The following is a 68,213-nucleotide window of genomic DNA, read 5'->3' as shown; positions in this document are numbered from 1 at the left end:
ACAGGGGCGTTTGAGTGGGAGTTCTGTTGGAGGAGAAGGTATTTGTGTGTGTTTTTGTATTGGTATTATCTGTATGTGTAGAGGCTTGGAGGGGCTAGGTGCTGTGAGAGAAGCTGAGCCCTGATTAGGGGCGGGGCTTCACTGACTAGGGGTCCTATAAAGGTAGCAGCCAGTCAGGCAGCGGCACAGACAGCTGCAGTGGCACAGGAGCTAGCAAAAAGAGCTGTGAACAGGGGAGTTTGAGTGGGAGTTCTGTTGGAGGAAAAGGTATTTGTGTGTTTTTTTGTATTGGTAGTATCTGTATATGTAGAGGCTTGTAGGGGCTTTGTGCTGGGAGAGAAGCTGAGCCCTGATTAGGGGGCGGGGCTTCACTGACTAGGGGTCCTATAAAGGTAGCAGCCAGTCAGGCAGCGGCACAGGAGCTAGCAAACAGAGCTGTGAACAGGGGAGTTTGAGTGGGAGTTCTGTTGGAGGAGAAGGTATTTGTGTGTGTTTTTGTATTGGTAGTATCTGTATGTGTAGAGGCTTGGAGTGGCTTGGTGCTGCGAGAGAAGCTGAGCCCTGATTAGGGGGCGGGGCTTCACTGACTAGGGGTCCTATAAAGGTAGCAGCCAGTCAGGCAGCGGCATAGGAGCTAGCAAACAGAGCTGTGAACAGGGGAGTTTGAGTGGGAGTTCTGTTGGAGGAGAAGGTATTTGTGTGTGTTTTTGTATTGGTAGTATCTGTATGTGTAGAGGCTTGGAGGGGCTAGGTGCTGTGAGAGAAGCTGAGCCCTGATTAGGGGCGGGGCTTCACTGACTAGGGGTCCTATAAAGGTAGCAGCCAGTCAGGCAGCGGCACAGACAGCTGCAGTGGCACAGGAGCTAGCAAACAGAGCTGTGAACAGGGGAGTTTGAGTGGGAGTTCTGTTGGAGGAGAAGGTATTTGTGTGTTTTTTTGTATTGGTAGTATCTGTATATGTAGAGGCTTGGAGGGGCTTTGTGCTGGGAGAGAAGCTGAACCCTGATTAGGGGGCGGGGCTTCACTGACGAGGGGTCCTATAAAGGTAGCAGCCAGTCAGGCAGCGGCACAGGAGCTAGCAAACAGAGCTGTAAGCAGGGGAGTTTGAGTGGGAGTTCTGTTGGAGGAGAAGGTATTTGTGTGTTTTTTTGTATTGGTAGTATCTGTATATGTAGAGGCTTGGAGGGGCTTTGTGCTGGGAGAGAAGCTGAACCCTGATTAGGGGGCGGGGCTTCACTGACTAGGGATCCTATAAAGGTAGCAGCCAGTCAGGCAGCGGAACAGACAGCTGCAGCGGCACAGGAGCTAGCAAACAGAGCTGTAAACAGGGGAGTTTGAGTGGGAGTTCTGTTGGAGGAGAAGGTATTTGTGTGTGTTTTTGTATTGGTAGTTCCTGTATGTGTAGAGGTTTGAAGGGACTTTGTGCTGGGAGAGAAGCTGAGCCCTGATTAGGGGGCGGGGCTTCACTGACTAGGGGTCCTATAAAGCTAGCAGCCAGTCAGGCAGCGGCACAGGAGCTAGCAAACAGAGCTCTAAACAGGGGAGTTTGAGTGGGAGTTCTGTTGGAGGAGAAGGTATTTGTGTGTTTTTTTGTATTGGTAGTATCTGTATATGTAGAGGCTTGGAGGGGCTTTGTGCTGGGAGAGAAGCTGAGCCCTGATTAGGGGGCGGGGATTCACTGACTAGGGGTCCTATAAAGGTAGCAGCCAGTCAGGCAGCGGCACAGGAGCTAGCAAACAGAGCTGTGAACAGGGGAGTTTGAGTGGGAGTTCTGTTGGAGGAGAAGGTATTTGTGTGTGTTTTTGTATTGGTAGTATCTGTATGTGTAGAGGCTTGGAGGGGCTAGGTGCTGCGAGAGAAGCTGAGCCCTGATTAGGGGGCGGGGCTTCACTGACTAGGGGTCCTATAAAGGTAGCAGCCCGTCAGGCAGCGGCACAGGAGCTAGCAAACAGACCTGTAAACAGGGGAGTTTGAGTGGGAGTTCTGTTGGAGGAGAACGTATTTGTGTGTGTTTTTGTATTGGTATTATCTGTATGTGTAGAGGCTTGGAGGGGCTTTGTGCTGGGAGAGAAGCTGAGCCCTGATTAGGGGGCGGGGCTTCACTGACTAGGGGTCCTATAAAGGTAGCAGCCAGTCAGGCAGCGGCACAGGAACTAGAAAACAGAGCTGTGAACAGGGGAGTTTGAGTGGGAGTTCTTTTGGAGGAGAAGGTATTTGTGTGGTTTTTTGTATTGGTAGTATCTGTATGTGTAGAGGCTTGGAGGGGCTTTGTGCTGGGAGAGAAGCTGAGCCCTGATTAGGGGGCGGGGCTTCACTGACTAGGGGTCCTATAAAGCTAGCTGCCAGTCAGGCAGCGGCACAGGAGCTAGCAAACAGAGCTGTAAACAGGGGAGTTTGCGTGGGAGTTGTTGGAGGAGATGGTATTTGTGTGTGTTTGGTTTTTTATTGGTAGTATCTGTATGTGTCGGGGTTTGGCGGAGCTTTGTGCTTGGAGAGAAGCTGAACCCTGATTAGGGGGCGGGGCTTCACTGACTAGGGGTCCTATAAAGGTAGCAGCCAGTCAGGCAGCGGCACAGACAGCTGCAGCGGCACAGGAGCTAGCAAACAGAGCTCTAAACAGGGGAGTTTGAGTGGGAGTTCTGTTGGACGAGAAGGTATTTGTGTGTGTTTGGTTTTGTATTGGTAGTATCTGTGTGTGTAGAGGCTTGGAGGGGCTTTGTGCTGGGAGAGAAGCTGAGCCCTGATTAGGGGGCGGGGCTTCACTGACTAGGGGTCCTATAAAGGTAGCAGCCAGTCAGGCAGCGGAACAGACAGCTACAGTGGCACAGGAGCTAGCAAACAGAGCTGTGAACAGGGGCGTTTGAGTGGGAGTTCTGTTGGAGGAGAAGGTATTTGTGTGTGTTTTTGTATTGGTATTATCTGTATGTGTAGAGGCTTGGAGGGGCTAGGTGCTGTGAGAGAAGCTGAGCCCTGATTAGGGGCGGGGCTTCACTGACTAGGGGTCCTATAAAGCTAGCAGCCAGTCAGGCAGCGGCACAGACAGCTGCAGTGGCACAGGAGCTAGCAAACAGAGCTGCGAACAGGGGAGTTTGAGTGGGAGTTCTGTTGGAGGAGAAAGTATTTGTGTGTGTTTTTGTATTGGTATTATCTGTATGTGTAGAGGCTTGGAGGGGCTTTGTGCTGGGAGAGAAGCTGGGCCCTGATTAGGGGGCGGGGCTTCACTGACTAGGGGTCCTATAAAGGTAGCAGCCAGTCAGGCAGCGGCACAGGAGCTAGCAAACAGAGCTGTGAACAGGGGAGTTTGAGTGGGAGTTCTGTTGGAGGAGAAGGTATTTGTGTGTGTTTTTGTATTGGTAGTATCTGTATGTGTAGAGGCTTGGAGGGGCTAGGTGCTGTGAGAGAAACTGAGCCCTGATTAGGGGGCGGGGCTTCAATGACTAGGGGTCCTATAAAGGTTGGAGCCAGTCAGGCAGCGGCACAGGAGCTAGCAAACAGAGCTGTAAGCAGGGGAGTTTGAGTGGGAGTTCTTTTGGAGGAGAAGGTATTTGTGTGTTTTTTTGTATTGGTATTATCTGTATGTGTAGAGGCTTGGAGGGGCTTTGTGCTGGGAGAGAAGCTGAGCCCTGATTAGGGGGCGGGGCTTCACTGACTAGGGGTCCTATAAAGCTAGCTGCCAGTCAGGCAGCGGCACAGGAGCTAACAAACAGAGCTGTAAACAGGGGAGTTTGAGTGGGAGTTCTGTTGGAGGAGATGGTATTTGTGTGTGTTTGGTTTTTTATTGGTAGTATCTGTATGTGTCGGGGTTTGGCGGAGCTTTGTGCTTGGAGAGAAGCTGAACCCTGATTAGGGGGCGGGGCTTCACTGACTAGGGGTCCTATAAAGGTAGCAGCCAGTCAGGCAGCGGCACAGACAGCTGCAGCGGCACAGGAGCTAGCAAACAGAGCTCTAAACAGGGGAGTTTGAGTGGGAGTTCTGTTGGAGGAGAAGGTATTTGTGTGTGTTTGGTTTTGTATTGGTAGTATCTGTATGTGTAGAGGCTTGGAGGGGCTTTGTGCTGGCAGAGAAGCTGAGCCCTGATTAGGGGGCGGGGCTTCACTGACTAGGGGTCCTATAAAGGTAGCAGCCAGTCAGGCAGCGGCACAGGAGCTAGCAAACAGAGCTGTAAGCAGGGGAGTTTGAGTGGGAGTTCTGTTGGAGGAGAAGGTATTTGTGTGTGTTTTTGTATTGGTATTATCTGTATGTGTAGAGGCTTGGAGGGGCTTTGTGCTGGGAGAGAAGCTGAGCCCTGATTAGGGGGCGGGGCTCCACTGACTAGGGGTCATATAAAGCTAGCTGCCTGTCAGGCAGCGGCACAGGAGCTAGCAAACAGAGCTCTAAACAGGGGAGTTTGAGTGGGAGTTCTGTTGGACGAGAAGGTATTTGTGTGTGTTTGGTTTTGTATTGGTAGTATCTGTATGTGTAGAGGCTTGGAGGGGCTTTGTGCTGGGAGAGAAGCTGAGCCCTGATTAGGGGGCGGGGCTTCACTGACTAGGGGTCCTATAAAGGTAGCAGCCAGTCAGGTAGCGGAACAGACAGCTGCAGTGGCACAGGAGCTAGCAAACAGAGCTGTGAACAGGGGCGTTTGACTGGGAGTTCTGTTGGAGGAGAAGGTATTTGTGTGTGTTTTTGTATTGGTATTATCTGTATGTGTAGAGGCTTGGAGGGGCTAGGTGCTGTGAGAGAAGCTGAGCCCTGATTAGGGGCGGGGCTTCACTGACTAGGGGTCCTATAAAGGTAGCAGCCAGTCAGGCAGCGGCACAGACAGCTGCAGTGGCACAGGAGCTAGCAAACAGAGCTGTGAACAGGGGAGTTTGAGTGGGAGTTCTGTTGGAGAAGGTATTTGTGTGTTTTTTTCTATTGGTAGTATCTGTATATGTAGAGGCTTGGAGGGGCTTTGTGCTGGGAGAGAAGCTGAGCCCTGATTAGGGGGCGGGGCTTCACTGACTAGGGGTCCTATAAAGGTAGCAGCCAGTCAGGCAGCGGCACAGGAGCTAGCAAACAGAGCTGTGAACAGGGGAGTTTGAGTGGGAGTTCTGTTGGAGGAGAAGGTATTTGTGTGTGTTTTTGTATTGGTAGTATCTGTATGTGTAGAGGCTTGGAGTGGCTAGGTGCTGCGAGAGAAGCTGAGCCCTGATTAGGGGGCGGGGCTTCACTGACTAGGGGTCCTATAAAGGTAGCAGCCAGTCAGGCAGCGGCACAGGAGCTAGCAAACAGAGCTGTGAACAGGGGAGTTTGAGTGGGAGTTCTGTTGGAGGAGAAGGTATTTGTGTGTGTTTTTGTATTGGTAGTATCTGTATGTGTAGAGGCTTGCAGTGGCTAGGTGCTGCGAGAGAAGCTGAGCCCTGATTAGGGGGCGGGGCTTCACTGACTAGGGGTCCTATAAAGGTAGCAGCCAGTCAGGCAGCGGCACAGGAGCTAGCAAACAGAGCTGTAAACAGGGGAGTTTGAGTGGGAGTTCTGTTGGAGGAGAAGGTATTTGTGTCTGTTTTTGTATTGGTAGTACCTGTATGTGTAGAGGCTTGGAGGGGCTTTGTGCTGGGAGAGAAGCTGAGCCCTGGTTTGGGGGCGGGGCTTCAGTGACTAGGGGTCCTATAAAGGTAGCAGCCAGTCAGGCAGCGGCACAGGAGCTAGCAAACAGACCTGTAAACAGGGGAGTTTGAGTGGGAGTTCTGTTGGAGGAGAACGTATTTGTGTGTGTTTTTGTATTGGTAGTATCTGTATGTGTAGAGGCTTGGAGGGGCTTTGTGCTGGGAGAGAAGCTGAGCCCTGATTAGGGGGCGGGGCTTCACTGACTAGGGGTCCTATAAAGGTAGCAGCCAGTCAGGCAGCGGCACAGGAGCTAGCAAACAGAGCTGTGAACAGGGGAGTTTGAGTGGGAGTTCTGTTGGAGGAGATCGTATTTGTGTGTGTTTGGTTTTTTATTGGTAGTGTCTGTATGTGTCGGGGTTTGGCGGAGCTTTGTGCTTGGAGAGAAGCTGAACCCTGATTAGGGGGCGGGGCTTCACTGACTAGGGGTCCTATAAAGGTAGCAGCCAGTCAGGCAGCGGCACAGACAGCTGCAGCGGCACAGGAGCTAGCAAACAGAGCTGTGAACAGGGGAGTTTGAGTGGGAGTTCTGTTGGAGGAGAAGGTATTTGTGTGTGTTTGGTTTTGTATTGGTAGTATCTGTATGTGTAGAGGCTGGGAGGGGCTAGGTGCTGTGAGAGAAGCTGAGCCCTGATTAGGGGGCGGGGCTTCACTGACTAGGGGTCCTAGAAAGGGAGCAGCCAGTCAGGCAGCGGCACAGACAGCTGCAGTGGCACAGGAGCTAGCAAACAGAGCTGTGAACAGGGGAGTTTGAGTGGGAGTTCTGTTGGAGGAGAAGGTATTTGTGTGTGTTTGGTTTTGTATTGGTAGTATCTGTATATGTAGAGGCTTGGAGGGGCTTTGTGCTGGGAGAGAAGCTGAGCCCTGATTAGGGGGCGGGGCTTCACTGACTAGGGGTCCTATAAAGGTAGCAGCCAGTCAGGCAGCGGAACAGACAGCTGCAGTGGCACAGGAGCTAGCAAACAGAGCTGTAAAGAGGGGAGTTTGAGTGGGAGTTCTGTTGGAGGAGAAGGTATTTGTGTGTGTTTTTGTATTTGTATTATCTGTATGTGTAGAGGCTTGGAGGGGCTTTGTGATGGGAGAGAAGCTGGGCCCTGATTAGGGGGCGGGGCTTCACTGATTAGCGGTCCTATAAAGGTAGCAGCCAGTCAGGCAGCGGCACAGACAGCTGCAGTGGCACAGCAGCTAGCAAACAGAGCTGTAAAGAGGGGAGTTTGAGTGGGAGTTCTGTTGGAGGAGAAGGTATTTGTGTGTGTTTGGTTTTGTATTGGTAGTATCTGTATGTGTAGAGGCTTGGAGGGGCTCTGTGCTGGGAGAGAAGCTGAGCCCTGATTAGGGGGCGGGGCTTCACTGACTAGGGGTCCTATAAAGGTACCAGCCAGTCAGGCAGCGGCACAGGAGCTAGCAAACAGACCTGTAAACAGGGCAGTTTGAGTGGGAGTTCTGTTGGAGGAGAAGGTATTTGTGTGTGTTCGGTTTTGTATTGGTAGTATCTGTTTGTGTACGGGCTTTGTGCTGGGACAGAAGCTGAGCCCTGATTAGGGGGCGGGGCTTCACTGACTAGCGGTCCTATAAAGGTAGGAGCCAGTCAGGCAGCGGCACAGGAGCTAGCAAACAGAGCTGTAAGCAGGGGAGTTTGAGTGGGAGTTCTGTTGGAGGAGAAGGTATTTATGTGTGTTTGGTTTTTTATTGGTAGTATCTGTATGTGAAGGGGTTTGGCGGGGCTTTGTGCTTGGAGAGAAGCTGAACCCTGATTAGGGGGCGGGGCTTCACTGACTAGGGGTCCTATAAAGGTAGCAGCCAGTCAGGCAGCGGAACAGACAGCTGCAGCGGCACAGGAGCTAGCAAACAGAGCTGTAAACAGGGGAGTTTGAGTGGGAGTTCTGTTGGAGGAGAAGGTATTTGTGTGTGTTTGGTTTTGTATTGGTAGTATCTGTATGTGTAGAGGCTTGAAGGGGCTTTGTGCTGGGAGAGAAGCTGAGCCCTGATTAGGGGGCGGGGCTTCACTGACTAGGGGTCCTATAAAGGTAGCAGCCAGTCAGGCAGCGGCACAGGAGCTAGCAAACAGACCTGTAAACAGGGGAGTTTGAGTGGGAGTTCTGTTGGAGGAGAACGTATTTGTGTGTGTTTTTGTATTGGTATTATCTGTATGTGTAGAGGCTTGGAGGGCCTTTGTGCTGGGAGAGAAGCTGAGCCCTTCTTACGGGGCGGGGCTTCACTGACTAGGGGTCCTATAAAGGTAGCAGCCAGTCAGGCAGCGGCACAGGAGCTAGCAAACAGAGCTGTGAACAGGGGAGTTTGAGTGGGAGTTCTGTTGGAGGAGAAGGTATTTGTGTGTGTTTTTGTATTGGTAGTATCTGTATGTGTAGAGGCTGGGAGGGGCTAGGTGCTGCGAGAGAAGCTGAGCCCTGATTAGGGGGCGGGGCTTCACTGACTAGGGGTCCTATAAAGGTAGCAGCCAGTCAGGCAGCGGCACAGGAGCTAGCAAACAGAGCTGTAAACAGGGGAGTTTGAGTGGGAGTTCTGTTGGAGGAGAAGGTATTTGTGTCTGTTTTTGTATTGGTAGTACCTGTATGTGTAGAGGCTTGGAGGGGCTTTGTGCTGGGAGAGAAGCTGAGCCCTGGTTTGGGGGCGGGGCTTCAGTGACTAGGGGTCCTATAAAGGTAGCAGCCAGTCAGGCAGCGGCACAGGAGCTAGCAAACAGACCTGTAAACAGGGGAGTTTGAGTGGGAGTTCTGTTGGAGGAGAACGTATTTGTGTGTGTTTTTGTATTGGTAGTATCTGTATGTGTAGAGGCTGGGAGGGGCTAGGTGCTGTGAGAGAAGCTGAGCCCTGATTAGGGGGCGGGGCTTCACTGACTAGGGGTCCTAGAAAGGGAGCAGCCAGTCAGGCAGCGGCACAGACAGCTGCAGTGGCACAGGAGCTAGCAAACAGAGCTGTGAACAGGGGAGTTTGAGTGGGAGTTCTGTTGGAGGAGAAGGTATTTGTGTGTGTTTGGTTTTGTATTGGTAGTATCTGTATATGTAGAGGCTTGGAGGGGCTTTGTGCTGGGAGAGAAGCTGAGCCCTGATTAGGGGGCGGGGCTTCACTGACTAGGGGTCCTATAAAGGTACCAGCCAGTCAGGCAGCGGCACAGGAGCTAGCAAACAGACCTGTAAACAGGGCAGTTTGAGTGGGAGTTCTGTTGGAGGAGAAGGTATTTGTGTGTGTTTGGTTTTGTATTGGTAGTATCTGTATGTGTACGGGCTTTGTGCTGGGACAGAAGCTGAGCCCTGATTAGGGGGCGGGGCTTCACTGACTAGCGGTCCTATAAAGGTAGCAGCCAGTCAGGCAGCGGCACAGGAGCTAGCAAACAGAGCTGTAAAGAGGGGAGTTTGAGTGGGAGTTCTGTTGGAGAAGAAGGTATTTGTGTGTTTTTTTGTATTGGTAGTATCTGTATGTGTAGAGGCTTGGAGGGGCTTTGTGCTGGGAGAGAAGCTGAGCCCTGATTAGGGGGCGGGGCTTCACTGACTAGGGGTCCTATAAAGCTAGCTGCCAGTCAGGCAGCGGCACAGGAGCTAACAAACAGAGCTGTAAACAGGGGAGTTTGAGTGGGAGTTCTGTTGGAGGAGATGGTATTTGTGTGTGTTTGGTTTTTTATTGGTAGTATCTGTATGTGTCGGGGTTTGGCGGAGCTTTGTGCTTGGAGAGAAGCTGAACCCTGATTAGGGGGCGGGCTTCACTGACTAGGGGTCCTATAAAGGTAGCAGCCAGTCAGGCAGCGGCACAGACAGCTGCAGCGGCACAGGAGCTAGCAAACAGAGCTCTAAACAGGGGAGTTTGAGTGGGAGTTCTGTTGGAGGAGAAGGTATTTGTGTGTGTTTGGTTTTGTATTGGTAGTATCTGTATGTGTAGAGGCTTGGAGGGGCTTTGTGCTGGGAGAGAAGCTGAGCCTTGGTTTTGGGGCGGGGCTTCACTGACTAGGGGTCCTATAAAGGTAGCAGCCAGTCAGGCAGCGGCACAGGAGCTAGCAAACAGAGCTGTAAGCAGGGGAGTTTGAGTGGGAGTTCTGTTGGAGGAGAAGGTATTTGTGTGTGTTTTTGTATTGGTATTATCTGTATGTGTAGAGGCTTGTAGGGGCTTTGTGCTGGGAGAGAAGCTGGGCCCTGATTAGGGGGCGGGGCTTCACTGACTAGGTGTCCTATAAAGGTACCAGCCAGTCAGGCAGCGGCACAGGAGCTAGCAAACAGACCTGTAAAAAGGGCAGTTTGAGTGGGAGTTCTGTTGGAGGAGAAGGTATTTGTGTGTGTTCGGTTTTGTATTGGTAGTATCTGTATGTGTACGGGCTTTGTGCTGGGACAGAAGCTGAGCCCTGATTAGGGGGCGGGGCTTCACGGACTAGCGGTCCTATAAAGGTAGCAGCCAGTCAGGCAGCGGCACAGGAGCTAGCAAACAGAGCTGTAAGCAGGGGAGTTTGAGTGGGAGTTCTGTTGGGGGAGAAGGTATTTGTGTGTGTTTGGTTTTGTATTGGTAGTATGTGTATGTGTAGAGGCTTGGAGGGGCTTTGTGCTGGGAGAGAAGCTGAGCCCTGATTAGGGGGCGGGGCTTCACTGACTAGGGGTCCTATAAAGGTAGCAGCCAGTCAGGCAGCGGAAAAGACAGCTGCAGCGGCACAGGAGCTAGCAAACAGAGCTGTAAACAGGGGAGTTTGAGTGGGAGTTCTGTTGGGGGAGAAGGTATTTGTGTGTGTTTGGTTTTGTATTGGTAGTATGTGTATGTGTAGAGGCTTGGAGGGGCTTTGTGCTGGGAGAGAAGCTGAGCCCTGGTTTGGGGGCGGGGCTTCAGTGACTAGGGGTCCTATAAAGGTAGCAGCCAGTCAGGCAGCGGCACAGGAGCTAGCAAACAGACCTGTAAACAGGGGCGTTTGAGTGGGAGTTCTGTTGGAGGAGAAGGTATTTGTGTGTGTTTTTGTATTGGTATTATCTGTATGTGTAGAGGCTTGGAGGGGCTAGGTGCTGTGAGAGAAGCTGAGCCCTGATTAGGGGCGGGGCTTCACTGACTAGGGGTCCTATAAAGGTAGCAGCCAGTCAGGCAGCGGCACAGACAGCTGCAGTGGCACAGGAGCTAGCAAACAGAGCTGTGAACAGGGGAGTTTGAGTGGGAGTTCTGTTGGAGGAGAAGGTATTTGTGTGTTTTTTTGTATTGGTAGTATCTGTATATGTAGAGGCTTGGAGGGGCTTTGTGCTGGGAGAGAAGCTGAACCCTGATTAGGGGGCGGGGCTTCACTGACGAGGGGTCCTATAAAGGTAGCAGCCAGTCAGGCAGCGGCACAGGAGCTAGCAAACAGAGCTGTAAGCAGGGGAGTTTGAGTGGGAGTTCTGTTGGAGGAGAAGGTATTTGTGTGTGTTTTTGTATTGGTAGTATCTGTATGTGTAGAGGCTTGGAGTGGCTAAGTGCTGCGAGAGAAGCTGAGCCCTGATTCGGGGTCGGGGCTTCACTGACTAGGGGTCCTATAAAGGTAGCAGCCAGTCAGGCAGCGGCACAGGAGCTAGCAAACAGAGCTGTGAACAGGGGAGTTTGAGTGGGAGTTCTGTTGGAGGAGAAGGTATTTGTGTGTGTTTTTGTATTGGTATTATCTGTATGTGTAGAGGCTTGGAGGGGCTTTGTGCTGGGAGAGAAGCTGGGCCCTGATTAGGGGGCGGGGCTTCACTGATTAGGGGTCCTAGAAAGGGAGCAGCCAGTCAGGCAGCGGCACAGACAGCTGCAGTGGCACAGGAGCTAGCAAACAGAGCTGTAAAGAGGGGAGTTTGAGTGGGAGTTCTGTTGGAGGAGAACGTATTTGTGTGTGTTTTTGTATTGGTATTATCTGTATGTGTAGAGGCTTGGAGGGGCTTTGTGCTGGGAGAGAAGCTGAGCCCTGATTAGGGGGCGGGGCTTCACTGACTAGGGGTCCTATAAAGGTAGCAGCCAGTCAGGCAGCGGCACAGGAGCTAGAAAACAGAGCTGTGAACAGGGGAGTTTGAGTGGGAGTTCTGTTGGAGGAGAAGGTATTTGTGTGTGTTTTTGTATTGGTAGTATCTGTATGTGTAGACGCTTGGAGGGGCTAGGTGCTGCGAGAGAAGCTGAGCCCTGATTAGGGGGCGGGGCTTCACTGACTAGGGGTCCTATAAAGGTAGGAGCCAGTCAGGCAGCGGCACAGGAGCTAGCAAACAGAGCTGTAAACAGGGGAGTTTGAGTGGGAGTTGTTGGAGGAGATGGTATTTGTGTGTGTTTGGTTTTTTATTGGTAGTATCTGTATGTGTCGGGGTTTGGCGGAGCTTTGTGCTTGGAGAGAAGCTGAACCCTGATTAGGGGGCGGGGCTTCACTGACTAGGGGTCCTATAAAGGTAGCAGCCAGTCACGCAGCGGCACAGACAGCTGCAGCGGCACAGGAGCTAGCAAACAGAGCTCTAAACAGGGGAGTTTGAGTGGGAGTTCTGTTGGACGAGAAGGTATTTGTGTGTGTTTGGTTTTGTATTGGTAGTATCTGTGTGTGTAGAGGCTTGGAGGGGCTTTGTGCTGGGAGAGAAGCTGAACCCTGATTAGGGGGCGGGGCTTCACTGACTAGGGGTCCTATAAAGGTAGCAGCCAGTCAGGCAGCGGAACAGACAGCTGCAGTGGCACAGGAGCTAGCAAACAGAGCTGTGAACAGGGGCGTTTGAGTGGGAGTTCTGTTGGAGGAGAAGGTATTTGTGTGTGTTTTTGTATTGGTATTATCTGTATGTGTAGAGGCTTGGAGGGGCTAGGTGCTGTGAGAGAAGCTGAGCCCTGATTAGGGGCGGGGCTTCACTGACTAGGGGTCCTATAAAGCTAGCAGCCAGTCAGGCAGCGGCACAGACAGCTGCAGTGGCACAGGAGCTAGCAAACAGAGCTGTGAACACGGGAGTTTGAGTGGGAGTTCTGTTGGAGGAGAAAGTATTTGTGTGTGTTTTTGTATTGGTATTATCTGTATGTGTAGAGGCTTGGAGGGGCTTTGTGCTGGGAGAGAAGCTGGGCCCTGATTAGGGGGCGGGGCTTCACTGACTAGGGGTCCTATAAAGGTAGCAGCCAGTCAGGCAGCGGCACAGGAGCTAGCAAACAGAGCTGTGAACAGGGGAGTTTGAGTGGGAGTTCTGTTGGAGGAGAAGGTATTTGTGTGTGTTTTTGTATTGGTAGTATCTGTATGTGTAGAGGCTTGGAGGGGCTAGGTGCTGTGAGAGAAACTGAGCCCTGATTAGGGGGCGGGGCTTCACTGACTAGGGGTCCTATAAAGGTTGGAGCCAGTCAGGCAGCGGCACAGGAGCTAGCAAACAGAGCTGTAAGCAGGGGAGTTTGAGTGGGAGTTCTTTTGGAGGAGAAGGTATTTGTGTGTTTTTTTGTATTGGTATTATCTGTATGTGTAGAGGCTTGGAGGGGCTTTGTGCTGGGAGAGAAGCTGAGCCCTGATTAGGGGGCGGGGCTTCACTGACTAGGGGTCCTATAAAGCTAGCTGCCAGTCAGGCAGCGGCACAGGAGCTAACAAACAGAGCTGTAAACAGGGGAGTTTGAGTGGGAGTTCTGTTGGAGGAGATGGTATTTGTGTGTGTTTGGTTTTTTATTGGTAGTATCTGTATGTGTCGGGGTTTGGCGGAGCTTTGTGCTTGGAGAGAAGCTGAACCCTGATTAGGGGGCGGGGCTTCACTGACTAGGGGTCCTATAAAGGTAGCAGCCAGTCAGGCAGCGGCACAGACAGCTGCAGCGGCACAGGAGCTAGCAAACAGAGCTCTAAACAGGGGAGTTTGAGTGGGAGTTCTGTTGGAGGAGAAGGTATTTGTGTGTGTTTGGTTTTGTATTGGTAGTATCTGTATGTGTAGAGGCTTGGAGGGGCTTTGTGCTGGCAGAGAAACTGAACCCTGATTAGGGGGCGGGGCTTCACTGACTAGGGGTCCTATAAAGGTAGCAGCCAGTCAGGCAGCGGCACAGGAGCTCGCAAACAGAGCTGTAAGCAGGGGAGTTTGAGTGGGAGTTCTGTTGGAGGAGAAGGTATTTGTGTGTGTTTGGTTTTGTATTGGTAGTATCTGTATGTGTAGAGGCTTGTAGGGGCTTTGTGCTGGGAGAGAAGCTGAGCCCTGATGAGGGGGCGGGGCTCCACTGACTAGGGGTCCTATAAAGCTAGCTGCCTGTCAGGCAGCGGCACAGGAGGTAGCAAACAGAGCTCTAAACAGGGGAGTTTGAGTGGGAGTTCTGTTGGACGAGAAGGTATTTGTGTGTGTTTGGTTTTGTATTGGTAGTATCTGTATGTGTAGAGGCTTGGAGGGGCTTTGTGCTGGGAGAGAAGCTGAGCCCTGATTAGGGGGCGGGGCTTCACTGACTAGGGGTCCTATAAAGGTAGCAGCCAGTCAGGCAGCGGAACAGACAGCTGCAGTGGCACAGGACCTAGCAAACAGAGCTGTGAACAGGGGCGTTTGAGTGGGAGTTCTGTTGGAGGAGAACGTATTTGTGTGTGTTTTTGTATTGGTATTATCTGTATGTGTAGAGGCTTGGAGGGGCTTTGTGCTGGGAGAGAAGCTGGGCCCTGATTAGGGGGCGGGGCTTCACTGATTAGGGGTCCTAGAAAGGGAGCAGCCAGTCAGGCAGCGGCACAGGAGCTAGCAAACAGACCGGTAAACAGGGGAGTTTGAGTGGGAGTTCTGTTGGAGGAGAAGGTATTTGTGTGTGTTTTTGTATTTGTATTATCTGTATGTGTAGAGGCTTGGAGGGGCTTTGTGATGGGAGAGAAGCTGAGCCCTGATTAGGGGGCGGGGCTTCACTGACTAGGGGTCCTATAAAGGTACCAGCCAGTCAGGCAGCGGCACAGGAGCTAGCAAACAGACCTGTAAACAGGGCAGTTTGAGTGGGAGTTCTGTTGGAGGAGAAGGTATTTGTGTGTGTTCGGTTTTGTATTGGTAGTATCTGTTTGTGTACGGGCTTTGTGCTGGGACAGAAGCTGAGCCCTGATTAGGGGGCGGGGCTTCACTGACTAGCGGTCCTATAAAGGTAGGAGCCAGTCAGGCAGCGGCACAGGAGCTAGCAAACAGAGCTGTAAGCAGGGGAGTTTGAGTGGGAGTTCTGTTGGAGGAGAAGGTATTTATGTGTGTTTGGTTTTTTATTGGTAGTATCTGTATGTGAAGGGGTTTGGCGGGGCTTTGTGCTTGGAGAGAAGCTGAACCCTGATTAGGGGGCGGGGCTTCACTGACTAGGGGTCCTATAAAGGTAGCAGCCAGTCAGGCAGCGGAACAGACAGCTGCAGCGGCACAGGAGCTAGCAAACAGAGCTGTAAACAGGGGAGTTTGAGTGGGAGTTCTGTTGGAGGAGAAGGTATTTGTGTGTGTTTGGTTTTGTATTGGTAGTATCTGTATGTGTAGAGGCTTGAAGGGGCTTTGTGCTGGGAGAGAAGCTGAGCCCTGATTAGGGGGCGGGGCTTCACTGACTAGGGGTCCTATAAAGGTAGCAGCCAGTCAGGCAGCGGCACAGGAGCTAGCAAACAGACCTGTAAACAGGGGAGTTTGAGTGGGAGTTCTGTTGGAGGAGAACGTATTTGTGTGTGTTTTTGTATTGGTATTATCTGTATGTGTAGAGGCTTGGAGGGCCTTTGTGCTGGGAGAGAAGCTGAGCCCTTCTTAGGGGGCGGGGCTTCACTGACTAGGGGTCCTATAAAGGTAGCAGCCAGTCAGGCAGCGGCACAGGAGCTAGCAAACAGAGCTGTGAACAGGGGAGTTTGAGTGGGAGTTCTGTTGGAGGAGAAGGTATTTGTGTGTGTTTTTGTATTGGTAGTATCTGTATGTGTAGAGGCTTGGAGGGGCTAGGTGCTGCGAGAGAAGCTGAGCCCTGATTAGGGGGCGGGGCTTCACTGACGAGGGGTCCTATAAAGGTAGCAGCCAGTCAGGCAGCGGCACAGGAGCTAGCAAACAGAGCTGTGAACAGGGGAGTTTGAGTGGGAGTTCTGTTGGAGGAGAAGGTATTTGTGTGTGTTTTTGTATTGGTATTATCTGTATGTGTAGAGGCTTGGAGGGGCTTTGTGCTGGGAGAGAAGCTGGGCCCTGATTAGGGGGCGGGGCTTCACTGACTAGGTGTCCTATAAAGGGAGCAGCCAGTCAGGCAGCGGCACAGACAGCTGCAGCGGCACAGGAGCTAGCAAACTGAGCTGTAAACAGGGGGGTTTGAGTGGGAGTTCTTTTGGAGGAGAAGGTATTTGTGTGTGTTTTTGTATTGGTATTATCTGTATGTGTTTAGGCTTGGAGGGGCTTTGTGATGGGAGAGAAGCTGGGCCCTGATTAGGGGGCGGGGCTTCACTGATTAGGGGTCCTAGAAAGGGAGCAGCCAGTCAGGCAGCGGCACAGACAGCTGCAGCGGCACAGGAGCTAGCAAACAGAGCTGTGAACAGGGGAGTTTGAGTGGGAGTTCTGTTGGAGGAGAAGGTATTTGTGTGTGTTTGGTTTTGTATTGGTAGTATCTGTATGTGTAGAGGCTTGGAGGGGCTTTGTGCTGGCAGAGAAGCTGAACCCTGATTAGGGGGCGGGGCTTCACTGACTAGGGGTCCTAGAAAGGTAGCAGCCAGTCAGGCAGCGGCACAGGAGCTAGCAAACAGAGCTGTAAGCAGGGGAGTTTGAGTGGGAGTTCTGTTGGAGGAGAAGGTATTTGTGTGTGTTTTTGTATTGGTATTATCTGTATGTGTAGAGGCTTGGAGGGGCTTTGTGCTGGGAGAGAAGCTGAGCCCTGATTAGGGGGCGGGGCTCCACTGACTAGGGGTCCTATAAAGCTAGCTGCCTGTCAGGCAGCGGCACAGGAGCTAGCAAACAGAGCTCTAAACAGGGGAGTTTGAGTGGGAGTTCTGTTGGACGAGAAGGTATTTGTGTGTGTTTGGTTTTGTATTGGTAGTATCTGTATGTGTACGGGCTTTGTGCTGGGAGAGAAGCTGAGCCCTGATTAGGGGGCGGGGCTTCACTGACTAGGGGTCCTATAAAGGTAGCAGCCAGTCAGGTAGCGGAACAGACAGCTGCAGTGGCACAGGAGCTAGCAAACAGAGCTGTGAACAGGGGCGTTTGACTGGGAGTTCTGTTGGAGGAGAAGGTATTTGTGTGTGTTTTTGTATTGGTATTATCTGTATGTGTAGAGGCTTGGAGGGGCTAGGTGCTGTGAGAGAAGCTGAGCCCTGATTAGGGGCGGGGCTTCACTGACTAGGGGTCCTATAAAGGTAGCAGCCAGTCAGGCAGCGGCACAGACAGCTGCAGTGGCACAGGAGCTAGCAAACAGAGCTGTGAACAGGGGAGTTTGAGTGGGAGTTCTGTTGGAGAAGGTATTTGTGTGTTTTTTTCTATTGGTAGTATCTGTATATGTAGAGGCTTGGAGGGGCTTTGTGCTGGGAGAGAAGCTGAGCCCTGATTAGGGGGCGGGGCTTCACTGACTAGGGGTCCTATAAAGGTAGCAGCCAGTCAGGCAGCGGCACAGGAGCTAGCAAACAGAGCTGTGAACAGGGGAGTTTGAGTGGGAGTTCTGTTGGAGGAGAAGGTATTTGTGTGTGTTTTTGTATTGGTAGTATCTGTATGTGTAGAGGCTTGGAGTGGCTAGGTGCTGCGAGAGAAGCTGAGCCCTGATTAGGGGGCGGGGCTTCACTGACTAGGGGTCCTATAAAGGTAGCAGCCAGTCAGGCAGCGGCACAGGAGCTAGCAAACAGAGCTGTGAACAGGGGAGTTTGAGTGGGAGTTCTGTTGGAGGAGAAGGTATTTGTGTGTGTTTTTGTATTGGTAGTATCTGTATGTGTAGAGGCTTGCAGTGGCTAGGTGCTGCGAGAGAAGCTGAGCCCTGATTAGGGGGCGGGGCTTCACTGACTAGGGGTCCTATAAAGGTAGCAGCCAGTCAGGCAGCGGCACAGGAGCTAGCAAACAGAGCTGTGAACAGGGGAGTTTGAGTGGGAGTTCTGTTGGAGGAGAAGGTATTTGTGTGTGTTTTTGTATTGGTAGTATCTGTATGTGTAGAGGCTTGCAGTGGCTAGGTGCTGCGAGAGAAGCTGAGCCCTGATTAGGGGGCGGGGCTTCACTGACTAGGGGTCCTATAAAGGTAGCAGCCAGTCAGGCAGCGGCACAGGAGCTAGCAAACAGAGCTGTAAACAGGGGAGTTTGAGTGGGAGTTCTGTTGGAGGAGAAGGTATTTGTGTCTGTTTTTGTATTGGTAGTACCTGTATGTGTAGAGGCTTGGAGGGGCTTTGTGATGGGAGAGAAGCTGGGCCCTGATTAGGGGGCGGGGCTTCACTGATTAGGGGTCCTAGAAAGGGAGCAGCCAGTCAGGCAGCGGCACAGACAGCTGCAGCGGCACAGGAGCTAGCAAACAGAGCTGTGAACAGGGGAGTTTGAGTGGGAGTTCTGTTGGAGGAGAAGGTATTTGTGTGTGTTTGGTTTTGTATTGGTAGTATCTGTATGTGTAGAGGCTTGGAGGGGCTTTGTGCTGGCAGAGAAGCTGAACCCTGATTAGGGGGCGGGGCTTCACTGACTAGGGGTCCTAGAAAGGTAGCAGCCAGTCAGGCAGCGGCACAGGAGCTAGCAAACAGAGCTGTAAGCAGGGGAGTTTGAGTGGGAGTTCTGTTGGAGGAGAAGGTATTTGTGTGTGTTTTTGTATTGGTATTATCTGTATGTGTAGAGGCTTGGAGGGGCTTTGTGCTGGGAGAGAAGCTGAGCCCTGATTAGGGGGCGGGGCTCCACTGACTAGGGGTCCTATAAAGCTAGCTGCCTGTCAGGCAGCGGCACAGGAGCTAGCAAACAGAGCTCTAAACAGGGGAGTTTGAGTGGGAGTTCTGTTGGACGAGAAGGTATTTGTGTGTGTTTGGTTTTGTATTGGTAGTATCTGTATGTGTACGGGCTTTGTGCTGGGAGAGAAGCTGAGCCCTGATTAGGGGGCGGGGCTTCACTGACTAGGGGTCCTATAAAGGTAGCAGCCAGTCAGGTAGCGGAACAGACAGCTGCAGTGGCACAGGAGCTAGCAAACAGAGCTGTGAACAGGGGCGTTTGACTGGGAGTTCTGTTGGAGGAGAAGGTATTTGTGTGTGTTTTTGTATTGGTATTATCTGTATGTGTAGAGGCTTGGAGGGGCTAGGTGCTGTGAGAGAAGCTGAGCCCTGATTAGGGGCGGGGCTTCACTGACTAGGGGTCCTATAAAGGTAGCAGCCAGTCAGGCAGCGGCACAGACAGCTGCAGTGGCACAGGAGCTAGCAAACAGAGCTGTGAACAGGGGAGTTTGAGTGGGAGTTCTGTTGGAGAAGGTATTTGTGTGTTTTTTTCTATTGGTAGTATCTGTATATGTAGAGGCTTGGAGGGGCTTTGTGCTGGGAGAGAAGCTGAGCCCTGATTAGGGGGCGGGGCTTCACTGACTAGGGGTCCTATAAAGGTAGCAGCCAGTCAGGCAGCGGCACAGGAGCTAGCAAACAGAGCTGTGAACAGGGGAGTTTGAGTGGGAGTTCTGTTGGAGGAGAAGGTATTTGTGTGTGTTTTTGTATTGGTAGTATCTGTATGTGTAGAGGCTTGGAGTGGCTAGGTGCTGCGAGAGAAGCTGAGCCCTGATTAGGGGGCGGGGCTTCACTGACTAGGGGTCCTATAAAGGTAGCAGCCAGTCAGGCAGCGGCACAGGAGCTAGCAAACAGAGCTGTGAACAGGGGAGTTTGAGTGGGAGTTCTGTTGGAGGAGAAGGTATTTGTGTGTGTTTTTGTATTGGTAGTATCTGTATGTGTAGAGGCTTGCAGTGGCTAGGTGCTGCGAGAGAAGCTGAGCCCTGATTAGGGGGCGGGGCTTCACTGACTAGGGGTCCTATAAAGGTAGCAGCCAGTCAGGCAGCGGCACAGGAGCTAGCAAACAGAGCTGTGAACAGGGGAGTTTGAGTGGGAGTTCTGTTGGAGGAGAAGGTATTTGTGTGTGTTTTTGTATTGGTAGTATCTGTATGTGTAGAGGCTTGCAGTGGCTAGGTGCTGCGAGAGAAGCTGAGCCCTGATTAGGGGGCGGGGCTTCACTGACTAGGGGTCCTATAAAGGTAGCAGCCAGTCAGGCAGCGGCACAGGAGCTAGCAAACAGAGCTGTAAACAGGGGAGTTTGAGTGGGAGTTCTGTTGGAGGAGAAGGTATTTGTGTCTGTTTTTGTATTGGTAGTACCTGTATGTGTAGAGGCTTGGAGGGGCTTTGTGCTGGGAGAGAAGCTGAGCCCTGGTTTGGGGGCGGGGCTTCAGTGACTAGGGGTCCTATAAAGGTAGCAGCCAGTCAGGCAGCGGCACAGGAGCTAGCAAACAGACCTGTAAACAGGGGAGTTTGAGTGGGAGTTCTGTTGGAGGAGAACGTATTTGTGTGTGTTTTTGTATTGGTAGTATCTGTATGTGTAGAGGCTTGGAGGGGCTTTGTGCTGGGAGAGAAGCTGAGCCCTGATTAGGGGGCGGGGCTTCACTGACTAGGGGTCCTATAAAGGTAGCAGCCAGTCAGGCAGCGGCACAGGAGCTAGCAAACAGAGCTGTGAACAGGGGAGTTTGAGTGGGAGTTCTGTTGGAGGAGATCGTATTTGTGTGTGTTTGGTTTTTTATTGGTAGTGTCTGTATGTGTCGGGGTTTGGCGGAGCTTTGTGCTTGGAGAGAAGCTGAACCCTGATTAGGGGGCGGGGCTTCACTGACTAGGGGTCCTATAAAGGTAGCAGCCAGTCAGGCAGCGGCACAGACAGCTGCAGCGGCACAGGAGCTAGCAAACAGAGCTGTGAACAGGGGAGTTTGAGTGGGAGTTCTGTTGGAGGAGAAGGTATTTGTGTGTGTTTGGTTTTGTATTGGTAGTATCTGTATGTGTAGAGGCTGGGAGGGGCTAGGTGCTGTGAGAGAAGCTGAGCCCTGATTAGGGGGCGGGGCTTCACTGACTAGGGGTCCTATAAAGGTACCAGCCAGTCAGGCAGCGGCACAGGAGCTAGCAAACAGACCTGTAAACAGGGCAGTTTGAGTGGGAGTTCTGTTGGAGGAGAAGGTATTTGTGTGTGTTTGGTTTTGTATTGGTAGTATCTGTATGTGTACGGGCTTTGTGCTGGGACAGAAGCTGAGCCCTGATTAGGGGGCGGGGCTTCACTGACTAGCGGTCCTATAAAGGTAGCAGCCAGTCAGGCAGCGGCACAGGAGCTAGCAAACAGAGCTGTAAAGAGGGGAGTTTGAGTGGGAGTTCTGTTGGAGAAGAAGGTATTTGTGTGTTTTTTTGTATTGGTAGTATCTGTATATGTAGAGGCTTGGAGGGGCTTTGTGCTGGGAGAGAAGCTGGGCCCTGATTAGGGGGCGGGGCTTCACTGACTAGGGGTCCTATAAAGGTAGCAGCCAGTTAGGCAGCGGCACAGGAGCTAGCAAACAGAGATGTAAGCAGGGGAGTTTGAGTGGGAGTTCTTTTGGAGGAGAAGGTATTTGTGTGTTTTTTTGTATTGGTATTATCTGTATGTGTAGAGGCTTGGAGGGGCTTTGTGCTGGGAGAGAAGCTGAGCCCTGATTAGGGGGCGGGGCTTCACTGACTAGGGGTCCTATAAAGCTAGCTGCCAGTCAGGCAGCGGCACAGGAGCTAACAAACAGAGCTGTAAACAGGGGAGTTTGAGTGGGAGTTCTGTTGGAGGAGATGGTATTTGTGTGTGTTTGGTTTTTTATTGGTAGTATCTGTATGTGTCGGGGTTTGGCGGAGCTTTGTGCTTGGAGAGAAGCTGAACCCTGATTAGGGGGCGGGGCTTCACTGACTAGGGGTCCTATAAAGGTAGCAGCCAGTCAGGCAGCGGCACAGACAGCTGCAGCGGCACAGGAGCTAGCAAACAGAGCTCTAAACAGGGGAGTTTGAGTGGGAGTTCTGTTGGAGGAGAAGGTATTTGTGTGTGTTTGGTTTTGTATTGGTAGTATCTGTATGTGTAGAGGCTTGGAGGGGCTTTGTGCTGGCAGAGAAGCTGAGCCCTGATTAGGGGGCGGGGCTTCACTGACTAGGGGTCCTATAAAGGTAGCAGCCAGTTAGGCAGCGGCACAGGAGCTAGCAAACAGAGCTGTGAACAGGGGCGTTTGACTGGGAGTTCTGTTGGAGGAGAAGGTATTTGTGTGTGTTTTTGTATTGGTATTATCTGTATGTGTAGAGGCTTGGAGGGGCTAGGTGCTGTGAGAGAAGCTGAGCCCTGATTAGGGGCGGGGCTTCACTGACTAGGGGTCCTATAAAGGTAGCAGCCAGTCAGGCAGCGGCACAGACAGCTGCAGTGGCACAGGAGCTAGCAAACAGAGCTGTGAACAGGGGAGTTTGAGTGGGAGTTCTGTTGGAGAAGGTATTTGTGTGTTTTTTTCTATTGGTAGTATCTGTATATGTAGAGGCTTGGAGGGGCTTTGTGCTGGGAGAGAAGCTGAGCCCTGATTAGGGGGCGGGGCTTCACTGACTAGGGGTCCTATAAAGGTAGCAGCCAGTCAGGCAGCGGCACAGGAGCTAGCAAACAGAGCTGTGAACAGGGGAGTTTGAGTGGGAGTTCTGTTGGAGGAGAAGGTATTTGTGTGTGTTTTTGTATTGGTAGTATCTGTATGTGTAGAGGCTTGGAGTGGCTAGGTGCTGCGAGAGAAGCTGAGCCCTGATTAGGGGGCGGGGCTTCACTGACTAGGGGTCCTATAAAGGTAGCAGCCAGTCAGGCAGCGGCACAGGAGCTAGCAAACAGAGCTGTGAACAGGGGAGTTTGAGTGGGAGTTCTGTTGGAGGAGAAGGTATTTGTGTGTGTTTTCGTATTGGTAGTATCTGTATGTGTAGAGGCTTGCAGTGGCTAGGTGCTGCGAGAGAAGCTGAGCCCTGATTAGGGGGCGGGGCTTCACTGACTAGGGGTCCTATAAAGGTAGCAGCCCGTCAGGCAGCGGCATAGGGGCTTGCAAACAGACCTGTAAACAGGGGAGTTTGAGTGGGAGTTCTGTTGGAGGAGAAAGTATTTGTGTGTGTTTTTGTATTGGTATTATCTGTATGTGTAGAGGCTTGGAGGGGCTTTGTGCTGGGAGAGAAGCTTGGCCCTGATTAGGGGGCGGGGCTTCACTGACTAGGGGTCCTATAAAGGTAGCAGCCAGTCAGGCAGCGGAACAGACAGCTGCAGTGGCACAGGAGCTAGCAAACAGAGCTGTGAACAGGGGCGTTTGAGTGGGAGTTCTGTTGGAGGAGAACGTATTTGTGTGTTTTTTTGTATTGGTAGTATCTGTATATGTAGAGGCTTGGAGGGGCTTTGTGCTGGGAGAGAAGCTGAGCCCTGATTAGGGGGCGGGGCTTCACTGACTAGGGGTCCTATAAAGGTAGCAGCCAGTCAGGCAGCGGAACAGACAGCTGCAGTGGCACAGGAGCTAGCAAACAGAGCTGTAAAGAGGGGAGTTTGAGTGGGAGTTCTGTTGGAGGAGAAGGTATTTGTGTGTGTTTTTGTATTTGTATTATCTGTATGTGTAGAGGCTTGGAGGGGCTTTGTGATGGGAGAGAAGCTGGGCCCTGATTAGGGGGCGGGGCTTCACTGATTAGCGGTCTTATAAAGGTAGCAGCCAGTCAGGCAGCGGCACAGACAGCTGCAGTGGCACAGCAGCTAGCAAACAGAGCTGTAAAGAGGGGAGTTTGAGTGGGAGTTCTGTTGGAGGAGAAGGTATTTGTGTGTGTTTGGTTTTGTATTGGTAGTATCTGTATGTGTAGAGGCTTGGAGGGGCTCTGTGCTGGGAGAGAAGCTGAGCCCTGATTAGGGGGCGGGGCTTCACTGACTAGGGGTCCTATAAAGGTACCAGCCAGTCAGGCAGCGGCACAGGAGCTAGCAAACAGACCTCTAAACAGGGCAGTTTGAGTGGGAGTTCTGTTGGAGGAGAAGGTATTTGTGTGTGTTCGGTTTTGTATTGGTAGTATCTGTTTGTGTACGGGCTTTGTGCTGGGACAGAAGCTGAGCCCTGATTAGGGGGCGGGGCTTCACTGACTAGCGGTCCTATAAAGGTAGGAGCCAGTCAGGCAGCGGCACAGGAGCTAGCAAACAGAGCTGTAAGCAGGGGAGTTTGAGTGGGAGTTCTGTTGGAGGAGAAGGTATTTATGTGTGTTTGGTTTTTTATTGGTAGTATCTGTATGTGAAGGGGTTTGGCGGGGCTTTGTGCTTGGAGAGAAGCTGAACCCTGATTAGGGGGCGGGGCTTCACTGACTAGGGGTCCTATAAAGGTAGCAGCCAGTCAGGCAGCGGAACAGACAGCTGCAGCGGCACAGGAGCTAGCAAACAGAGCTGTAAACAGGGGAGTTTGAGTGGGAGTTCTGTTGGAGGAGAAGGTATTTGTGTGTGTTTGGTTTTGTATTGGTAGTATCTGTATGTGTAGAGGCTTGAAGGGGCTTTGTGCTGGGAGAGAAGCTGAGCCCTGATTAGGGGGCGGGGCTTCACTGACTAGGGGTCCTATAAAGGTAGCAGCCAGTCAGGCAGCGGCACAGGAGCTAGCAAACAGACCTGTAAACAGGGGAGTTTGAGTGGGAGTTCTGTTGGAGGAGAACGTATTTGTGTGTGTTTTTGTATTGGTATTATCTGTATGTGTAGAGGCTTGGAGGGCCTTTGTGCTGGGAGAGAAGCTGAGCCCTTCTTACGGGGCGGGGCTTCACTGACTAGGGGTCCTATAAAGGTAGCAGCCAGTCAGGCAGCGGCACAGGAGCTAGCAAACAGAGCTGTGAACAGGGGAGTTTGAGTGGGAGTTCTGTTGGAGGAGAAGGTATTTGTGTGTGTTTTTGTATTGGTAGTATCTGTATGTGTAGAGGCTGGGAGGGGCTAGGTGCTGCGAGAGAAGCTGAGCCCTGATTAGGGGGCGGGGCTTCACTGACTAGGGGTCCTATAAAGGTAGCAGCCAGTCAGGCAGCGGCACAGGAGCTAGCAAACAGAGCTGTAAACAGGGGAGTTTGAGTGGGAGTTCTGTTGGAGGAGAAGGTATTTGTGTCTGTTTTTGTATTGGTAGTACCTGTATGTGTAGAGGCTTGGAGGGGCTTTGTGCTGGGAGAGAAGCTGAGCCCTGGTTTGGGGGCGGGGCTTCAGTGACTAGGGGTCCTATAAAGGTAGCAGCCAGTCAGGCAGCGGCACAGGAGCTAGCAAACAGACCTGTAAACAGGGGAGTTTGAGTGGGAGTTCTGTTGGAGGAGAACGTATTTGTGTGTGTTTTTGTATTGGTAGTATCTGTATGTGTAGAGGCTTGGAGGGGCTTTGTGCTGGGAGAGAAGCTGAGCCCTGATTAGGGGGCGGGGCTTCACTGACTAGGGGTCCTATAAAGGTAGCAGCCAGTCAGGCAGCGGCACAGGAGCTAGCAAACAGAGCTGTGAACAGGGGAGTTTGAGTGGGAGTTCTGTTGGAGGAGATGGTATTTGTGTGTGTTTGGTTTTTTATTGGTAGTGTCTGTATGTGTCGGGGTTTGGCGGAGCTTTGTGCTTGGAGAGAAGCTGAACCCTGATTAGGGGGCGGGGCTTCACTGACTAGGGGTCCTATAAAGGTAGCAGCCAGTCAGGCAGCGGCACAGACAGCTGCAGCGGCACAGGAGCTAGCAAACAGAGCTGTGAACAGGGGAGTTTGAGTGGGAGTTCTGTTGGAGGAGAAGGTATTTGTGTGTGTTTGGTTTTGTATTGGTAGTATCTGTATGTGTAGAGGCTGGGAGGGGCTAGGTGCTGTGAGAGAAGCTGAGCCCTGATTAGGGGGCGGGGCTTCACTGACTAGGGGTCCTAGAAAGGGAGCAGCCAGTCAGGCAGCGGCACAGACAGCTGCAGTGGCACAGGAGCTAGCAAACAGAGCTGTGAACAGGGGAGTTTGAGTGGGAGTTCTGTTGGAGGAGAAGGTATTTGTGTGTGTTTGGTTTTGTATTGGTAGTATCTGTATATGTAGAGGCTTGGAGGGGCTTTGTGCTGGGAGAGAAGCTGAGCCCTGATTAGGGGGCGGGGCTTCACTGACTAGGGGTCCTATAAAGGTACCAGCCAGTCAGGCAGCGGCACAGGAGCTAGCAAACAGACCTGTAAACAGGGCAGTTTGAGTGGGAGTTCTGTTGGAGGAGAAGGTATTTGTGTGTGTTTGGTTTTGTATTGGTAGTATCTGTATGTGTACGGGCTTTGTGCTGGGACAGAAGCTGAGCCCTGATTAGGGGGCGGGGCTTCACTGACTAGCGGTCCTATAAAGGTAGCAGCCAGTCAGGCAGCGGCACAGGAGCTAGCAAACAGAGCTGTAAAGAGGGGAGTTTGAGTGGGAGTTCTGTTGGAGAAGAAGGTATTTGTGTGTTTTTTTGTATTGGTAGTATCTGTATGTGTAGAGGCTTGGAGGGGCTTTGTGCTGGGAGAGAAGCTGAGCCCTGATTAGGGGGCGGGGCTTCACTGACTAGGGGTCCTATAAAGCTAGCTGCCAGTCAGGCAGCGGCACAGGAGCTAACAAACAGAGCTGTAAACAGGGGAGTTTGAGTGGGAGTTCTGTTGGAGGAGATGGTATTTGTGTGTGTTTGGTTTTTTATTGGTAGTGTCTGTATGTGTCGGGGTTTGGCGGAGCTTTGTGCTTGGAGAGAAGCTGAACCCTGATTAGGGGGCGGGGCTTCACTGACTAGGGGTCCTATAAAGGTAGCAGCCAGTCAGGCAGCGGCACAGACAGCTGCAGCGGCACAGGAGCTAGCAAACAGAGCTGTGAACAGGGGAGTTTGAGTGGGAGTTCTGTTGGAGGAGAAGGTATTTGTGTGTGTTTGGTTTTGTATTGGTAGTATCTGTATGTGTAGAGGCTGGGAGGGGCTAGGTGCTGTGAGAGAAGCTGAGCCCTGATTAGGGGGCGGGGCTTCACTGACTAGGGGTCCTAGAAAGGGAGCAGCCAGTCAGGCAGCGGCACAGACAGCTGCAGTGGCACAGGAGCTAGCAAACAGAGCTGTGAACAGGGGAGTTTGAGTGGGAGTTCTGTTGGAGGAGAAGGTATTTGTGTGTGTTTGGTTTTGTATTGGTAGTATCTGTATATGTAGAGGCTTGGAGGGGCTTTGTGCTGGGAGAGAAGCTGAGCCCTGATTAGGGGGCGGGGCTTCACTGACTAGGGGTCCTATAAAGGTACCAGCCAGTCAGGCAGCGGCACAGGAGCTAGCAAACAGACCTGTAAACAGGGCAGTTTGAGTGGGAGTTCTGTTGGAGGAGAAGGTATTTGTGTGTGTTTGGTTTTGTATTGGTAGTATCTGTATGTGTACGGGCTTTGTGCTGGGACAGAAGCTGAGCCCTGATTAGGGGGCGGGGCTTCACTGACTAGCGGTCCTATAAAGGTAGCAGCCAGTCAGGCAGCGGCACAGGAGCTAGCAAACAGAGCTGTAAAGAGGGGAGTTTGAGTGGGAGTTCTGTTGGAGAAGAAGGTATTTGTGTGTTTTTTTGTATTGGTAGTATCTGTATGTGTAGAGGCTTGGAGGGGCTTTGTGCTGGGAGAGAAGCTGAGCCCTGATTAGGGGGCGGGGCTTCACTGACTAGGGGTCCTATAAAGCTAGCTGCCAGTCAGGCAGCGGCACAGGAGCTAACAAACAGAGCTGTAAACAGGGGAGTTTGAGTGGGAGTTCTGTTGGAGGAGATGGTATTTGTGTGTGTTTGGTTTTTTATTGGTAGTATCTGTATGTGTCGGGGTTTGGCGGAGCTTTGTGCTTGGAGAGAAGCTGAACCCTGATTAGGGGGCGGGGCTTCACTGACTAGGGGTCCTATAAAGGTAGCAGCCAGTCAGGCAGCGGCACAGACAGCTGCAGCGGCACAGGAGCTAGCAAACAGAGCTCTAAACAGGGGAGTTTGAGTGGGAGTTCTGTTGGAGGAGAAGGTATTTGTGTGTGTTTGGTTTTGTATTGGTAGTATCTGTATGTGTAGAGGCTTGGAGGGGCTTTGTGCTGGGAGAGAAGCTGAGCCTTGGTTTTGGGGCGGGGCTTCACTGACTAGGGGTCCTATAAAGGTAGCAGCCAGTCAGGCAGCGGCACAGGAGCTAGCAAACAGAGCTGTAAGCAGGGGAGTTTGAGTGGGAGTTCTGTTGGAGGAGAAGGTATTTGTGTGTGTTTTTGTATTGGTATTATCTGTATGTGTAGAGGCTTGTAGGGGCTTTGTGCTGGGAGAGAAGCTGGGCCCTGATTAGGGGGCGGGGCTTCACTGACTAGGTGTCCTATAAAGGGAGCAGCCAGTCAGGCAGCGGCACAGACAGCTGCAGCGGCACAGGAGCTAGCAAACAGACCTGTAAACAGGGGAGTTTGAGTGGGAGTTCTGTTGGAGAAGAAGGTATTTGTGTGTGTTTTTGTATTGGTATTATCTGTATGTGTAGAGGCTTGGAGGGGCTTTGTGATGGGAGAGAAGCTGGGCCCTGATTAGGGGCGGGGCTTCACTGATTAGGGGTCCTAGAAAGGGAGCAGCCAGTCAGGCAGCGGCACAGACAGCTGCAGTGGCACAGGAGCTAGCAAACAGAGCTGTAAGCAGGGGAGTTTGAGTGGGAGTTCTGTTGGAGGAGAAGGTATTTGTGTGTTTTTTTGTATTGGTAGTATCTGTATATGTAGAGGCTTGGAGGGGCTTTGTGCTGGGAGAGAAGCTGAGCCCTGCTTAGGGGGCGGGGCTTCACGGACTAGGGGTCCTATAAAGGTAGCAGCCAGTCAGGCAGCGGCACAGGAGCTAGCAAACAGAGCTGTGAACAGGGGAGTTTGAGTGGGAGTTCTGTTGGAGGAGAAGGTATTTGTTTGTGTTTTTGTATTGGTAGTATCTGTATGTGTAGAGGCTTGGAGGGGCTTTGTGCTGGGAGAGAAGCTGGGCCCTGATTAGGGGGCGGGGCTTCACTGACTAGGTGTCCTATAAAGGTACCAGCCAGTCAGGCAGCGGCACAGGAGCTAGCAAACAGACCTGTAAAAAGGGCAGTTTGAGTGGGAGTTCTGTTGGAGGAGAAGGTATTTGTGTGTGTTCGGTTTTGTATTGGTAGTATCTGTATGTGTACGGGCTTTGTGCTGGGACAGAAGCTGAGCCCTGATTAGGGGGCGGGGCTTCACGGACTAGCGGTCCTATAAAGGTAGCAGCCAGTCAGGCAGCGGCACAGGAGCTAGCAAACAGAGCTGTAAGCAGGGGAGTTTGAGTGGGAGTTCTGTTGGAGGAGAAGGTATTTGTGTGGTTTTTTGTATTGGTAGTATCTGTATATGTAGAGGCTTGGAGGGGCTTTGTGCTGGGAGAGAAGCTGGGCCCTGATTAGGGGGCGGGGCTTCACTGACTAGGGGTCCTATAAAGGTAGCAGCCAGTCAGGCAGCGGAAAAGACAGCTGCAGCCGCACAGGAGCTAGCAAACAGAGCTGTAAACAGGGGAGTTTGAGTGGGAGTTCTGTTGGGGGAGAAGGTATTTGTGTGTGTTTGGTTTTGTATTGGTAGTATGTGTATGTGTAGAGGCTTGGAGGGGCTTTGTGCTGGGAGAGAAGCTGAGCCCTGGTTTGGGGGCGGGGCTTCAGTGACTAGGGGTCCTATAAAGGTAGCAGCCAGTCAGGCAGCGGCACAGGAGCTAGCAAACAGACCTGTAAACAGGGGCGTTTGAGTGGGAGTTCTGTTGGAGGAAAAGGTATTTGTGTGTTTTTTTGTATTGGTAGTATCTGTATATGTAGAGGCTTGTAGGGGCTTTGTGCTGGGAGAGAAGCTGAGCCCTGATTAGGGGGCGGGGCTTCACTGACTAGGGGTCCTATAAAGGTAGCAGCCAGTCAGGCAGCGGCACAGGAGCTAGCAAACAGAGCTGTGAACAGGGGAGTTTGAGTGGGAGTTCTGTTGGAGGAGAAGGTATTTGTGTGTGTTTTTGTATTGGTAGTATCTGTATGTGTAGAGGCTTGGAGTGGCTTGGTGCTGCGAGAGAAGCTGAGCCCTGATTAGGGGGCGGGGCTTCACTGACTAGGGGTCCTATAAAGGTAGCAGCCAGTCAGGCAGCGGCACAGGAGCTAGCAAACAGAGCTGTGAACAGGGGAGTTTGAGTGGGAGTTCTGTTGGAGGAGAAGGTATTTGTGTGTGTTTTTGTATTGGTAGTATCTGTATGTGTAGAGCCTTGGAGGGGCGAGGTGCTGCGAGAGAAGCTGAGCCCTGATTAGGGGGCGGGGCTTCACTGACTAGGGGTCCTATAAAGGTAGCAGCCAGTCAGGCAGCGGCATAGGAGCTAGCAAACAGAGCTGTGAACAGGGGAGTTTGAGTGGGAGTTCTGTTGGAGGAGAAGGTATTTGTGTGTGTTTTTGTATTGGTAGTATCTGTATGTGTAGAGGCTTGGAGGGGCTAGGTGCTGTGAGAGAAGCTGAGCCCTGATTAGGGGCGGGGCTTCACTGACTAGGGGTCCTATAAAGGTAGCAGCCAGTCAGGCAGCGGCACAGACAGCTGCAGTGGCACAGGAGCTAGCAAACAGAGCTGTGAACAGGGGAGTTTGAGTGGGAGTTCTGTTGGAGGAGAAGGTATTTGTGTGTTTTTTTGTATTGGTAGTATCTGTATATGTAGAGGCTTGGAGGGGCTTTGTGCTGGGAGAGAAGCTGAACCCTGATTAGGGGGCGGGGCTTCACTGACGAGGGGTCCTATAAAGGTAGCAGCCAGTCAGGCAGCGGCACAGGAGCTAGCAAACAGAGCTGTAAGCAGGGGAGTTTGAGTGGGAGTTCTGTTGGAGGAGAAGGTATTTGTGTGTTTTTTTGTATTGGTAGTATCTGTATATGTAGAGGCTTGGAGGGGCTTTGTGCTGGGAGAGAAGCTGAACCCTGATTAGGGGGCGGGGCTTCACTGACTAGGGATCCTATAAAGGTAGCAGCCAGTCAGGCAGCGGAACAGACAGCTGCAGCGGCACAGGAGCTAGCAAACAGAGCTGTAAACAGGGGAGTTTGAGTGGGAGTTCTGTTGGAGGAGAAGGTATTTGTGTGTGTTTTTGTATTGGTAGTTCCTGTATGTGTAGAGGTTTGAAGGGACTTTGTGCTGGGAGAGAAGCTGAGCCCTGATTAGGGGGCGGGGCTTCACTGACTAGGGGTCCTATAAAGCTAGCAGCCAGTCAGGCAGCGGCACAGGAGCTAGCAAACAGAGCTCTAAACAGGGGAGTTTGAGTGGGAGTTCTGTTGGAGGAGAAGGTATTTGTGTGTTTTTTTGTATTGGTAGTATCTGTATATGTAGAGGCTTGGAGGGGCTTTGTGCTGGGAGAGAAGCTGAGCCCTGATTAGGGGGCGGGGATTCACTGACTAGGGGTCCTATAAAGGTAGCAGCCAGTCAGGCAGCGGCACAGGAGCTAGCAAACAGAGCTGTGAACAGGGGAGTTTGAGTGGGAGTTCTGTTGGAGGAGAAGGTATTTGTGTGTGTTTTTGTATTGGTAGTATCTGTATGTGTAGAGGCTTGGAGGGGCTAGGTGCTGCGAGAGAAGCTGAGCCCTGATTAGGGGGCGGGGCTTCACTGACTAGGGGTCCTATAAAGGTAGCAGCCCGTCAGGCAGCGGCACAGGAGCTAGCAAACAGACCTGTAAACAGGGGAGTTTGAGTGGGAGTTCTGTTGGAGGAGAAGGTATTTGTGTGTGTTTTTGTATTGGTAGTATCTGTATGTGTAGAGGCTTGGAGGGGCTAGGTGCTGCGAGAGAAGCTGAGCCCTGATTAGGGGGCGGGGCTTCACTGACTAGGGGTCCTATAAAGGTAGCAGCCCGTCAGGCAGCGGCACAGGAGCTAGCAAACAGAGCTGTAAACAGGGGAGTTTGCGTGGGAGTTGTTGGAGGAGATGGTATTTGTGTGTGTTTGGTTTTTTATTGGTAGTATCTGTATGTGTCGGGGTTTGGCGGAGCTTTGTGCTTGGAGAGAAGCTGAACCCTGATTAGGGGGCGGGGCTTCACTGACTAGGGGTCCTATAAAGGTAGCAGCCAGTCAGGCAGCGGCACAGACAGCTGCAGCGGCACAGGAGCTAGCAAACAGAGCTCTAAACAGGGGAGTTTGAGTGGGAGTTCTGTTGGACGAGAAGGTATTTGTGTGTGTTTGGTTTTGTATTGGTAGTATCTGTGTGTGTAGAGGCTTGGAGGGGCTTTGTGCTGGGAGAGAAGCTGAGCCCTGATTAGGGGGCGGGGCTTCACTGACTAGGGGTCCTATAAAGGTAGCAGCCAGTCAGGCAGCGGAACAGACAGCTACAGTGGCACAGGAGCTAGCAAACAGAGCTGTGAACAGGGGCGTTTGAGTGGGAGTTCTGTTGGAGGAGAAGGTATTTGTGTGTGTTTTTGTATTGGTATTATCTGTATGTGTAGAGGCTTGGAGGGGCTAGGTGCTGTGAGAGAAGCTGAGCCCTGATTAGGGGCGGGGCTTCACTGACTAGGGGTCCTATAAAGCTAGCAGCCAGTCAGGCAGCGGCACAGACAGCTGCAGTGGCACAGGAGCTAGCAAACAGAGCTGCGAACAGGGGAGTTTGAGTGGGAGTTCTGTTGGAGGAGAAAGTATTTGTGTGTGTTTTTGTATTGGTATTATCTGTATGTGTAGAGGCTTGGAGGGGCTTTGTGCTGGGAGAGAAGCTGGGCCCTGATTAGGGGGCGGGGCTTCACTGACTAGGGGTCCTATAAAGGTAGCAGCCAGTCAGGCAGCGGCACAGGAGCTAGCAAACAGAGCTGTGAACAGGGGAGTTTGAGTGGGAGTTCTGTTGGAGGAGAAGGTATTTGTGTGTGTTTTTGTATTGGTAGTATCTGTATGTGTAGAGGCTTGGAGGGGCTAGGTGCTGTGAGAGAAACTGAGCCCTGATTAGGGGGCGGGGCTTCAATGACTAGGGGTCCTATAAAGGTTGGAGCCAGTCAGGCAGCGGCACAGGAGCTAGCAAACAGAGCTGTAAGCAGGGGAGTTTGAGTGGGAGTTCTTTTGGAGGAGAAGGTATTTGTGTGTTTTTTTGTATTGGTATTATCTGTATGTGTAGAGGCTTGGAGGGGCTTTGTGCTGGGAGAGAAGCTGAGCCCTGATTAGGGGGCGGGGCTTCACTGACTAGGGGTCCTATAAAGCTAGCTGCCAGTCAGGCAGCGGCACAGGAGCTAACAAACAGAGCTGTAAACAGGGGAGTTTGAGTGGGAGTTCTGTTGGAGGAGATGGTATTTGTGTGTGTTTGGTTTTTTATTGGTAGTATCTGTATGTGTCGGGGTTTGGCGGAGCTTTGTGCTTGGAGAGAAGCTGAACCCTGATTAGGGGGCGGGGCTTCACTGACTAGGGGTCCTATAAAGGTAGCAGCCAGTCAGGCAGCGGCACAGACAGCTGCAGCGGCACAGGAGCTAGCAAACAGAGCTCTAAACAGGGGAGTTTGAGTGGGAGTTCTGTTGGAGGAGAAGGTATTTGTGTGTGTTTGGTTTTGTATTGGTAGTATCTGTATGTGTAGAGGCTTGGAGGGGCTTTGTGCTGGGAGAGAAGCTGAGCCCTGGTTTGGGGGCGGGGCTTCAGTGACTAGGGGTCCTATAAAGGTAGCAGCCAGTCAGGCAGCGGCACAGGAGCTAGCAAACAGACCTGTAAACAGGGGAGTTTGAGTGGGAGTTCTGTTGGAGGAGAACGTATTTGTGTGTGTTTTTGTATTGGTAGTATCTGTATGTGTAGAGGCTTGGAGGGGCTTTGTGCTGGGAGAGAAGCTGAGCCCTGATTAGGGGGCGGGGCTCCACTGACTAGGGGTCCTATAAAGCTAGCTGCCTGTCAGGCAGCGGCACAGGAGCTAGCAAACAGAGCTCTAAACAGGGGAGTTTGAGTGGGAGTTCTGTTGGACGAGAAGGTATTTGTGTGTGTTTGGTTTTGTATTGGTAGTATCGGTATGTGTAGAGGCTTGGAGGGGCTTTGTGCTGGGAGAGAAGCTGAGCCCTGATTAGGGGGCGGGGCTTCACTGACTAGGGGTCCTATAAAGGTAGCAGCCAGTCAGGCAGCGGAACAGACAGCTGCAGTGGCACAGGAGCTAGCAAACAGAGCTGTGAACAGGGGCGTTTGAGTGGGAGTTCTGTTGGAGGAGAAGGTATTTGTGTGTGTTTTTGTATTGGTATTATCTGTATGTGTAGAGGCTTGGAGGGGCTAGGTGCTGTGAGAGAAGCTGAGCCCTGATTAGGGGCGGGGCTTCACTGACTAGGGGTCCTATAAAGGTAGCAGCCAGTCAGGCAGCGGCACAGACAGCTGCAGTGGCACAGGAGCTAGCAAACAGAGCTGTGAACAGGGGAGTTTGAGTGGGAGTTCTGTTGGAGGAGAAGGTATTTGTGTGTGTTTTTGTATTGGTAGTATCTGTATGTGTAGAGGCTTGGAGTGGCTAGGTGCTGCGAGAGAAGCTGAGCCCTGATTAGGGGGCGGGGCTTCACTGACTAGGGGTCCTATAAAGGTAGCAGCCAGTCAGGCAGCGGCACAGGAGCTAGCAAACAGAGCTGTGAACAGGGGAGTTTGAGTGGGAGTTCTGTTGGAGGAGAAGGTATTTGTGTGTGTTTTTGTATTGGTAGTATCTGTATGTGTAGAGGCTTGGAGGGGCTAGGTGCTGTGAGAGAAACTGAGCCCTGATTAGGGGGCGGGGCTTCACTGACTAGGGGTCCTATAAAGGTTGGAGCCTGTCAGGCAGCGGCACAGGAGCTAGCAAACAGAGCTGTAAGCAGGGGAGTTTGAGTGGGAGTTCTTTTGGAGGAGAAGGTATTTGTGTGTTTTTTTGTATTGGTATCTGTATGTGTAGAGGCTTGGAGGGGCTTTGTGCTGGGAGAGAAGCTGAGCCCTGATTAGGGGGCGGGGCTTCACTGACTAGGGGTCCTATAAAGCTAGCTGCCAGTCAGGCAGCGGCACAGGAGCTAACAAACAGAGCTGTAAACAGGGGAGTTTGAGTGGGAGTTCTGTTGGAGGAGATGGTATTTGTGTGTGTTTGGTTTTTTATTGGTAGTATCTGTATGTGTCGGGGTTTGGCAGAGCTTTGTGCTTGGAGAGAAGCTGAACCCTGATTAGGGGGCGGGGCTTCACTGACTAGGGGTCCTATAAAGGTAGCAGCCAGTCAGGCAGCGGCACAGACAGCTGCAGCGGCACAGGAGCTAGCAAACAGAGCTCTAAACAGGGGAGTTTGAGTGGGAGTTCTGTTGGAGGAGAAGGTATTTGTGTGTGTTTGGTTTTGTATTGGTAGTATCTGTATGTGTAGAGGCTTGGAGGGGCTTTGTGCTGGCAGAGAAGCTGAACCCTGATTAGGGGGCGGGGCTTCACTGACTAGGGGTCCTATAAAGGTAGCAGCCAGTCAGGCAGCGGCACAGGAGCTAGCAAACAGAGCTGTAAGCAGGGGAGTTTGAGTGGGAGTTCTGTTGGAGGAGAAGGTATTTGTGTGTGTTTGGTTTTGTATTGGTAGTATCTGTATGTGTAGAGGCTTGGAGGGGCTTTGTGCTGGGAGAGAAGCTGAGCCCTGGTTTGGGGGCGGGGCTTCAGTGACTAGGGGTCCTATAAAGGTAGCAGCCAGTCAGGCAGCGGCACAGGAGCTAGCAAACAGACCTGTAAACAGGGGAGTTTGAGTGGGAGTTCTGTTGGAGGAGAACGTATTTGTGTGTGTTTTTGTATTGGTAGTATCTGTATGTGTAGAGGCTTGGAGGGGCTTTGTGCTGGGAGAGAAGCTGAGCCCTGATTAGGGGGCGGGGCTCCACTGACTAGGGGTCCTATAAAGCTAGCTGCCTGTCAGGCAGCGGCACAGGAGCTAGCAAACAGAGCTCTAAACAGGGGAGTTTGAGTGGGAGTTCTGTTGGACGAGAAGGTATTTGTGTGTGTTTGGTTTTGTATTGGTAGTATCGGTATGTGTAGAGGCTTGGAGGGGCTTTGTGCTGGGAGAGAAGCTGAGCCCTGATTAGGGGGCGGGGCTTCACTGACTAGGGGTCCTATAAAGGTAGCAGCCAGTCAGGCAGCGGAACAGACAGCTGCAGTGGCACAGGAGCTAGCAAACAGAGCTGTGAACAGGGGCGTTTGAGTGGGAGTTCTGTTGGAGGAGAAGGTATTTGTGTGTGTTTTTGTATTGGTATTATCTGTATGTGTAGAGGCTTGGAGGGGCTAGGTGCTGTGAGAGAAGCTGAGCCCTGATTAGGGGCGGGGCTTCACTGACTAGGGGTCCTATAAAGGTAGCAGCCAGTCAGGCAGCGGCACAGACAGCTGCAGTGGCACAGGAGCTAGCAAACAGAGCTGTGAACAGGGGAGTTTGAGTGGGAGTTCTGTTGGAGGAGAAGGTATTTGTGTGTTTTTTTGTATTGGTAGTATCTGTATATGTAGAGGCTTGGAGGGGCTTTGTGCTGGGAGAGAAGCTGAGCCCTGATTAGGGGGCGGGGCTTCACTGACTAGGGGTCCTATAAAGGTAGCAGCCAGTCAGGCAGCGGCACAGGAGCTAGCAAACAGAGCTGTGAACAGGGGAGTTTGAGTGGGAGTTCTGTTGGAGGAGAAGGTATTTGTGTGTGTTTTTGTATTGGTAGTATCTGTATGTGTAGAGGCTTGGAGTGGCTAGGTGCTGCGAGAGAAGCTGAGCCCTGATTAGGGGGCGGGGCTTCACTGACTAGGGGTCCTATAAAGGTAGCAGCCCGTCAGGCAGCGGCATAGGAGCTTGCAAAAAGACCTGTAAACAGGGGAGTTTGAGTGGGAGTTCTGTTGGAGGAGAAAGTATTTGTGTGTGTTTTTGTATTGGTATTATCTGTATGTGTAGAGGCTTGGAGGGGCTTTGTGCTGGGAGAGAAGCTGGGCCCTGATTAGGGGGCGGGGCTTCACTGACTAGGGGTCCTATAAAGGTAGCAGCCAGTCAGGCAGCGGAACAGACAGCTGCAGTGGCACAGGAGCTAGCAAACAGAGCTGTGAACAGGGGCGTTTGAGTGGGAGTTCTGTTGGAGGAGAACGTATTTGTGTGTTTTTTTGTATTGGTAGTATCTGTGTATGTAGAGGCTTGGAGGGGCTTTGTGCTGGGAGAGAAGCTGAGCCCTGATTAGGGGGCGGGGCTTCACTGACTAGGGGTCCTATAAAGGTAGCAGCCAGTCAGGCAGCGGAACAGACAGCTGCAGTGGCACAGGAGCTAGCAAACAGAGCTGTGAACAGGGGCGTTTGAGTGGGAGTTCTGTTGGAGGAGAACGTATTTGTGTGTTTTTTTGTATTGGTAGTATCTGTATATGTAGAGGCTTGGAGGGGCTTTGTGCTGGGAGAGAAGCTGAGCCCTGATTAGGGGGCGGGGCTTCACTGACTAGGGGTCCTATAAAGGTAGCAGCCAGTCAGGCAGCGGAACAGACAGCTGCAGTGGCACAGGAGCTAGCAAACAGAGCTGTGAACAGGGGCGTTTGAGTGGGAGTTCTTTTGGAGGAGAACGTATTTGTGTGTGTTTTTGTATTGGTATTATCTGTATGTGTAGAGGCTTGGAGGGGCTTTGTGCTGGGAGAGAAGCTGGGCCCTGATTAGGGGGCGGGGCTTCACTGATTAGGGGTCCTAGAAAGGGAGCAGCCAGTCAGGCAGCGGCACAGACAGCTGCAGTGGCACAGGAGCTAGCAAACAGAGCTGTAAACAGGGGAGTTTGAGTGGGAGTTGTTGGAGGAGATGGTATTTGTGTGTGTTTGGTTTTTTATTGGGAGTACCTGTATGTGTCGGGGTTTGGCGGAGCTTTGTGCTTGGAGAGAAGCTGAACCCTGATTAGGGGGCGGGGCTTCACTGACTAGGGGTCCTATAAAGGTAGCAGCCAGTCAGGCAGCGGCACAGGAGCTAGCAAACAGAGCTGTAAGCAGGGGAGTTTGAGTGGGAGTTCTGTTGGAGGAGAAGGTATTTGTGTGTGTTTGGTTTTGTATTGGTAGTATCTGTATGTGTAGAGGCTTGGAGGGGCTTTGTGCTGGGAGAGAAGCTGAGCCCTGGTTTGGGGGCGGGGCTTCAGTGACTAGGGGTCCTATAAAGGTAGCAGCCAGTCAGGCAGCGGCACAGGAGCTAGCAAACAGACCTGTAAACAGGGGAGTTTGAGTGGGAGTTCTGTTGGAGGAGAAGGTATTTGTGTTTTTTTTGTATTGGTAGTATCTGTATATGTAGAGGCTTGGAGGGGCTTTGTGCTGGGAGAGAAGCTGAACCCTGATTAGGGGGCGGGGCTTCACTGACGAGGGGTCCTATAAAGGTAGCAGCCAGTCAGGCAGCGGCACAGGAGCTAGCAAACAGAGCTGTAAGCAGCGGAGTTTGAGTGGGAGTTCTGTTGGAGGAGAAGGTATTTGTGTGTTTTTTTGTATTGGTAGTATCTGTATATGTAGAGGCTTGGAGGGGCTTTGTGCTGGGAGAGAAGCTGAACCCTGATTAGGGGGCGGGGCTTCACTGACTAGGGATCCTATAAAGGTAGCAGCCAGTCAGGCAGCGGAACAGACAGCTGCAGCGGCACAGGAGCTAGCAAACAGAGCTGTAAACAGGGGAGTTTGAGTGGGAGTTCCTTTGGAGGAGAAGGTATTTGTGTGTGTTTTTGTATTGGTAGTTCCTGTATGTGTAGAGGTTTGAAGGGGCTTTGTGCTGGGAGAGAAGCTGAGCCCTGATTAGGGGGCGGGGCTTCACTGACTAGGGGTCCTATAAAGCTAGCAGCCAGTCAGGCAGCGGCACAGACAGCTGCAGCGGCACAGGAGCTAGCAAACAGAGCTCTAAACAGGGGAGTTTGAGTGGGAGTTCTGTTGTAGGAGAAGGTATTTGTGTGTGTTTGGTTTTGTATTGGTAGTATCTGTATGTGTAGAGGCTTGGAGGGGCTTTGTGCTGGGAGAGAAGCTGAGCCCTGGTTTGGGGGCGGGGCTTCAGTGACTAGGGGTCCTATAAAGGTAGCAGCCAGTCAGGCAGCGGCACAGGAGCTAGCAAACAGAGCTGTAAACAGGGGAGTTTGAGTGGGAGTTCTGTTGGAGGAGATGGTATTTGTGTGTGTTTGGTTTTTTATTGGTAGTATCTGTATGTGTCGGGGTTTGGCGGAGCTTTGTGCTTGGAGAGAAGCTGAACCCTGATTAGGGGGCGGGGCTTCACTGACTAGGGGTCCTATAAAGGTAGCAGCCAGTCAGGCAGCGGCACAGACAGCTGCAGCGGCACAGGAGCTAGCAAACAGAGCTCTAAACAGGGGAGTTTGAGTGGGAGTTCTGTTGGAGGAGAAGGTATTTGTGTGTGTTTGGTTTTGTATTGGTAGTATCTGTATGTGTAGAGGCTTGGAGGGGCTTTGTGCTGGCAGAGAAGCTGAACCCTGATTAGGGGGCGGGGCTTCACTGACTAGGGGTCCTATAAAGGTAGCAGCCAGTCAGGCAGCGGCACAGGAGCTAGCAAACAGAGCTGTAAGCAGGGGAGTTTGAGTGGGAGTTCTGTTGGAGGAGAAGGTATTTGTGTGTGTTTGGTTTTGTATTGGTAGTATCTGTATGTGTAGAGGCTTGGAGGGGCTTTGTGCTGGGAGAGAAGCTGAGCCCTGGTTTGGGGGCGGGGCTTCAGTGACTAGGGGTCCTATAAAGGTAGCAGCCAGTCAGGCAGCGGCACAGGAGCTAGCAAACAGACCTGTAAACAGGGGAGTTTGAGTGGGAGTTCTGTTGGAGGAGAAGGTATTTGTGTGTGTTTTTGTATTGGTATTATCTGTATGTGTAGAGGCTTGGAGGGGCTAGGTGCTGTGAGAGAAGCTGAGCCCTGATTAGGGGCGGGGCTTCACTGACTAGGGGTCCTATAAAGGTAGCAGCCAGTCAGGCAGCGGCACAGACAGCTGCAGTGGCACAGGAGCTAGCAAACAGAGCTGTGAACAGGGGAGTTTGAGTGGGAGTTCTGTTGGAGGAGAAGGTATTTGTGTGTTTTTTTGTATTGGTAGTATCTGTATATGTAGAGGCTTGGAGGGGCTTTGTGCTGGGAGAGAAGCTGAGCCCTGATTAGGGGGCGGGGCTTCACTGACTAGGGGTCCTATAAAGGTAGCAGCCAGTCAGGCAGCGGCACAGGAGCTAGCAAACAGAGCTGTGAACAGGGGAGTTTGAGTGGGAGTTCTGTTGGAGGAGAAGGTATTTGTGTGTGTTTTTGTATTGGTAGTATCTGTATGTGTAGAGGCTTGGAGTGGCTAGGTGCTGCGAGAGAAGCTGAGCCCTGATTAGGGGGCGGGGCTTCACTGACTAGGGGTCCTATAAAGGTAGCAGCCAGTCAGGCAGCGGCACAGGAGCTAGCAAACAGAGCTGTGAACAGGGGAGTTTGAGTGGGAGTTCTGTTGGAGGAGAAGGTATTTGTGTGTGTTTTTGTATTGGTAGTATCTGTATGTGTAGAGGCTTGCAGTGGCTAGGTGCTGCGAGAGAAGCTGAGCCCTGATTAGGGGGCGGGGCTTCACTGACTAGGGGTCCTATAAAGGTAGCAGCCCGTCAGGCAGCGGCATAGGAGCTTGCAAACAGACCTGTAAACAGGGGAGTTTGAGTGGGAGTTCTGTTGGAGGAGAAAGTATTTGTGTGTGTTTTTGTATTGGTATTATCTGTATGTGTAGAGGCTTGGAGGGGCTTTGTGCTGGGAGAGAAGCTGGGCCCTGATTAGGGGGCGGGGCTTCACTGACTAGGGGTCCTATAAAGGTAGCAGCCAGTCAGGCAGCGGAACAGACAGCTGCAGTGGCACAGGAGCTAGCAAACAGAGCTGTGAACAGGGGCGTTTGAGTGGGAGTTCTGTTGGAGGAGAACGTATTTGTGTGTTTTTTTGTATTGGTAGTATCTGTGTATGTAGAGGCTTGGAGGGGCTTTGTGCTGGGAGAGAAGCTGAGCCCTGATTAGGGGGCGGGGCTTCACTGACTAGGGGTCCTATAAAGGTAGCAGCCAGTCAGGCAGCGGAACAGACAGCTGCAGTGGCACAGGAGCTAGCAAACAGAGCTGTGAACAGGGGCGTTTGAGTGGGAGTTCTGTTGGAGGAGAACGTATTTGTGTGTTTTTTTGTATTGGTAGTATCTGTATATGTAGAGGCTTGGAGGGGCTTTGTGCTGGGAGAGAAGCTGAGCCCTGATTAGGGGGCGGGGCTTCACTGACTAGGGGTCCTATAAAGGTAGCAGCCAGTCAGGCAGCGGAACAGACAGCTGCAGTGGCACAGGAGCTAGCAAACAGAGCTGTGAACAGGGGCGTTTGAGTGGGAGTTCTTTTGGAGGAGAACGTATTTGTGTGTGTTTTTGTATTGGTATTATCTGTATGTGTAGAGGCTTGGAGGGGCTTTGTGCTGGGAGAGAAGCTGGGCCCTGATTAGGGGGCGGGGCTTCACTGATTAGGGGTCCTAGAAAGGGAGCAGCCAGTCAGGCAGCGGCACAGACAGCTGCAGTGGCACAGGAGCTAGCAAACAGAGCTGTAAAGAGGGGAGTGTGAGTGGGAGTTCTGTTGGAGGAGAACGTATTTGTGTGTGTTTTTGTATTGGTATTATCTGTATGTGTAGAGGCTTGGAGGGGCTTTGTGCTGGGAGAGATGCTGGGCCCTGATTAGGGGGCGGGGCTTCACTGATTAGGGGTCCTAGAAAGGGAGCAGCCAGTCAGGCAGCGGCACAGACAGCTGCAGTGGCACAGGAGCTAGCAAACAGAGCTGTAAACAGGGGAGTTTGAGTGGGAGTTGTTGGAGGAGATGGTATTTGTGTGTGTTTGGTTTTTTATTGGGAGTACCTGTATGTGTCGGGGTTTGGCGGAGCTTTGTGCTTGGAGAGAAGCTGAACCCTGATTAGGGGGCGGGGCTTCACTGACTAGGGGTCCTATAAAGGTAGCAGCCAGTCAGGCAGCGGCACAGGAGCTAGCAAACAGAGCTGTAAGCAGGGGAGTTTGAGTGGGAGTTCTGTTGGAGGAGAAGGTATTTGTGTGTGTTTGGTTTTGTATTGGTAGTATCTGTATGTGTAGAGGCTTGGAGGGGCTTTGTGCTGGGAGAGAAGCTGAGCCCTGGTTTGGGGGCGGGGCTTCAGTGACTAGGGGTCCTATAAAGGTAGCAGCCAGTCAGGCAGTGGCACAGGAGCTAGCAAACAGACCTGTAAACAGGGGAGTTTGAGTGGGAGTTCTGTTGGAGGAGAAGGTATTTGTGTTTTTTTTGTATTGGTAGTATCTGTATATGTAGAGGCTTGGAGGGGCTTTGTGCTGGGAGAGAAGCTGAACCCTGATTAGGGGGCGGGGCTTCACTGACGAGGGGTCCTATAAAGGTAGCAGCCAGTCAGGCAGCGGCACAGGAGCTAGCAAACAGAGCTGTAAGCAGCGGAGTTTGAGTGGGAGTTCTGTTGGAGGAGAAGGTATTTGTGTGTTTTTTTGTATTGGTAGTATCTGTATATGTAGAGGCTTGGAGGGGCTTTGTGCTGGGAGAGAAGCTGAACCCTGATTAGGGGGCGGGGCTTCACTGACTAGGGATCCTATAAAGGTAGCAGCCAGTCAGGCAGCGGAACAGACAGCTGCAGCGGCACAGGAGCTAGCAAACAGAGCTGTAAACAGGGGAGTTTGAGTGGGAGTTCTGTTGGAGGAGAAGGTATTTGTGTGTGTTTTTGTATTGGTAGTTCCTGTATGTGTAGAGGTTTGAAGGGGCTTTGTGCTGGGAGAGAAGCTGAGCCCTGATTAGGGGGCGGGGCTTCACTGACTAGGGGTCCTATAAAGCTAGCAGCCAGTCAGGCAGCGGCACAGACAGCTGCAGCGGCACAGGAGCTAGCAAACAGAGCTCTAAACAGGGGAGTTTGAGTGGGAGTTCTGTTGTAGGAGAAGGTATTTGTGTGTGTTTGGTTTTGTATTGGTAGTATCTGTATGTGTAGAGGCTTGGAGGGGCTTTGTGCTGGGAGAGAAGCTGAGCCCTGGTTTGGGGGCGGGGCTTCAGTGACTAGGGGTCCTATAAAGGTAGCAGCCAGTCAGGCAGCGGCACAGGAGCTAGCAAACAGAGCTGTAAACAGGGGAGTTTGAGTGGGAGTTCTGTTGGAGGAGATGGTATTTGTGTGTGTTTGGTTTTTTATTGGTAGTATCTGTATGTGTCGGGGTTTGGCGGAGCTTTGTGCTTGGAGAGAAGCTGAACCCTGATTAGGGGTCCTATAAAGGTAGCAGCCAGTCAGGCAGCGGCACAGACAGCTGCAGCGGCACAGGAGCTAGCAAACAGAGCTCTAAACAGGGGAGTTTGAGTGGGAGTTCTGTTGGAGGAGAAGGTATTTGTGTGTGTTTGGTTTTGTATTGGTAGTATCTGTATGTGTAGAGGCTTGGAGGGGCTTTGTGCTGGCAGAGAAGCTGAACCCTGATTAGGGGGCGGGGCTTCACTGACTAGGGGTCCTATAAAGGTAGCAGCCAGTCAGGCAGCGGCACAGGAGCTAGCAAACAGAGCTGTAAGCAGGGGAGTTTGAGTGGGAGTTCTGTTGGAGGAGAAGGTATTTGTGTGTGTTTGGTTTTGTATTGGTAGTATCTGTATGTGTAGAGGCTTGGAGGGGCTTTGTGCTGGGAGAGAATCTGAGCCCTGGTTTGGGGGCGGGGCTTCAGTGACTAGGGGTCCTATAAAGGTAGCAGCCAGTCAGGCAGCGGCACAGGAGCTAGCAAACAGACCTGTAAACAGGGGAGTTTGAGTGGGAGTTCTGTTGGAGGAGAAGGTATTTGTGTGTGTTTTTGTATTGGTATTATCTGTATGTGTAGAGGCTTGGAGGGGCTAGGTGCTGTGAGAGAAGCTGAGCCCTGATTAGGGGCGGGGCTTCACTGACTAGGGGTCCTATAAAGGTAGCAGCCAGTCAGGCAGCGGCACAGACAGCTGCAGTGGCACAGGAGCTAGCAAACAGAGCTGTGAACAGGGGAGTTTGAGTGGGAGTTCTGTTGGAGGAGAAGGTATTTGTGTGTTTTTTTGTATTGGTAGTATCTGTATATGTAGAGGCTTGGAGGGGCTTTGTGCTGGGAGAGAAGCTGAGCCCTGATTAGGGGGCGGGGCTTCACTGACTAGGGGTCCTATAAAGGTAGCAGCCAGTCAGGCAGCGGCACAGGAGCTAGCAAACAGAGCTGTGAACAGGGGAGTTTGAGTGGGAGTTCTGTTGGAGGAGAAGGTATTTGTGTGTGTTTTTGTATTGGTAGTATCTGTATGTGTAGAGGCTTGGAGTGGCTAGGTGCTGCGAGAGAAGCTGAGCCCTGATTAGGGGGCGGGGCTTCACTGACTAGGGGTCCTATAAAGGTAGCAGCCAGTCAGGCAGCGGCACAGGAGCTAGCAAACAGAGCTGTGAACAGGGGCGTTTGAGTGGGAGTTCTGTTGGAGGAGAAGGTATTTGTGTGTTTTTTTGTATTGGTAGTATCTGTGTATGTAGAGGCTTGGAGGGGCTTTGTGTTGGGAGAGAAGCTGAGCCCTGATTAGGGGGCGGGGCTTCACTGACTAGGGGTCCTATAAAGGTAGCAGCCAGTCAGGCAGCGGAACAGACAGCTGCAGTGGCACAGGAGCTAGCAAACAGAGCTGTGAACAGGGGCGTTTGAGTGGGAGTTCTGTTGGAGGAGAAGGTATTTGTGTGTGTTTTTGTATTGGTAGTATCTGTATATGTAGAGGCTTGGAGGGGCTTTGTGCTGGGAGAGAAGCTGAACCCTGATTAGGGGGCGGGGCTTCACTGACTAGGGGTCCTATAAAGGTAGCAGCCAGTCAGGCAGCGGAACAGACAGCTGCAGTGGCACAGGAGCTAGCAAACAGAGCTGTGAACAGGGGCGTTTGAGTGGGAGTTCTGTTGGAGGAGAAGGTGTTTGTGTGTGTTTTTGTATTGGTATTATCTGTATGTGTAGAGGCTTGGAGGGGCTTTGTGCTGGGAGAGAAGCTGGGCCCTGATTAGGGGGCGGGGCTTCACTGATTAGGGGTCCTAGAAAGGGAGCAGCCAGTCAGGCAGCGGCACAGACAGCTGCAGTGGCACAGGAGCTAGCAAACAGAGCTGTAAAGAGGGGAGTTTGAGTGGGAGTTCTGTTGGAGGAGAACGTATTTGTGTGTGTTTTTGTATTGGTATTATCTGTATGTGTAGAGGCTTGGAGGGGCTTTGTGCTGGGAGAGAAGCTGAGCCCTGATTAGGGGGCGGGGCTTCACTGACTAGGGGTCCTATAAAGGTAGCAGCCAGTCAGGCAGCGGCACAGGAGCTAGCAAACAGAGCTGTGAACAGGGGAGTTTGAGTGGGAGTTCTGTTGGAGGAGAAGGTATTTGTGTGTGTTTTTGTATTGGTAGTATCTGTATGTGTAGAGGCTTGGAGGGGCTAGGTGCTGCGAGAGAGGCTGAGCCCTGATTAGGGGGCGGGGCTTCACTGACTAGGGGTCCTATAAAGGTAGCAGCCAGTCAGGCAGCGGCACAGGAGCTAGCAAACAGAGCTGTAAACAGGGGAGTTTGAGTGGGAGTTGTTGGAGGAGATGGTATTTGTGTGTGTTTGGTTTTTTATTGGGAGTACCTGTATGTGTCGGGGTTTGGCGGAGCTTTGTGCTTGGAGAGAAGCTGAACCCTGATTAGGGGGCGGGGCTTCACTGACTAGGGGTCCTATAAAGGTAGCAGCCAGTCAGGCAGCGGAACAGACAGCTGCAGTGGCACAGGAGCTAGCAAACAGAGCTGTGAACAGGGGCGTTTGAGTGGGAGTTCTGTTGGAGGAGAAGGTATTTGTGTGTGTTTTTGTATTGGTAGTATCTGTATATGTAGAGGCTTGGAGGGGCTTTGTGCTGGGAGAGAAGCTGAACCCTGATTAGGGGGCGGGGCTTCACTGACTAGGGGTCCTATAAAGGTAGCAGCCAGTCAGGCAGCGGCACAGGAGCTAGCAAACAGAGCTGTAAGCAGGGGAGTTTGAGTGGGAGTTCTGTTGGAGGAGAAGGTATTTGTGTGTGTTTGGTTTTGTATTGGTAGTATCTGTATGTGTAGAGGCTTGGAGGGGCTTTGTGCTGGGAGAGAAGCTGAGCCCTGGTTTGGGGGCGGGGCTTCAGTGACTAGGGGTCCTATAAAGGTAGCAGCCAGTCAGGCAGCGGCACAGGAGCTAGCAAACAGACCTGTAAACAGGGGAGTTTGAGTGGGAGTTCTGTTGGAGGAGAAGGTATTTGTGTTTTTTTTGTATTGGTAGTATCTGTATATGTAGAGGCTTGGAGGGGCTTTGTGCTGGGAGAGAAGCTGAACCCTGATTAGGGGGCGGGGCTTCACTGACGAGGGGTCCTATAAAGGTAGCAGCCAGTCAGGCAGCGGCACAGGAGCTAGCAAACAGAGCTGTAAGCAGCGGAGTTTGAGTGGGAGTTCTGTTGGAGGAGAAGGTATTTGTGTGTTTTTTTGTATTGGTAGTATCTGTATATGTAGAGGCTTGGAGGGGCTTTGTGCTGGGAGAGAAGCTGAACCCTGATTAGGGGGCGGGGCTTCACTGACTAGGGATCCTATAAAGGTAGCAGCCAGTCAGGCAGCGGAACAGACAGCTGCAGCGGCACAGGAGCTAGCAAACAGAGCTGTAAACAGGGGAGTTTGAGTGGGAGTTCTGTTGGAGGAGAAGGTATTTGTGTGTGTTTTTGTATTGGTAGTTCCTGTATGTGTAGAGGTTTGAAGGGGCTTTGTGCTGGGAGAGAAGCTGAGCCCTGATTAGGGGGCGGGGCTTCACTGACTAGGGGTCCTATAAAGCTAGCAGCCAGTCAGGCAGCGGCACAGACAGCTGCAGCGGCACAGGAGCTAGCAAACAGAGCTCTAAACAGGGGAGTTTGAGTGGGAGTTCTGTTGTAGGAGAAGGTATTTGTGTGTGTTTGGTTTTGTATTGGTAGTATCTGTATGTGTAGAGGCTTGGAGGGGTTTGTGCTGGGAGAGAAGCTGAGCCCTGGTTTGGGGGCGGGGCTTCAGTGACTAGGGGTCCTATAAAGGTAGCAGCCAGTCAGGCAGCGGCACAGGAGCTAGCAAACAGACCTGTAAACAGGGGAGTTTGAGTGGGATTTCTGTTGGAGGAGAACGTATTTGTGTGTGTTTTTGTGTTGGTATTATCTGTATGTGTAGAGGCTTGGAGGGGCTTTGTGCTGGGAGAGAAGCTGGGCCCTGATTAGGGGGCGGGGCTTCACTGATTAGGGGCCCTAGAAAGGGAGCAGCCAGTCAGGCAGCGGCACAGACAGCTGCAGTGGCACAGGAGCTAGCAAACAGAGCTGTAAAGAGGGGAGTTTGAGTGGGAGTTCTGTTGGAGGAGAAGGTATTTGTGTGTTTTTTTGTATTGGTAGTATCTGTATATGTAGAGGCTTGGAGGGGCTAGGTGCTGCGAGGGAAGCTGAGCCCTGATTAGGGGGCGGGGCTTCACTGACTAGGGGTCCTATAAAGGTAGCAGCCAGTCAGGCAGCGGCACAGGAGCTAGCAAACAGAGCTGTGAACAGGGGAGTTTGAGTGGGAGTTCTGTTGGAGGAGAAGGTATTTGTGTGTGTTTTTGTATTGGTAGTATCTGTATGTGTAGAGGCTTGGAGGGGCTAGGTGCTGCGAGAGAAGCTGAGCCCTGATTAGGGGGCGGGGCTTCACTGACTTGGGGTCCTATAAAGGTAGCAGCCCGTCAGGCAGCGGCACAGGAGCTAGCAAACAGACCTGTAAACAGGGGAGTTTGAGTGGGAGTTCTGTTGGAGGAGAAGGTATTTGCGTGTGTTTGGTTTTGCATTGGTAGTATCTGTATGTGCAGGGGCTTTGTGCTGGGAGAGAAGCTGAGCCCTGATCAGGGGGCGGGGCTTCACTGACTAGGGGTCCTATAAAGGTAGGAGCCAGTCAGGCAGCGGCACAGACAGCTGCAGCGGCACAGGAGCTAGCAAACAGATCTGTAAACAGGGGAGTTTGAGTGGGAGTTCTGTTGGAGGAGAAGGTATTTGTGTATTTTTTTGTATTGGTAGTATCTGTATATGTAGAGGCTTGGAGGGGCTTTGTGCTGGGAGAGAAGCTGAGCCCTGATCAGGGGGCGGGGCTTCACTGATTAGGGGTCCTATAAAGGGAGCAGCCAGTCAGGCAGTGGCACAGAGAGCTGCAGCGGCAGAGGAGCTTGCAAACAGAGTTGTAAACAGGGGAGTTTGAGTGCGAGTTCTGTTGGAGGAGAAGGTATTTGTGTGTGTTTTTGTATTGGTAGTATCTGTACGTGTAGAGGCTTGGAGGGGCTAGGTGCTGCGAGAGAAGCTGAGCCCTGATTACGGGGGGGGGCTTTACTGACTAGGGGTCCTATAAAGGTAGCAGCCAGTCAGGCAGCGGCACAGGAGCTAGCAAACAGAGCTGTAAACAGGGGAGTTTGAGTGGGAGTTCTGTTGGAGGAGAAGGTATTTGTGTGTGTTTTTGTATTCGTATTATCTGTATGTGTAGAGGCTTGGAGGGGCTTTGTGATGGGAGAGAAGCTGGGCCCTGATTAGGGGGCGGGGCTTCACTGATTAGCGGTCCTATAAATGTAGCAGCCAGTCAGGCAGCGGCACAGACAGCTGCAGTGGCACAGCAGCTAGCAAACAGAGCTGTAAAGAGGGGAGTTTGAGTGGGAGTTCTGTTGGAGGAGAATTTATTTGTGTGTGTTTGGTTTTGTATTGGTAGTATCTGTATGTGTAGAGGCTTGGAGGGGCTCTGTGCTGGGAGAGAAGCTGAGCCCTGATTAGGGGGCGGGGCTTCACTGACTAGGGGTCCTATAAAGGTACCAGCCAGTCAGGCAGCGGCACAGGAGCTAGCAAACAGACCTGTAAACAGGGCAGTTTGAGTGGGAGTTCTGTTGGAGGAGAAGGTATTTGTGTGTGTTCGGTTTTGTATTGGTAGTATCTGTTTGTGTACGGGCTTTGTGCTGGGACAGAAGCTGAGCCCTGATTAGGGGGCGGGGCTTCACTGACTAGCGGTCCTATAAAGGTAGCAGCCAGTCAGGCAGCGGCACAGGAGCTAGCAAACAGAGCTGTAAACAGGGGAGTTTGAGTGGGAGTTCTGTTGGAGGAGAAGGTATTTGTGTATTTTTTTGTATTGGTAGTATCTGTATATGTAGAGGCTTGGAGGGGCTTTGTGCTGGGAGAGAAGCTGAGCCCTGATCAGGGGGCGGGGCTTCACTGACTAGGGGTCCTATAAAGGTAGGAGCCAGTCAGACAGCGGCACAGGAGCTAGCAAACAGAGCTGTAAGGAGGGGAGTTTGAGTGGGAGTTCTGTTGGAGGAGAAGGTATTTATGTGTGTTTGGTTTTTTATTGGTAGTATCTGTATGTGAAGGGGTTTGGCGGGGCTTTGTGCTTGGAGAGAAGCTGAACCCTGATTAGGGGGCGGGGCTTCACTGATTAGGGGTCCTAGAAAGGGAGCAGCCAGTCAGGCAGCGGCACAGACAGCTGCAGTGGCACAGGAGCTAGCAAACAGAGCTGTAAAGAGGGGAGTTTGAGTGGGAGTTCTGTTGGAGGAGAAGGTATTTGTGTGTTTTTTTGTATTGGTAGTATCTGTATATGTAGAGGCTTGGAGGGGCTTCGTGCTGGGAGAGAAGCTGAGCCCTGATTAGGGGGCGGGGCTTCACTGACTAGGGGTCCTATAAAGGTAGCAGCCAGTCAGGCAGCGGCACAGGAGCTAGCAAACAGAGCTGTGAACAGGGGAGTTTGAGTGGGAGTTCTGTTGGAGGAGAAGGTATTTGTGTGTGTTTTTGTATTGGTAGTATCTGTATGTGTAGAGGCTTGGAGGGGCTAGGTGCTGCGAGAGAAGCAGAGCCCTGATTAGGGGGCGGGGCTTCACTGACTAGGGGTCCTATAAAGGTAGCAGCCAGTCAGGCAGCGGCACAGGAGCTAGCAAACAGACCTGTAAACAGGGGAGTTTGAGTGGGAGTTCTGTTGGAGGAGAACGTATTTGTGTGTGTTTTTGTATTGGTATTATCTGTATGTGTAGAGGCTTGGAGGGGCTTTGTGCTGGGAGAGAAGCTGGGTCCTGATTAGGGGGCGGGGCTTCACGATTAGGGGTCCTAGAAAGGGAGCAGCCAGTCAGGCAGCGGCACAGACAGCTGCAGTGGCACAGGAGCTAGCAAACAGAGCTGTAAAGAGGGGAGTTTGAGTGGGAGTTCTGTTGGAGGAGAAGGTATTTGTGTGTGTTTTTGTATTGGTAGTATCTGTATGTGTAGAGGCTTGGAGGGGCTAGGTGCTGCGAGAGAAGCTGAGCCCTGATTAGGGGGCGGGGCTTCACTGACTAGCGGTCCTATAATGCTAGCTGCCAGTCAGGCAGCGGCACAGGAGCTAGCAAACAGAGCTGTAAACAGGGGAGTTTGAGTGGGAGTTCTGTTGGAGGAGATGGTATTTGTGTGTGTTTGGTTTTTTATTGGTAGTGTCTGTATGTGTCGGGGTTTGGCGGAGCTTTGTGCTTGGAGAGAAGCTGAACCCTGTTTAGGGGGCGGGGCTTCACTGACTAGGGGTCCTATAAAGGTAGCAGCCAGTCAGGCAGCGGCACAGACAGCTGCAGCGGCACAGGAGCGAGCAAACAGAGCTCTAAACAGGGGAGTTTGAGTGGGAGTTCTGTTGGAGGAGAAGGTATTTGTGTGTGTTTTTGTATTGGTATTATCTGTATGTGTAGAGACTGGGAGGGGCTAGGTGCTGTGAGAGAAGCTGAGCCCTGATTAGGTGCGGGGCTTCACTGACTAGGGGTCCTAGAAAGGGAGCAGCCAGTCAGGCAGCGGCACAGACAGCTGCAGTGGCACAGGAGCTAGCAAACAGAGCTGTGAACAGGGGAGTTTGAGTGGGAGTTCTGTTGGAGGAGAAGGTATTTGTGTGTTTGGTTTTGTATTGGTAGTATCTGTATATGTAGAGGCTTGGAGGGGCTTTGTGCTGGGAGAGAAGCTGAGCCCTGATTAGGGGGCGGGGCTTCACTGACTAGGGGTCCTATAAAGGTACCAGCCAGTCAGGCAGCGGCACAGGAGCTAGCAAACAGACCTGTAAACAGGGCAGTTTGAGTGGGAGTTCTGTTGGAGGAGAAGGTGTTTGTGTGTGTTCGGTTTTGTATTGGTAGTATCTGTATGTGTACGGGCTTTGTGCTGGGACAGAAGCTGAGCCCTGATTAGGGGGCGGGGCTTCACTGACTAGCGGTCCTATAAAGGTAGCAGCCAGTCAGGCAGCGGCACAGGAGCTAGCAAACAGAGCTGTAAAGAGGGGAGTTTGAGTGGGAGTTCTGTTGGAGAAGAAGGTATTTGTGTGTTTTTTTGTATTGGTAGTATCTGTATGTGTAGAGGCTTGGAGGGGCTTTGTGCTGGGAGAGAAGCTGAGCCCTGATTAGGGGGCGGGGCTTCACTGACTAGGGGTCCTATAAAGCTAGCTGCCAGTCAGGCAGCGGCACAGGAGCTAACAAACAGAGCTGTAAACAGGGGAGTTTGAGTGGGAGTTCTGTTGGAGGAGATGGTATTTGTGTGTGTTTGGTTTTTTATTGGTAGTATCTGTATGTGTCGGGGTTTGGCGGAGCTTTGTGCTTGGAGAGAAGCTGAACCCTGATTAGGGGGCGGGGCTTCACTGACTAGGGGTCCTATAAAGGTAGCAGCCAGTCAGGCAGCGGCACAGACAGCTGCAGCGGCACAGGAGCTAGCAAACAGAGCTCTAAACAGGGGAGTTTGAGTGGGAGTTCTGTTGGAGGAGAAGGTATTTGTGTGTGTTTGGTTTTGTATTGGTAGTATCTGTATGTGTAGAGGCTTGGAGGGGCTTTGTGCTGGGAGAGAAGCTGAGCCTTGGTTTTGGGGCGGGGCTTCACTGACTAGGGGTCCTATAAAGGTAGCAGCCAGTCAGGCAGCGGCACAGGAGCTAGCAAACAGAGCTGTAAGCAGGGGAGTTTGAGTGGGAGTTCTGTTGGAGGAGAAGGTATTTGTGTGTGTTTTTGTATTGGTATTATCTGTATGTGTAGAGGCTTGTAGGGGCTTTGTGCTGGGAGAGAAGCTGGGCCCTGATTAGGGGGCGGGGCTTCACTGACTAGGTGTCCTATAAAGGGAGCAGCCAGTCAGGCAGCGGCACAGACAGCTGCAGCGGCACAGGAGCTAGCAAACAGACCTGTAAACAGGGGAGTTTGAGTGGGAGTTCTGTTGGAGAAGAAGGTATTTGTGTGTGTTTTTGTATTGGTATTATCTGTATGTGTAGAGGCTTGGAGGGGCTTTGTGATGGGAGAGAAGCTGGGCCCTGATTAGGGGCGGGGCTTCACTGATTAGGGGTCCTAGAAAGGGAGCAGCCAGTCAGGCAGCGGCACAGACAGCTGCAGTGGCACAGGAGCTAGCAAACAGAGCTGTAAGCAGGGGAGTTTGAGTGGGAGTTCTGTTGGAGGAGAAGGTATTTGTGTGTTTTTTTGTATTGGTAGTATCTGTATATGTAGAGGCTTGGAGGGGCTTTGTGCTGGGAGAGAAGCTGAGCCCTGCTTAGGGGGCGGGGCTTCACGGACTAGGGGTCCTATAAAGGTAGCAGCCAGTCAGGCAGCGGCACAGGAGCTAGCAAACAGAGCTGTGAACAGGGGAGTTTGAGTGGGAGTTCTGTTGGAGGAGAAGGTATTTGTTTGTGTTTTTGTATTGGTAGTATCTGTATGTGTAGAGGCTTGGAGGGGCTTTGTGCTGGGAGAGAAGCTGGGCCCTGATTAGGGGGCGGGGCTTCACTGACTAGGTGTCCTATAAAGGTACCAGCCAGTCAGGCAGCGGCACAGGAGCTAGCAAACAGACCTGTAAAAAGGGCAGTTTGAGTGGGAGTTCTGTTGGAGGAGAAGGTATTTGTGTGTGTTCGGTTTTGTATTGGTAGTATCTGTATGTGTACGGGCTTTGTGCTGGGACAGAAGCTGAGCCCTGATTAGGGGGCGGGGCTTCACGGACTAGCGGTCCTATAAAGGTAGCAGCCAGTCAGGCAGCGGCACAGGAGCTAGCAAACAGAGCTGTAAGCAGGGGAGTTTGAGTGGGAGTTCTGTTGGAGGAGAAGGTATTTGTGTGGTTTTTTGTATTGGTAGTATCTGTATATGTAGAGGCTTGGAGGGGCTTTGTGCTGGGAGAGAAGCTGGGCCCTGATTAGGGGGCGGGGCTTCACTGACTAGGGGTCCTATAAAGGTAGCAGCCAGTCAGGCAGCGGAAAAGACAGCTGCAGCCGCACAGGAGCTAGCAAACAGAGCTGTAAACAGGGGAGTTTGAGTGGGAGTTCTGTTGGGGGAGAAGGTATTTGTGTGTGTTTGGTTTTGTATTGGTAGTATGTGTATGTGTAGAGGCTTGGAGGGGCTTTGTGCTGGGAGAGAAGCTGAGCCCTGGTTTGGGGGCGGGGCTTCAGTGACTAGGGGTCCTATAAAGGTAGCAGCCAGTCAGGCAGCGGCACAGGAGCTAGCAAACAGACCTGTAAACAGGGGCGTTTGAGTGGGAGTTCTGTTGGAGGAAAAGGTATTTGTGTGTTTTTTTGTATTGGTAGTATCTGTATATGTAGAGGCTTGTAGGGGCTTTGTGCTGGGAGAGAAGCTGAGCCCTGATTAGGGGGCGGGGCTTCACTGACTAGGGGTCCTATAAAGGTAGCAGCCAGTCAGGCAGCGGCACAGGAGCTAGCAAACAGAGCTGTGAACAGGGGAGTTTGAGTGGGAGTTCTGTTGGAGGAGAAGGTATTTGTGTGTGTTTTTGTATTGGTAGTATCTGTATGTGTAGAGGCTTGGAGTGGCTTGGTGCTGCGAGAGAAGCTGAGCCCTGATTAGGGGGCGGGGCTTCACTGACTAGGGGTCCTATAAAGGTAGCAGCCAGTCAGGCAGCGGCACAGGAGCTAGCAAACAGAGCTGTGAACAGGGGAGTTTGAGTGGGAGTTCTGTTGGAGGAGAAGGTATTTGTGTGTGTTTTTGTATTGGTAGTATCTGTATGTGTAGAGCCTTGGAGGGGCGAGGTGCTGCGAGAGAAGCTGAGCCCTGATTAGGGGGCGGGGCTTCACTGACTAGGGGTCCTATAAAGGTAGCAGCCAGTCAGGCAGCGGCATAGGAGCTAGCAAACAGAGCTGTGAACAGGGGAGTTTGAGTGGGAGTTCTGTTGGAGGAGAAGGTATTTGTGTGTGTTTTTGTATTGGTAGTATCTGTATGTGTAGAGGCTTGGAGGGGCTAGGTGCTGTGAGAGAAGCTGAGCCCTGATTAGGGGCGGGGCTTCACTGACTAGGGGTCCTATAAAGGTAGCAGCCAGTCAGGCAGCGGCACAGACAGCTGCAGTGGCACAGGAGCTAGCAAACAGAGCTGTGAACAGGGGAGTTTGAGTGGGAGTTCTGTTGGAGGAGAAGGTATTTGTGTGTTTTTTTGTATTGGTAGTATCTGTATATGTAGAGGCTTGGAGGGGCTTTGTGCTGGGAGAGAAGCTGAACCCTGATTAGGGGGCGGGGCTTCACTGACGAGGGGTCCTATAAAGGTAGCAGCCAGTCAGGCAGCGGCACAGGAGCTAGCAAACAGAGCTGTAAGCAGGGGAGTTTGAGTGGGAGTTCTGTTGGAGGAGAAGGTATTTGTGTGTTTTTTTGTATTGGTAGTATCTGTATATGTAGAGGCTTGGAGGGGCTTTGTGCTGGGAGAGAAGCTGAACCCTGATTAGGGGGCGGGGCTTCACTGACTAGGGATCCTATAAAGGTAGCAGCCAGTCAGGCAGCGGAACAGACAGCTGCAGCGGCACAGGAGCTAGCAAACAGAGCTGTAAACAGGGGAGTTTGAGTGGGAGTTCTGTTGGAGGAGAAGGTATTTGTGTGTGTTTTTGTATTGGTAGTTCCTGTATGTGTAGAGGTTTGAAGGGACTTTGTGCTGGGAGAGAAGCTGAGCCCTGATTAGGGGGCGGGGCTTCACTGACTAGGGGTCCTATAAAGCTAGCAGCCAGTCAGGCAGCGGCACAGGAGCTAGCAAACAGAGCTCTAAACAGGGGAGTTTGAGTGGGAGTTCTGTTGGAGGAGAAGGTATTTGTGTGTTTTTTTGTATTGGTAGTATCTGTATATGTAGAGGCTTGGAGGGGCTTTGTGCTGGGAGAGAAGCTGAGCCCTGATTAGGGGGCGGGGATTCACTGACTAGGGGTCCTATAAAGGTAGCAGCCAGTCAGGCAGCGGCACAGGAGCTAGCAAACAGAGCTGTGAACAGGGGAGTTTGAGTGGGAGTTCTGTTGGAGGAGAAGGTATTTGTGTGTGTTTTTGTATTGGTAGTATCTGTATGTGTAGAGGCTTGGAGGGGCTAGGTGCTGCGAGAGAAGCTGAGCCCTGATTAGGGGGCGGGGCTTCACTGACTAGGGGTCCTATAAAGGTAGCAGCCCGTCAGGCAGCGGCACAGGAGCTAGCAAACAGACCTGTAAACAGGGGAGTTTGAGTGGGAGTTCTGTTGGAGGAGAAGGTATTTGTGTGTGTTTTTGTATTGGTAGTATCTGTATGTGTAGAGGCTTGGAGGGGCTAGGTGCTGCGAGAGAAGCTGAGCCCTGATTAGGGGGCGGGGCTTCACTGACTAGGGGTCCTATAAAGGTAGCAGCCCGTCAGGCAGCGGCACAGGAGCTAGCAAACAGAGCTGTAAACAGGGGAGTTTGCGTGGGAGTTGTTGGAGGAGATGGTATTTGTGTGTGTTTGGTTTTTTATTGGTAGTATCTGTATGTGTCGGGGTTTGGCGGAGCTTTGTGCTTGGAGAGAAGCTGAACCCTGATTAGGGGGCGGGGCTTCACTGACTAGGGGTCCTATAAAGGTAGCAGCCAGTCAGGCAGCGGCACAGACAGCTGCAGCGGCACAGGAGCTAGCAAACAGAGCTCTAAACAGGGGAGTTTGAGTGGGAGTTCTGTTGGACGAGAAGGTATTTGTGTGTGTTTGGTTTTGTATTGGTAGTATCTGTGTGTGTAGAGGCTTGGAGGGGCTTTGTGCTGGGAGAGAAGCTGAGCCCTGATTAGGGGGCGGGGCTTCACTGACTAGGGGTCCTATAAAGGTAGCAGCCAGTCAGGCAGCGGAACAGACAGCTACAGTGGCACAGGAGCTAGCAAACAGAGCTGTGAACAGGGGCGTTTGAGTGGGAGTTCTGTTGGAGGAGAAGGTATTTGTGTGTGTTTTTGTATTGGTATTATCTGTATGTGTAGAGGCTTGGAGGGGCTAGGTGCTGTGAGAGAAGCTGAGCCCTGATTAGGGGCGGGGCTTCACTGACTAGGGGTCCTATAAAGCTAGCAGCCAGTCAGGCAGCGGCACAGACAGCTGCAGTGGCACAGGAGCTAGCAAACAGAGCTGCGAACAGGGGAGTTTGAGTGGGAGTTCTGTTGGAGGAGAAAGTATTTGTGTGTGTTTTTGTATTGGTATTATCTGTATGTGTAGAGGCTTGGAGGGGCTTTGTGCTGGGAGAGAAGCTGGGCCCTGATTAGGGGGCGGGGCTTCACTGACTAGGGGTCCTATAAAGGTAGCAGCCAGTCAGGCAGCGGCACAGGAGCTAGCAAACAGAGCTGTGAACAGGGGAGTTTGAGTGGGAGTTCTGTTGGAGGAGAAGGTATTTGTGTGTGTTTTTGTATTGGTAGTATCTGTATGTGTAGAGGCTTGGAGGGGCTAGGTGCTGTGAGAGAAACTGAGCCCTGATTAGGGGGCGGGGCTTCAATGACTAGGGGTCCTATAAAGGTTGGAGCCAGTCAGGCAGCGGCACAGGAGCTAGCAAACAGAGCTGTAAGCAGGGGAGTTTGAGTGGGAGTTCTTTTGGAGGAGAAGGTATTTGTGTGTTTTTTTGTATTGGTATTATCTGTATGTGTAGAGGCTTGGAGGGGCTTTGTGCTGGGAGAGAAGCTGAGCCCTGATTAGGGGGCGGGGCTTCACTGACTAGGGGTCCTATAAAGCTAGCTGCCAGTCAGGCAGCGGCACAGGAGCTAACAAACAGAGCTGTAAACAGGGGAGTTTGAGTGGGAGTTCTGTTGGAGGAGATGGTATTTGTGTGTGTTTGGTTTTTTATTGGTAGTATCTGTATGTGTCGGGGTTTGGCGGAGCTTTGTGCTTGGAGAGAAGCTGAACCCTGATTAGGGGGCGGGGCTTCACTGACTAGGGGTCCTATAAAGGTAGCAGCCAGTCAGGCAGCGGCACAGACAGCTGCAGCGGCACAGGAGCTAGCAAACAGAGCTCTAAACAGGGGAGTTTGAGTGGGAGTTCTGTTGGAGGAGAAGGTATTTGTGTGTGTTTGGTTTTGTATTGGTAGTATCTGTATGTGTAGAGGCTTGGAGGGGCTTTGTGCTGGGAGAGAAGCTGAGCCCTGGTTTGGGGGCGGGGCTTCAGTGACTAGGGGTCCTATAAAGGTAGCAGCCAGTCAGGCAGCGGCACAGGAGCTAGCAAACAGACCTGTAAACAGGGGAGTTTGAGTGGGAGTTCTGTTGGAGGAGAACGTATTTGTGTGTGTTTTTGTATTGGTAGTATCTGTATGTGTAGAGGCTTGGAGGGGCTTTGTGCTGGGAGAGAAGCTGAGCCCTGATTAGGGGGCGGGGCTCCACTGACTAGGGGTCCTATAAAGCTAGCTGCCTGTCAGGCAGCGGCACAGGAGCTAGCAAACAGAGCTCTAAACAGGGGAGTTTGAGTGGGAGTTCTGTTGGACGAGAAGGTATTTGTGTGTGTTTGGTTTTGTATTGGTAGTATCGGTATGTGTAGAGGCTTGGAGGGGCTTTGTGCTGGGAGAGAAGCTGAGCCCTGATTAGGGGGCGGGGCTTCACTGACTAGGGGTCCTATAAAGGTAGCAGCCAGTCAGGCAGCGGAACAGACAGCTGCAGTGGCACAGGAGCTAGCAAACAGAGCTGTGAACAGGGGCGTTTGAGTGGGAGTTCTGTTGGAGGAGAAGGTATTTGTGTGTGTTTTTGTATTGGTATTATCTGTATGTGTAGAGGCTTGGAGGGGCTAGGTGCTGTGAGAGAAGCTGAGCCCTGATTAGGGGCGGGGCTTCACTGACTAGGGGTCCTATAAAGGTAGCAGCCAGTCAGGCAGCGGCACAGACAGCTGCAGTGGCACAGGAGCTAGCAAACAGAGCTGTGAACAGGGGAGTTTGAGTGGGAGTTCTGTTGGAGGAGAAGGTATTTGTGTGTGTTTTTGTATTGGTAGTATCTGTATGTGTAGAGGCTTGGAGTGGCTAGGTGCTGCGAGAGAAGCTGAGCCCTGATTAGGGGGCGGGGCTTCACTGACTAGGGGTCCTATAAAGGTAGCAGCCAGTCAGGCAGCGGCACAGGAGCTAGCAAACAGAGCTGTGAACAGGGGAGTTTGAGTGGGAGTTCTGTTGGAGGAGAAGGTATTTGTGTGTGTTTTTGTATTGGTAGTATCTGTATGTGTAGAGGCTTGGAGGGGCTAGGTGCTGTGAGAGAAACTGAGCCCTGATTAGGGGGCGGGGCTTCACTGACTAGGGGTCCTATAAAGGTTGGAGCCTGTCAGGCAGCGGCACAGGAGCTAGCAAACAGAGCTGTAAGCAGGGGAGTTTGAGTGGGAGTTCTTTTGGAGGAGAAGGTATTTGTGTGTTTTTTTGTATTGGTATCTGTATGTGTAGAGGCTTGGAGGGGCTTTGTGCTGGGAGAGAAGCTGAGCCCTGATTAGGGGGCGGGGCTTCACTGACTAGGGGTCCTATAAAGCTAGCTGCCAGTCAGGCAGCGGCACAGGAGCTAACAAACAGAGCTGTAAACAGGGGAGTTTGAGTGGGAGTTCTGTTGGAGGAGATGGTATTTGTGTGTGTTTGGTTTTTTATTGGTAGTATCTGTATGTGTCGGGGTTTGGCAGAGCTTTGTGCTTGGAGAGAAGCTGAACCCTGATTAGGGGGCGGGGCTTCACTGACTAGGGGTCCTATAAAGGTAGCAGCCAGTCAGGCAGCGGCACAGACAGCTGCAGCGGCACAGGAGCTAGCAAACAGAGCTCTAAACAGGGGAGTTTGAGTGGGAGTTCTGTTGGAGGAGAAGGTATTTGTGTGTGTTTGGTTTTGTATTGGTAGTATCTGTATGTGTAGAGGCTTGGAGGGGCTTTGTGCTGGCAGAGAAGCTGAACCCTGATTAGGGGGCGGGGCTTCACTGACTAGGGGTCCTATAAAGGTAGCAGCCAGTCAGGCAGCGGCACAGGAGCTAGCAAACAGAGCTGTAAGCAGGGGAGTTTGAGTGGGAGTTCTGTTGGAGGAGAAGGTATTTGTGTGTGTTTGGTTTTGTATTGGTAGTATCTGTATGTGTAGAGGCTTGGAGGGGCTTTGTGCTGGGAGAGAAGCTGAGCCCTGGTTTGGGGGCGGGGCTTCAGTGACTAGGGGTCCTATAAAGGTAGCAGCCAGTCAGGCAGCGGCACAGGAGCTAGCAAACAGACCTGTAAACAGGGGAGTTTGAGTGGGAGTTCTGTTGGAGGAGAACGTATTTGTGTGTGTTTTTGTATTGGTAGTATCTGTATGTGTAGAGGCTTGGAGGGGCTTTGTGCTGGGAGAGAAGCTGAGCCCTGATTAGGGGGCGGGGCTCCACTGACTAGGGGTCCTATAAAGCTAGCTGCCTGTCAGGCAGCGGCACAGGAGCTAGCAAACAGAGCTCTAAACAGGGGAGTTTGAGTGGGAGTTCTGTTGGACGAGAAGGTATTTGTGTGTGTTTGGTTTTGTATTGGTAGTATCGGTATGTGTAGAGGCTTGGAGGGGCTTTGTGCTGGGAGAGAAGCTGAGCCCTGATTAGGGGGCGGGGCTTCACTGACTAGGGGTCCTATAAAGGTAGCAGCCAGTCAGGCAGCGGAACAGACAGCTGCAGTGGCACAGGAGCTAGCAAACAGAGCTGTGAACAGGGGCGTTTGAGTGGGAGTTCTGTTGGAGGAGAAGGTATTTGTGTGTGTTTTTGTATTGGTATTATCTGTATGTGTAGAGGCTTGGAGGGGCTAGGTGCTGTGAGAGAAGCTGAGCCCTGATTAGGGGCGGGGCTTCACTGACTAGGGGTCCTATAAAGGTAGCAGCCAGTCAGGCAGCGGCACAGACAGCTGCAGTGGCACAGGAGCTAGCAAACAGAGCTGTGAACAGGGGAGTTTGAGTGGGAGTTCTGTTGGAGGAGAAGGTATTTGTGTGTTTTTTTGTATTGGTAGTATCTGTATATGTAGAGGCTTGGAGGGGCTTTGTGCTGGGAGAGAAGCTGAGCCCTGATTAGGGGGCGGGGCTTCACTGACTAGGGGTCCTATAAAGGTAGCAGCCAGTCAGGCAGCGGCACAGGAGCTAGCAAACAGAGCTGTGAACAGGGGAGTTTGAGTGGGAGTTCTGTTGGAGGAGAAGGTATTTGTGTGTGTTTTTGTATTGGTAGTATCTGTATGTGTAGAGGCTTGGAGTGGCTAGGTGCTGCGAGAGAAGCTGAGCCCTGATTAGGGGGCGGGGCTTCACTGACTAGGGGTCCTATAAAGGTAGCAGCCCGTCAGGCAGCGGCATAGGAGCTTGCAAAAAGACCTGTAAACAGGGGAGTTTGAGTGGGAGTTCTGTTGGAGGAGAAAGTATTTGTGTGTGTTTTTGTATTGGTATTATCTGTATGTGTAGAGGCTTGGAGGGGCTTTGTGCTGGGAGAGAAGCTGGGCCCTGATTAGGGGGCGGGGCTTCACTGACTAGGGGTCCTATAAAGGTAGCAGCCAGTCAGGCAGCGGAACAGACAGCTGCAGTGGCACAGGAGCTAGCAAACAGAGCTGTGAACAGGGGCGTTTGAGTGGGAGTTCTGTTGGAGGAGAACGTATTTGTGTGTTTTTTTGTATTGGTAGTATCTGTGTATGTAGAGGCTTGGAGGGGCTTTGTGCTGGGAGAGAAGCTGAGCCCTGATTAGGGGGCGGGGCTTCACTGACTAGGGGTCCTATAAAGGTAGCAGCCAGTCAGGCAGCGGAACAGACAGCTGCAGTGGCACAGGAGCTAGCAAACAGAGCTGTGAACAGGGGCGTTTGAGTGGGAGTTCTGTTGGAGGAGAACGTATTTGTGTGTTTTTTTGTATTGGTAGTATCTGTATATGTAGAGGCTTGGAGGGGCTTTGTGCTGGGAGAGAAGCTGAGCCCTGATTAGGGGGCGGGGCTTCACTGACTAGGGGTCCTATAAAGGTAGCAGCCAGTCAGGCAGCGGAACAGACAGCTGCAGTGGCACAGGAGCTAGCAAACAGAGCTGTGAACAGGGGCGTTTGAGTGGGAGTTCTTTTGGAGGAGAACGTATTTGTGTGTGTTTTTGTATTGGTATTATCTGTATGTGTAGAGGCTTGGAGGGGCTTTGTGCTGGGAGAGAAGCTGGGCCCTGATTAGGGGGCGGGGCTTCACTGATTAGGGGTCCTAGAAAGGGAGCAGCCAGTCAGGCAGCGGCACAGACAGCTGCAGTGGCACAGGAGCTAGCAAACAGAGCTGTAAACAGGGGAGTTTGAGTGGGAGTTGTTGGAGGAGATGGTATTTGTGTGTGTTTGGTTTTTTATTGGGAGTACCTGTATGTGTCGGGGTTTGGCGGAGCTTTGTGCTTGGAGAGAAGCTGAACCCTGATTAGGGGGCGGGGCTTCACTGACTAGGGGTCCTATAAAGGTAGCAGCCAGTCAGGCAGCGGCACAGGAGCTAGCAAACAGAGCTGTAAGCAGGGGAGTTTGAGTGGGAGTTCTGTTGGAGGAGAAGGTATTTGTGTGTGTTTGGTTTTGTATTGGTAGTATCTGTATGTGTAGAGGCTTGGAGGGGCTTTGTGCTGGGAGAGAAGCTGAGCCCTGGTTTGGGGGCGGGGCTTCAGTGACTAGGGGTCCTATAAAGGTAGCAGCCAGTCAGGCAGCGGCACAGGAGCTAGCAAACAGACCTGTAAACAGGGGAGTTTGAGTGGGAGTTCTGTTGGAGGAGAAGGTATTTGTGTTTTTTTTGTATTGGTAGTATCTGTATATGTAGAGGCTTGGAGGGGCTTTGTGCTGGGAGAGAAGCTGAACCCTGATTAGGGGGCGGGGCTTCACTGACGAGGGGTCCTATAAAGGTAGCAGCCAGTCAGGCAGCGGCACAGGAGCTAGCAAACAGAGCTGTAAGCAGCGGAGTTTGAGTGGGAGTTCTGTTGGAGGAGAAGGTATTTGTGTGTTTTTTTGTATTGGTAGTATCTGTATATGTAGAGGCTTGGAGGGGCTTTGTGCTGGGAGAGAAGCTGAACCCTGATTAGGGGGCGGGGCTTCACTGACTAGGGATCCTATAAAGGTAGCAGCCAGTCAGGCAGCGGAACAGACAGCTGCAGCGGCACAGGAGCTAGCAAACAGAGCTGTAAACAGGGGAGTTTGAGTGGGAGTTCCTTTGGAGGAGAAGGTATTTGTGTGTGTTTTTGTATTGGTAGTTCCTGTATGTGTAGAGGTTTGAAGGGGCTTTGTGCTGGGAGAGAAGCTGAGCCCTGATTAGGGGGCGGGGCTTCACTGACTAGGGGTCCTATAAAGCTAGCAGCCAGTCAGGCAGCGGCACAGACAGCTGCAGCGGCACAGGAGCTAGCAAACAGAGCTCTAAACAGGGGAGTTTGAGTGGGAGTTCTGTTGTAGGAGAAGGTATTTGTGTGTGTTTGGTTTTGTATTGGTAGTATCTGTATGTGTAGAGGCTTGGAGGGGCTTTGTGCTGGGAGAGAAGCTGAGCCCTGGTTTGGGGGCGGGGCTTCAGTGACTAGGGGTCCTATAAAGGTAGCAGCCAGTCAGGCAGCGGCACAGGAGCTAGCAAACAGAGCTGTAAACAGGGGAGTTTGAGTGGGAGTTCTGTTGGAGGAGATGGTATTTGTGTGTGTTTGGTTTTTTATTGGTAGTATCTGTATGTGTCGGGGTTTGGCGGAGCTTTGTGCTTGGAGAGAAGCTGAACCCTGATTAGGGGGCGGGGCTTCACTGACTAGGGGTCCTATAAAGGTAGCAGCCAGTCAGGCAGCGGCACAGACAGCTGCAGCGGCACAGGAGCTAGCAAACAGAGCTCTAAACAGGGGAGTTTGAGTGGGAGTTCTGTTGGAGGAGAAGGTATTTGTGTGTGTTTGGTTTTGTATTGGTAGTATCTGTATGTGTAGAGGCTTGGAGGGGCTTTGTGCTGGCAGAGAAGCTGAACCCTGATTAGGGGGCGGGGCTTCACTGACTAGGGGTCCTATAAAGGTAGCAGCCAGTCAGGCAGCGGCACAGGAGCTAGCAAACAGAGCTGTAAGCAGGGGAGTTTGAGTGGGAGTTCTGTTGGAGGAGAAGGTATTTGTGTGTGTTTGGTTTTGTATTGGTAGTATCTGTATGTGTAGAGGCTTGGAGGGGCTTTGTGCTGGGAGAGAAGCTGAGCCCTGGTTTGGGGGCGGGGCTTCAGTGACTAGGGGTCCTATAAAGGTAGCAGCCAGTCAGGCAGCGGCACAGGAGCTAGCAAACAGACCTGTAAACAGGGGAGTTTGAGTGGGAGTTCTGTTGGAGGAGAAGGTATTTGTGTGTGTTTTTGTATTGGTATTATCTGTATGTGTAGAGGCTTGGAGGGGCTAGGTGCTGTGAGAGAAGCTGAGCCCTGATTAGGGGCGGGGCTTCACTGACTAGGGGTCCTATAAAGGTAGCAGCCAGTCAGGCAGCGGCACAGACAGCTGCAGTGGCACAGGAGCTAGCAAACAGAGCTGTGAACAGGGGAGTTTGAGTGGGAGTTCTGTTGGAGGAGAAGGTATTTGTGTGTTTTTTTGTATTGGTAGTATCTGTATATGTAGAGGCTTGGAGGGGCTTTGTGCTGGGAGAGAAGCTGAGCCCTGATTAGGGGGCGGGGCTTCACTGACTAGGGGTCCTATAAAGGTAGCAGCCAGTCAGGCAGCGGCACAGGAGCTAGCAAACAGAGCTGTGAACAGGGGAGTTTGAGTGGGAGTTCTGTTGGAGGAGAAGGTATTTGTGTGTGTTTTTGTATTGGTAGTATCTGTATGTGTAGAGGCTTGGAGTGGCTAGGTGCTGCGAGAGAAGCTGAGCCCTGATTAGGGGGCGGGGCTTCACTGACTAGGGGTCCTATAAAGGTAGCAGCCAGTCAGGCAGCGGCACAGGAGCTAGCAAACAGAGCTGTGAACAGGGGAGTTTGAGTGGGAGTTCTGTTGGAGGAGAAGGTATTTGTGTGTGTTTTTGTATTGGTAGTATCTGTATGTGTAGAGGCTTGCAGTGGCTAGGTGCTGCGAGAGAAGCTGAGCCCTGATTAGGGGGCGGGGCTTCACTGACTAGGGGTCCTATAAAGGTAGCAGCCCGTCAGGCAGCGGCATAGGAGCTTGCAAACAGACCTGTAAACAGGGGAGTTTGAGTGGGAGTTCTGTTGGAGGAGAAAGTATTTGTGTGTGTTTTTGTATTGGTATTATCTGTATGTGTAGAGGCTTGGAGGGGCTTTGTGCTGGGAGAGAAGCTGGGCCCTGATTAGGGGGCGGGGCTTCACTGACTAGGGGTCCTATAAAGGTAGCAGCCAGTCAGGCAGCGGAACAGACAGCTGCAGTGGCACAGGAGCTAGCAAACAGAGCTGTGAACAGGGGCGTTTGAGTGGGAGTTCTGTTGGAGGAGAACGTATTTGTGTGTTTTTTTGTATTGGTAGTATCTGTGTATGTAGAGGCTTGGAGGGGCTTTGTGCTGGGAGAGAAGCTGAGCCCTGATTAGGGGGCGGGGCTTCACTGACTAGGGGTCCTATAAAGGTAGCAGCCAGTCAGGCAGCGGAACAGACAGCTGCAGTGGCACAGGAGCTAGCAAACAGAGCTGTGAACAGGGGCGTTTGAGTGGGAGTTCTGTTGGAGGAGAACGTATTTGTGTGTTTTTTTGTATTGGTAGTATCTGTATATGTAGAGGCTTGGAGGGGCTTTGTGCTGGGAGAGAAGCTGAGCCCTGATTAGGGGGCGGGGCTTCACTGACTAGGGGTCCTATAAAGGTAGCAGCCAGTCAGGCAGCGGAACAGACAGCTGCAGTGGCACAGGAGCTAGCAAACAGAGCTGTGAACAGGGGCGTTTGAGTGGGAGTTCTTTTGGAGGAGAACGTATTTGTGTGTGTTTTTGTATTGGTATTATCTGTATGTGTAGAGGCTTGGAGGGGCTTTGTGCTGGGAGAGAAGCTGGGCCCTGATTAGGGGGCGGGGCTTCACTGATTAGGGGTCCTAGAAAGGGAGCAGCCAGTCAGGCAGCGGCACAGACAGCTGCAGTGGCACAGGAGCTAGCAAACAGAGCTGTAAAGAGGGGAGTGTGAGTGGGAGTTCTGTTGGAGGAGAACGTATTTGTGTGTGTTTTTGTATTGGTATTATCTGTATGTGTAGAGGCTTGGAGGGGCTTTGTGCTGGGAGAGATGCTGGGCCCTGATTAGGGGGCGGGGCTTCACTGATTAGGGGTCCTAGAAAGGGAGCAGCCAGTCAGGCAGCGGCACAGACAGCTGCAGTGGCACAGGAGCTAGCAAACAGAGCTGTAAACAGGGGAGTTTGAGTGGGAGTTGTTGGAGGAGATGGTATTTGTGTGTGTTTGGTTTTTTATTGGGAGTACCTGTATGTGTCGGGGTTTGGCGGAGCTTTGTGCTTGGAGAGAAGCTGAACCCTGATTAGGGGGCGGGGCTTCACTGACTAGGGGTCCTATAAAGGTAGCAGCCAGTCAGGCAGCGGCACAGGAGCTAGCAAACAGAGCTGTAAGCAGGGGAGTTTGAGTGGGAGTTCTGTTGGAGGAGAAGGTATTTGTGTGTGTTTGGTTTTGTATTGGTAGTATCTGTATGTGTAGAGGCTTGGAGGGGCTTTGTGCTGGGAGAGAAGCTGAGCCCTGGTTTGGGGGCGGGGCTTCAGTGACTAGGGGTCCTATAAAGGTAGCAGCCAGTCAGGCAGTGGCACAGGAGCTAGCAAACAGACCTGTAAACAGGGGAGTTTGAGTGGGAGTTCTGTTGGAGGAGAAGGTATTTGTGTTTTTTTTGTATTGGTAGTATCTGTATATGTAGAGGCTTGGAGGGGCTTTGTGCTGGGAGAGAAGCTGAACCCTGATTAGGGGGCGGGGCTTCACTGACGAGGGGTCCTATAAAGGTAGCAGCCAGTCAGGCAGCGGCACAGGAGCTAGCAAACAGAGCTGTAAGCAGCGGAGTTTGAGTGGGAGTTCTGTTGGAGGAGAAGGTATTTGTGTGTTTTTTTGTATTGGTAGTATCTGTATATGTAGAGGCTTGGAGGGGCTTTGTGCTGGGAGAGAAGCTGAACCCTGATTAGGGGGCGGGGCTTCACTGACTAGGGATCCTATAAAGGTAGCAGCCAGTCAGGCAGCGGAACAGACAGCTGCAGCGGCACAGGAGCTAGCAAACAGAGCTGTAAACAGGGGAGTTTGAGTGGGAGTTCTGTTGGAGGAGAAGGTATTTGTGTGTGTTTTTGTATTGGTAGTTCCTGTATGTGTAGAGGTTTGAAGGGGCTTTGTGCTGGGAGAGAAGCTGAGCCCTGATTAGGGGGCGGGGCTTCACTGACTAGGGGTCCTATAAAGCTAGCAGCCAGTCAGGCAGCGGCACAGACAGCTGCAGCGGCACAGGAGCTAGCAAACAGAGCTCTAAACAGGGGAGTTTGAGTGGGAGTTCTGTTGTAGGAGAAGGTATTTGTGTGTGTTTGGTTTTGTATTGGTAGTATCTGTATGTGTAGAGGCTTGGAGGGGCTTTGTGCTGGGAGAGAAGCTGAGCCCTGGTTTGGGGGCGGGGCTTCAGTGACTAGGGGTCCTATAAAGGTAGCAGCCAGTCAGGCAGCGGCACAGGAGCTAGCAAACAGAGCTGTAAACAGGGGAGTTTGAGTGGGAGTTCTGTTGGAGGAGATGGTATTTGTGTGTGTTTGGTTTTTTATTGGTAGTATCTGTATGTGTCGGGGTTTGGCGGAGCTTTGTGCTTGGAGAGAAGCTGAACCCTGATTAGGGGTCCTATAAAGGTAGCAGCCAGTCAGGCAGCGGCACAGACAGCTGCAGCGGCACAGGAGCTAGCAAACAGAGCTCTAAACAGGGGAGTTTGAGTGGGAGTTCTGTTGGAGGAGAAGGTATTTGTGTGTGTTTGGTTTTGTATTGGTAGTATCTGTATGTGTAGAGGCTTGGAGGGGCTTTGTGCTGGCAGAGAAGCTGAACCCTGATTAGGGGGCGGGGCTTCACTGACTAGGGGTCCTATAAAGGTAGCAGCCAGTCAGGCAGCGGCACAGGAGCTAGCAAACAGAGCTGTAAGCAGGGGAGTTTGAGTGGGAGTTCTGTTGGAGGAGAAGGTATTTGTGTGTGTTTGGTTTTGTATTGGTAGTATCTGTATGTGTAGAGGCTTGGAGGGGCTTTGTGCTGGGAGAGAATCTGAGCCCTGGTTTGGGGGCGGGGCTTCAGTGACTAGGGGTCCTATAAAGGTAGCAGCCAGTCAGGCAGCGGCACAGGAGCTAGCAAACAGACCTGTAAACAGGGGAGTTTGAGTGGGAGTTCTGTTGGAGGAGAAGGTATTTGTGTGTGTTTTTGTATTGGTATTATCTGTATGTGTAGAGGCTTGGAGGGGCTAGGTGCTGTGAGAGAAGCTGAGCCCTGATTAGGGGCGGGGCTTCACTGACTAGGGGTCCTATAAAGGTAGCAGCCAGTCAGGCAGCGGCACAGACAGCTGCAGTGGCACAGGAGCTAGCAAACAGAGCTGTGAACAGGGGAGTTTGAGTGGGAGTTCTGTTGGAGGAGAAGGTATTTGTGTGTTTTTTTGTATTGGTAGTATCTGTATATGTAGAGGCTTGGAGGGGCTTTGTGCTGGGAGAGAAGCTGAGCCCTGATTAGGGGGCGGGGCTTCACTGACTAGGGGTCCTATAAAGGTAGCAGCCAGTCAGGCAGCGGCACAGGAGCTAGCAAACAGAGCTGTGAACAGGGGAGTTTGAGTGGGAGTTCTGTTGGAGGAGAAGGTATTTGTGTGTGTTTTTGTATTGGTAGTATCTGTATGTGTAGAGGCTTGGAGTGGCTAGGTGCTGCGAGAGAAGCTGAGCCCTGATTAGGGGGCGGGGCTTCACTGACTAGGGGTCCTATAAAGGTAGCAGCCAGTCAGGCAGCGGCACAGGAGCTAGCAAACAGAGCTGTGAACAGGGGCGTTTGAGTGGGAGTTCTGTTGGAGGAGAAGGTATTTGTGTGTTTTTTTGTATTGGTAGTATCTGTGTATGTAGAGGCTTGGAGGGGCTTTGTGTTGGGAGAGAAGCTGAGCCCTGATTAGGGGGCGGGGCTTCACTGACTAGGGGTCCTATAAAGGTAGCAGCCAGTCAGGCAGCGGAACAGACAGCTGCAGTGGCACAGGAGCTAGCAAACAGAGCTGTGAACAGGGGCGTTTGAGTGGGAGTTCTGTTGGAGGAGAAGGTATTTGTGTGTGTTTTTGTATTGGTAGTATCTGTATATGTAGAGGCTTGGAGGGGCTTTGTGCTGGGAGAGAAGCTGAACCCTGATTAGGGGGCGGGGCTTCACTGACTAGGGGTCCTATAAAGGTAGCAGCCAGTCAGGCAGCGGAACAGACAGCTGCAGTGGCACAGGAGCTAGCAAACAGAGCTGTGAACAGGGGCGTTTGAGTGGGAGTTCTGTTGGAGGAGAAGGTGTTTGTGTGTGTTTTTGTATTGGTATTATCTGTATGTGTAGAGGCTTGGAGGGGCTTTGTGCTGGGAGAGAAGCTGGGCCCTGATTAGGGGGCGGGGCTTCACTGATTAGGGGTCCTAGAAAGGGAGCAGCCAGTCAGGCAGCGGCACAGACAGCTGCAGTGGCACAGGAGCTAGCAAACAGAGCTGTAAAGAGGGGAGTTTGAGTGGGAGTTCTGTTGGAGGAGAACGTATTTGTGTGTGTTTTTGTATTGGTATTATCTGTATGTGTAGAGGCTTGGAGGGGCTTTGTGCTGGGAGAGAAGCTGAGCCCTGATTAGGGGGCGGGGCTTCACTGACTAGGGGTCCTATAAAGGTAGCAGCCAGTCAGGCAGCGGCACAGGAGCTAGCAAACAGAGCTGTGAACAGGGGAGTTTGAGTGGGAGTTCTGTTGGAGGAGAAGGTATTTGTGTGTGTTTTTGTATTGGTAGTATCTGTATGTGTAGAGGCTTGG

This window comes from Lepidochelys kempii, chromosome 17 (genome assembly GCF_965140285.1).
Source record: "Lepidochelys kempii isolate rLepKem1 chromosome 17, rLepKem1.hap1, whole genome shotgun sequence".
NCBI classification, from domain to species: Eukaryota; Metazoa; Chordata; order Testudines; family Cheloniidae; genus Lepidochelys; species Lepidochelys kempii.
The sequence above is the reverse complement of the archived record's forward strand: the minus strand, read 5'-3'. Positions refer to the sequence as shown.